General features: G+C 44.1%; 1 long non-coding RNA gene across 1 annotated transcript; it reads left to right on the plus strand.

Moving 5' to 3' along the window:
- Positions 1 to 15,517: 15,517 nt before the first annotated feature.
- LOC137443511 (uncharacterized) lies at positions 15,518 to 58,275 on the plus strand. Its single transcript, XR_010987905.1, has 4 exons — positions 15,518 to 15,690; positions 18,018 to 18,086; positions 57,923 to 58,002; positions 58,196 to 58,275. It is a non-coding gene; the product is annotated as an uncharacterized lncRNA (long non-coding RNA).
- The last annotated feature ends 13,814 nt before the right edge of the window (positions 58,276 to 72,089 follow it).

The raw sequence follows: 72,089 nt of genomic DNA on the forward strand, positions 1-72,089 counted from the left end.
CATATTGGGCCCTCTGTTCCCTTCAGTAGGGAGTCTCCTATGACGATGACCCTGCGAGGTTTCTTTTCTGGGTAAGTTTTGATGGCTGGCCTGAGGCAACCTGTCATTATATAAATATATATAAATATATATATATATTTATATAAATTATATAAATAAATTACCTTTGGATCCCAGCCATCACTTAAAATTACCCTTTCACCTGCTGGGATTTTAAAATCCCTTATCTCAATCGGGAGAGTGCTAGAGGTCACATTCCTGTATCTGGTAGGCCAGAAGAATCCCAGGCAGTGATCATGTAGAAGCTGGATTTTATACATAAACCACAAATATAACTTCTGCATTAAATATTTACCTAGATGATCGATAAGGAGGCCCAGACAATACTTGTAGATTAGAACCGAGCATATTGAGAATAGCAATTGCTTAAAAATCCAAAGCACCTTCATGTTTGCTTCTCTGAGTCAAGCAAGCAATAAATCAAACTAATTATCTGCCGCACGTTGGGAAGCCAAAAAAGAAATGTGGAGGTTTTGAGAGAGAAGGGCCCAGCCTTCTCTCCCCCACAAAGAGGAAGAAAAAAAGCATAGCTAGCCAGCCGGAAGAGCAAAGGGAAAATGCTATATTACAAGCAATTTTTGGAAAATGCAGGATATGTACACAATTTACAGTATTTACAACATATATACAGAAATATACAGCAAAGTAAAAAAAACAATAATACAGGAACGAAATTCCCTCCGGAGGAGGAGGGTTCCCCCCCTGTACCCCCTTCTCTCCCCTTTTTCCCCAAAGAGGGTTAGAAAGAGAGAAAAAGAACAGTTATTAATTAAAGCAAAGTGTTAGTGGACCTTATCTGTCCAAGATCAATCTGGCAGGGAGCCCAGAAGCAGACGAGCTGGAAAGGGAGAAGGAAAGGAGCGAACTGAGGAAAGTTCCAGCTGCACCTAAACTCAAAACTGCATTCTACCAATCCACCAATGAAATTAGTTTAGAATATCTGATTATTTTCGTTAATATTCCAAAACATTCAGCCATAGTGTCCCAGCACTGTCTCTTTTCTTAAAGGCACAGCCTCAAACCGTCACATGTGTCTTAAGTCAAAATAGAGGTTTGTCATTTCATATAGGAATGTGTGCTTTGTTTTTTTTTTTCAAGTAAAGGTCTTCTGAACAATGAAGTAATATTATGATTGCATAATTAAAATTCAGAGTCTGGCCTCTGACTCACTTCATCTTATTTAACTTTTCTGTTTCACTTTTGAATGACAACGTTATGTAGTCCATTTTGTAATGCAACTTCACTTAACTGTCTGTTTGCAAGTAAAATTAATACAGCATCTTTGCTATTTATGCTTTGTTGAATACTGATCATACAGTCTTAATTATTTATTACACAGCAGGAAACTTTCAAAGTAGCTGCTGTGTTTTGCCTTAAGTCAAATTGGTTGTGGACTATGACTGCTCAAATCCCTGGGCAGATAATAAGCTTTACATCCAGCAGGTCCCCCAGACTACTATACTAAAGATAATGAACTGACTTCTGCATTTCATTGTATGAATGCATTATAACTAGTGTTGAATTGACTTATTGTATCCTACTAAAAGAGAAAATATGTGATGGTTTGCCTCCCTGGTGATGTCCTTCCCTTAAATCAGCATTAAGAATTTTGCTAAGGTTGCCTGTGTCTATTTTTGTCCTTCTTAATCATGCTGGTGTTTAAGAAGTCATACCTTTACTTTCTTCCCGACTTTGAAATTCTCCTGATGACAAGAGGAGTTGCTTATAAACATATTTTTTTGTTGGGGATTGTTTTGAGCAAGAGGGGACATGGGTCCCAGGAACACCTGTGCAATTCAGGCCTTGAAGAATTCTCTGTTATTAATATAGCAGTGGAGTAGGAGCTGTGGGAAAGTGCTGATTGCTTGGTATGCTGAAGTCCAGCTGCCCCTGAGAAGGGAGGCAAGCAAGATAAGGAGGAGGCGAGACCTGGGAAAAAGAGCAATTAGACTGAGTAGAAAAATTCCACAGAGTTGTGAAAACAATGATGTAACCTTTTAGAGAGAAACCAATAGTATGTGTTAAATTAGAATAGAATTAACTATGCATAAGATAAGACTATAAATAATGAAGTGTGGAACAATAAAGTTGGATGATTACTCTCACTCATATTGAGTGCTGTCGTCCCTGTCTCCGTTCTCGTAATTTTTTCACCTCATGTTTAGGTCAGAGTATTGTGAGGAGTATTCTGATATTTAATTATTATTAAGTCCTGTCCCTCTTCATTCCTCCTGTCTTTCCTGTGGAAGACTGTGATATTAACTTTGCACTGTTTATCTCCACTTTTAAAGGAATATGGCTTTTCAAAGGTCTAAAACTGTAAATTTTAACCTCTTTCAGTCAGAGTAGTTTATCTTTCGCTCCTCTGGCACTTTGCTTCCCACTCAACAGTCTCAGGACTGAGAAATGCTTCTTACCTCAACGAAATTGCCATGTGGCCTGAACCACACAGTTATTGCTTGCAAAACAAGAAGTGGTTTCTGGCATCTGTTCCTAGTCTTCTTTTTTTTTTTTTTTAATATCCATTTCATACCTGCTCATACTAACAATATGGGTTGGACTGATACTGTTTTTATATCCCATTTGAGATCGGTTTAGTTTGATTTTAGTTTAGACTGAAAAAAGCTTGGTTATCTGGGTTAAATTTTATAAAAAGGTTAAAAAGCAAACTTCTACAATGTAATGTGTGTTTTGTTAAAATGTAATCCAAGCTAGCTACTACCAAAGTTATGTTTACAATAGCTATTCTGTATAAGTTGCAAAGTTTTTGGAATGTCATGATTCAGTTGAACAGGAAATGCTTCTTGATAGTCGTAGGGTTTTGTTGCCAAAATGTACTTTTTTCTATATAAAAATGTGGCTCAGCTGTTGAAGTAACTGTACTACAGTCTACTTGCTAGCCATCATTTGTAAGATGCTTGTGAGTGTATTTTGCATCTGCTACATGAGAGCTTATTGTTGCCAGCACTGTTAATTTTCTCCAGATAAACCAAGTTATGTAACAGAACAAACTAGACTAACATAAAATGACTAATGTAATTGAAGAAAGTTCTTATTTACCTTTCTTTTGCTCGATGTTAGAGCTCAATATTCTTAAATAGCTCTCTAGATTATGTGCTCTGATGAGCATACAGTTTCTTAATATAGTCCAGGTGTCTTGTTTTGGAATAAAAAAATTGTAAAGCTTCTGCCAACTATATTTTATCTTCTTTTCTTGTGTCTAATTCACAACTTCTATACTTTTTTTTTATCTTGTAGCAATCTTCTAATTTTTATTCCATAGAGTTCTAGACTGAAATTTTTTTTTCTGCCCCACGTGCAATAAATTTAAATTAGCTTTCTGGTAATTTTTTACCATAAATAAACTTGCAAGTCTTGTTTTATAATTAATTTTCTAAAAATATTTCTGTTCAAATACTTCTGTAGAACTCGATATGTCCTGTGCATTTGAAAGGAATGAAGTAATTCACTCTCATATTATGTTCTTTGTAGTCATATTTTATTTATTATGTAATACTTACCTAAAGAAGCAGAAATTCAGTACCTTTTTTTTTTCCCCCTTACTGAGCTCTTTTTATTTCTGTCTCCTTTCACATGATAATGGGTAATTAATTCAGTTAAACTGTGTTTTCTGTTGCTTGAGTGACTGAAACTGATCTTTTCACCTTGATGAACTTCTGGAATGGATCAAATAAATGGATCAGGTCATAGCTCAGATAAATATGGTTCTGCAGGTGTCTGCTTTGGTATGAGACATTTAATTGGTGAATTGATGCATTTAAGGTATTTGGCTAAGAAATACTTTACTCCCCTTTCTTAAGCTGACCCGGGGTCTTTTTTTCATGAGACATTCCACCAAAGCTAGCTGATGTTATGTCAGCAGTCTGTGCTAGACTTGCCCTTTCAAAGCTAAATTCCATCTTTTTATTTCTGATGAACATCTAAATGTCATGGGCCTCTTTATAGTGTTCCCATTTCTGTTCTTTCCAGCCTGCTCTTTCCACCTGTAGTCCTTTCCCATAATTTTCATGCATTCAGTTCTACCACCTTCACTTTTTCCTATTCCTGGTAGTAAATTTGCTTTGGTTTCTGTTTAATATGAATCTTGCTGTGTTGTTGCTTAACAGGAGCCCAAGTTAATGATGTTACCAGTAGGCTGCCTAGACTGATGCAGCCCTCTGACTACTACCCTTTACTAGTTATGCAGTTAGGGAATGATGGTGTTGCAACCAGAACTCCCAGGGCTATCAAAGATGACTTCAGGGCCCTGGGAGACCTGGTTGAGGGGTCAGGTGCACAAATAATTTTTTCATCAATACCCTTAGATGCAGGAGGGAATACCATAAGGAACAGGTCAGCAGGAAGATGTTGATGAAGCATTCTATAGGCAGCTTAAGGCTGTCTCAAGATCTCGGGACCTTGTTCTCATGGGCGACTTCAACCTGCCTGACATCTGCTGGGATCTCAACACAGCAGAGAGGAGACAGTCTAGGAGGTTCTTAGAGTGCATGGAGGACAGCTTCTTATCCCAGGTGCTGCGAGAGCCTACCAGGGGCAAGGCTATGCTTGACCTCCTCTTCACCAACAGGGAAGGACTGGTGGGCGATGTGGTGGTTGGAGGGTGTTTGGGATCCAGTGACCACGAGATAATTGAATTCTCGGTTTTTGGTCAAGCCAAGAGGGGCGGCAAGAAGACCTCCACTCTGGACTTCCGGAGGGCGGACTTCGGGTTACTCAAGGAACTAACTCAGAGGGTTCCTTGGGATAAAGCCCTTAAAAACAAAGGGGTCCAGGAGAGCTGGACCTACTTCAATGAAGAATTGTTGAAGGCTCAGGGACAGGCTGTGCCAATGTGCCGGAAGATGAGCCGCCGGGGCAGACGGCCAGCCTGGATGGTTCATGAACTTTTAATGGAACTGAGGGAAAAAAAGAGGGTGTATCACCTTTGGAAGAGAGGGGAGGCAACCCACAGAATGTTTAAGGATGTTGCTAGGTCTTGTTGGAAGAGAATTAGGGAGGCAAAAGCACACTTGGAGCTTAAACTGGCCTCTACTGTGAAGGACAACAAAAAGTCCTTCTATAAATACATTAATAGTAAGAGGAAGGGGAAGGACAACCTCCACTCCTTGGTGGATACGGAGGGGAACATTGTAACAAAGGATGAGGAAAAGGCAGAGATACTTAACACCTTCTTTGCCTCAGTTTTTACTAGAAGGGCAGAACGTCTTCCTGACAGCTGGCCTGCAGAGCTGGCAGAAGGAGCCAGGGAGCTGCACAGTTTCCCTATGTTCCATGAGGAGGTGGTTGGAACTCTCCTTAGCAGCTTGGATCCCCACAAGTCCATGGGACCAGATGGGATTCATCCTAGTGTGCTGAGAGAGCTGGCAGATGAGCTGGCCAAGCCACTCTCCATAATTTTCCAGCAGTCCTGGCTCACTGGCGAGGTCCCAGAGGACTGGAAGCTGGCCAATGTGGTGCCCATCCATAAGAAGGGCCTGTTGGATGAGCCAGGGAATTACAGGCCTGTCAGCCTGACCTCAGTGCCAGGCAAGATCATGGAACAGGTCATCCTGAGTGCAATAACACAACACTTACAGGATGGCCAAGGGATCAGGCCTAGCCAGCAAGGATTTAGGAAGGGCAGGTCCTGCCTGACCAACCTGATCTCCTTCTATGATCAGGTGACGCGCCTGGTGGATGTGGGGAGGCCTGTTGATGTAGTCTACCTGGACCTCAGCAAGGCCTTTGACACTGTCCCCCATAGCAAACTGCTGGCCAAGCTGTCAGCCCATGGCTTGGACGGGAGCACACTGCGATGGGTTAGGAACTGGCTGGATGGCCGAGCCCAGAGAGTGGTGGTGAATGGTGCCACATCCAGCTGGCAGCCAGTCACTAGTGGTGTGCCCCAAGGATCAGTGCTGGGCCCTGTGCTCTTTAACATCTTTATTGATGATCTGGATGAGGGCATTGAGTCCATCATCAGTAAATTTGCTGATGACACCAAGCTGGGGGCAAGATTTGATCTGCTGGAGGGTAGAGAGGCTCTGCAGAGAGACCTCGACAGGCTGGACAGATGGGCAGAATCCTACGGCATGAGATTTAACACATCCAAGTGCCGGGTTCTGCACATTGGCCACAACAACCCCATGCAGTACTACAGGCTGTGGTCAGAGTGGCTGGAGAGCAGCCAGGCAGAGAGGGACCTGGGGGTGCTGGTTGATGGTAGGCTGAACATGAGCCTGCAGTGTGCCCAGGCAGCCAAGAGGGCCAATGGCATCCTGGCCTGCATCAAGAACAGTGTGGCCAGCAGGAGCAGGGAGGTCATTCTGCCCCTGTACACTGCACTGGTTAGGCCACACCTCGAGTACTGTGTCCAGTTCTGGGCCCCTCAGTTTAGGAAGGATGTTGACTTGCTGGAACGAGCCCAGAGAAGAGCAACAAAGTTGTTGAGGGGTTTGGAACACAAGCCCTATGAGGAGAGGCTGAGGGAGCTGGGGCTGCTTAGCCTGGAGAAGAGGAGACTCAGGGGTGACCTTATCACTCTCTACAACTACCTGAAGGGAGGTTGTAGACAGGTGGATGATGGTCTCTTCTCCCGGGCAGCCAGTACCAGAACAAGAGGACACAGTCTCAGGCTGCACCAGGGGAGGTTCAGGTTGGATGTTAGGAAGAAGTTCTATACAGAAAGAGTGATTGCGCTATGGAATGGGTTGCCCGGGGAGGTGGTGGAGTCGCCGTCATTGAAGGTGTTCAGAAGGAGACTTGATGGGGTGCTTGGTGCCATGGGTTAGCTGTTTGGGTGGGTTGGATTGGTTGATGGGTTGGACACGATGATCTTGAAGGTCTCTTCCAACCTGGTTTGGTTTATTCTAATAAAGGTTTATTCTAATAATAAAGGCTGTGCCAATGTGCTGGAAGATGAGCTGCCGGGGCAGACGGCCAGCCTGGATGGTTAATGAACTTTTAATAGAACTAAGAGAAAAAAAGAGGGTGTATCATCTTTGGAAGAAAGGTGAGGCAACCCACGGAATGTTTAAGGATGTTGCTAAATCATGTAGGAAGAAAATTAGGGAGGCAAAAGCACATTTGGAAATTAAACTGGCCTCTGCTGTGAAGGACAACAAAATGTCCTTCTATAAATATATTAATAGCAAGAGGAAGGGAAAGGACAACCTCCATGTGGTGGGTGGAAGGGTAAGGCCGAGAAGCCTCCTCCCTTCCCCCTTTGTAAAGTAAAAGGGAAAAAAAATTGAAGGGAAAGGAAAAAAAAACTCGTAAGCTGAATTAGCAAAGCAGTGGAGCTATATTTACAAAGCGATGTAGGGTTTGCAGGGGATTATTTACAAATTTACAATATCTACAATATATACAAAGATATACAACAGAGTAACACAGAAATGAGAGTGCCCCCCTCGGCAGAGAGGGGTCCCCCACCTCCGCTCTCCCCTCTCTTCCCCCCCTTTCCCCAGAATGGGATAGAAAGAGAAAGAGAAGAGAGGAAAAAAAAGTTAGAAGCAGTTCGTGTTAATTGGAAGGGAGTTAGTATACAGGCCTGTTATCTGGTTTTCAAGGCCGAGGCCTTGGCAGAAAGCCCAGCACATGCAAAGCTGCTGCACGAAGCAAAGACGGAAGCAAGACTGACTGAGAAGTGCTGGAAATGTCCAGTATAGTCCCAGCTCATAAAGTGCTTCCTCCCACTCGTCCAATGAAATTAGTTTAGACTATTCCTTCCGTTTACCAACTTCCGTCCACCATGTTCCCTTTCTTAAGGGGGCAACGTCAACCGGCCACAGTCCACCCCTTCTAAACAATTTCATTGGCTGTTCATACTGTCCATCCAATCCAAAACGATATTTACAGTTCGTGAGTAAAGTTCATAGTCCATTCCGGCTATGCTCAGATGTAGATGATTCAAAAGTCCAAGAAAATCAGAAAATGAGAAAAATGGAAAACAGTTCATTTCTTCGCTGACGAAGCGAAGAAAAGGGAAACAGGGAAATCTCAGGGTCTCTTAGTTGACTCAGGGCTCTCAGGGATCTCAGGGTTCGTGCACCGTAGATTCCTTGTTGATTCTTCCTCTGGACGCGATGTAGCTGTACAGCAGTTCAAAGTTAACCTCTTTCAGCTAAAGTTAAATTTCTTTGTGGAATACACTGAATTTCACCATTCTCTTGCATTACCCAATAAGTGTGACCCGGACCTTCAGCTGAAACCACCCCTCGGACAGGTTTAGCCTCTCCTGAGGGTGAAAATACCCAAACAGTTTTACCTAACAGGTTCTTTTCTCTAACAACAGGAACTCTATCACCCTCTACTTTCCGTAGCAAATCTGAATGTGCAGGTCCAGCTCGGTTCACTGAACCTCTACTATTTACCAGCCAGGTTGCTTGTGCTAAATGTTTTTCCCAGTTTTTCAAAGATCCACCTCCCATGGCTTTGAGAGTGGTCTTCAACAAACCGTTGTAGCGTTCAATCTTCCCTGAAGCTGGTGCATAGTAGGGAATGTGGAATATCCACTCAATACCGTGCTCTTTTGCCCAGTTCTTTACAAGGTTGTTCTTGAAATGAGTTCCGTTGTCTGACTCGATCCTCTCTGGAGTTCCGTGTCTCCACAGGATCTGTCTCTCCAGACCGAGAATGGTGTTGCGTGCAGTTGCATGTGGAACTGGATAAGTTTCCAACCATCCAGTGTTTGCCTCTACCATAGTAAGCACGTATTGCTTACCAGAACGAGAACATGGTAGAGTGATGTAGTCAATCTGCCAAGCTTCACCATACTTGTACTTGGACCATCTGTCACCATACCACAAGGGCTTAAGTCGTTTCGCCTGCTTAATAGCAGCACAAATGTCACAGTCATGGATGACTTGCGTGATAGCATCCATGGAAATGTCTATGGATCTGTCACGAGCCCATTGGTATGTTGCATCTCTGCCTTGATGTCCTGACGAATCGTGAGCCCACCGAGCTAAGAATATCTCACCTCGGTGTTTCCAGTCGAGATCAAGATTAGAGTCCATGTCTACTTGAGAAACTCTTGCAGCTAGATCTGCCTGATGGTTGTGTTGCTGTTCCTCAGTAGCTTTGCTCTTAGGAATGTGAGCATCGATGTGTCTCACTTTCACTGGAATTCTCTCGATTCGGTCAGCAATGTCCTGCCACAGGTTGGCTGCCCAAATGGGTTTTCCTTTCCTCTGCCAACCACTCTTCTTCCAGTTCTTTAGCCAACCCCATAGAGCATTGGCTACCATCCATGAGTCGGTGTAGAGATAAAGCTTTGGCCATCTCTCACGTTCAGCTACGTCGAGAGCTAGCTGGACAGCTTTTACCTCTGCGAACTGACTGGATTCTCCTTCTCCATCTTTCGCCTCTGCAACTCGGCGTGTTGGACTCCACACTGCAGACTTCCACCTTCGCTTGTTTCCAACAAGACGACAGGAACCGTCTGTGAACAGAGCATATTTCTTTTCATCATCAGAAAGGTCATTGTAAGGCGGAGCTTCCTCAGCACGAGTTACTTTCTCCTCTGGAGGTTTGGCACAGTTGATACCCTCAGGCCAACTTGAGATCACCTCCACTAGACCAGGTCTTTCAAGATTTCCCATTCGAGCTCTCTGTGTTATCAGAGCCATCCACTTGGACCAGGTTGAGTCTGTGGCATGATGTGGTGTGGATCCTTTGCCTTTGAACATCCAATTCAAAACTGGTAATCTGGGAGCTAGAAGAAGTTGTGATTCAGTTCCAATCACTTCAGAAGATGCTTTTACTCCTTCATAGGCAGCTAAGATTTCTTTCTCTGTTGGAGTATAGTTAGCCTCTGAACCTCTGTAACCTCGACTCCAGAAACCAAGAGGTCGTCCACGTGTCTCACCTGGAGCTCTTTGCCACAAGCACCAGGTTGGACCATTGTCACTTGCAGCCGTGTACAAAATGTTCTTAATGTCTGGACCATCTCGGACAGGTCCCAGACCCATTGCTTGAATTACCTCTTGCTTTATCTGGTCAAAGGCTGCTTGTTGTTCAGGTCCCCAGTGGAAATGGTTTCTCTTTCGAGTCACATCATACAGAGGTTTCACAATCTGACTGTATCCAGGAATGTGCAGTCTCCAAAATCCCACTATCCCCAAGAAACGTAGGGTCTCTTGCTTGTTTGTGGGACTTGCCATGGTAGAGACTCTATTTACCACATCCACTGGAATGTGTCGGCGTCCATCTTGCCACCTCACTCCCAGAAACTGAATTTCTGTGGTAGGTCCTTTCACCTTGTCTCGCTTGATGGCAAAACCTGCATCCAGAAGAATGTCAATGATTTTGTTACCTTTCTCAAAGACTTCCTCAGCAGTTTTACCCCAGACGATGATGTCATCGATGAACTGGATGTGTTCTGGAGCGCCTCCTTTCTCCAGAGCATCGTGGATCACTGCATGACAGATGCTTGAGCTGTGGATCCAGCCCATTGGCAGCCTGTTGAAAGTGTACTGGATTCCTCTCCAGGTGAAAGCAAACTGAGGCCTGCATTCCTCTGCTATGGGAATAGAGAAAAATGCATTAGCAATGTCTATGGTAGCATACCATTTGGCCTCTTTGGATTCCAGCTCATACTGTAGCTCCATCATATCTGGTACTGCTGCACTCATAGGTGGTGTCACTTCATTCAGGGCTCGGTAGTCTACTGTCAGACGCCAGTCTCCATTCTGCTTCCGCACAGGCCACACTGGACTGTTGAAAGGTGAATGAGTTTTGCTGACGACTTTCTGACTCTCCAACTGACGAATCAGATTCTGAATGGGCAACAAAGAGTCACGGTTGGTTCTGTATTGTCTGTGATGCACAGTCTGAGAAGCAACCGGCAATTTAATGTCCTGTATCTTATGTTGTCCCACAACTGCAGATTCATCAGAAAGTTCAGGTCTGGCAGATAGCTTCAATTTTTGTCCATCAATTTCTATTGAAGCTACTCCAAAAGCCCATTTGTAACCTCTAGGGTCTTTGAAACGCCCTTCTCTCAGAAAATCAATTCCCAAAATACAAGGTGCATCAGGTCCGGTCACAACTGTATGCTTCCTCCATTGTTTACCAGTTAAACTTATATTAACCTCTACCTTACTTAACTCTTGAGATCCACCAGTGACTCCCAAAATAGTTATAGACTCTGATCCCTGATAATTTGATGGTATTATGGTGCACTGAGCTCCTGTGTCAACCAAGGCCCTGTACTTCCGAAATTGTGAAGTGCCAGGCCACTGGATGTACACATCCCAATAGATTCTATTATCTCTGTTATCCCTCTCCTCCCCCTGGCGGGAGGCAGGGCACCCCTAGTTATGGGGAACATGCGCACACGTGCATTGCACATATTGTGCAGGGTTATAACTTTGCATGTTATAACTGGAGCCACTGTTGGAGCCATAAGAGTCGTTCTGGGGAACTGTGGAAGTAACAGCTACCCTTCTGGTATTGCTACCTCGGGTTCTGCCACTTTGCAATTCCCTCAGTCTCCTGAAAAGATTAGAAGTTGGTTGGCCATCCCAGCGGTTCATGTTCTCACCAAACTGATCACGCAGAGTTATCCAAATAGTTCTACGTGATTGCCTTGGTGGTCTGTTTTGGAATGACCTATTTTGGAATGTCCTGTTTTGGAATGACCTCCTTGGAGGACGTGTATTCCTCACAGATGAAACTTGTACCCACCTGGAGGGAGAATTGAAATTATCCCTTTGTGCCAATTGGGATATGGAATTTCTAAATTCATCTTTTAACTCTCTCATGCAATTCTCAATTTTTCCAGACAGAGTTTCAATGGCTGAAACCAAAGAACCACGTGTCATGCTATCCTCCAATTGTCTCATTTGATCACTGAATTGGCCAACCGTGGGAGAAGCTCCACCATAACTTCTTGACACAATTCTGCTTGCCAGAATGTTTGCATAATTGGAAGGAGCAAGTTTGATGATCTTTTTAGCAAGACCAATACCCACAGGAACGTCATCAGGATTCATAGTTTCATGTTCACCATAGAGTAGCTCTCTAACAGCAAATTCTCTCAAGCGCTTAATTCCCTCATCTATGGTAGTCCAGGGTTTAGGATTCCAGGGAAGATCATCTCGGGAAGGGTATCTCAGGGCAACCGCTATTAAAAGGCGTATCCACAGATTAACCTTACCGAGAGCTTCGCCTAGATGTCTATCTATTCCATTGTCCCTTGAGAGAGTTCCTAACTGAGCTGCTGACTTGTCTCCAACTGTTAGAGCTGAAGCACCTGTATCATAACATCTACTAAGCCAAGCTAGAACTGGCTCCTTATCTGCCCTGGTGAAATCTTTACGGACATTTCTCAATTCCTCCCGTGGTGACGAACAGTCCGTAATATCATCTTCCTCCTCGTCTCCCTGAATTCTTTGCCCATAAAATCCTGCTGTCATTCTCCTAAGGATCTCTTTAAGCTGAGAACCACCTTTGCCAGCTGCCTTCCTAGCTTCATCTCTATCCTGCTTTGATCTCACGAGGTTAGCTAGATCTTTAAAACAAACCTTCTCTTCCTCCTGAGCAGGATCTTTTAGAGTAGAGGGCCCCTCACCAGGATCAGTCTCCTCCTCTTCTTCTCCATCTTTGCCCTTTCCAGCTCTAGTCTTTAAAGGAGCCACCTTAACTGGAGCTGTGTTTGAATTTACAGCCACCTTAATAGAAGCTGACAAGTCCTGAGATAAATCAGCTGCTGGGGCAGTGACTTCCGGTCCCACCGAGGGAGTGGGTGGAAGTGATGTTGCTCCATTAATGGCCGACGGAGAAGAAGACGAAGAAGAAGGAGTAGGAGAAGGAGTAGGTGCCATGTTGATACCAGCCGATGCCCTTGGCTGCTTGCCAGAATCAGCAAAGTCATTTAGAGCTGCCTTACCAATTAACTTTTTAGCCTTCTTTTTAACTGACACAGGTTCTCCACAGTCCTCGTCACTAGATGACTCTGGGACTGATCGAGAGCCACGGCGTTTTCTTTTTGACCTAGTTTTAATAACAAAACACGCCCTGGACACCTTTCTCTCTCGCCGTAAAGAAATCAGGAGATACACGATAATTATCACCAGCAGCAGAATTATAGACATGAGATAAATCACCTTTGGATCCCAGGCATCACCTAAAGTTACTGTCTCCTCAGGCGGAATCTTAAAACTCTTTATCTCAATTGGGAGAGTGGTGGAGGTAACATTCCTGTATCTCACTGGCCATAATAAATTAATACATTTTCCATACCATAGTTTAACTTTATACATAACCCACATATAAATTGTCCGCACCAAATATTTACCCAGGTAATCCAAAATCAAACCCAAACAATACCTGTAAACCAGAGCCCCAAAAATTGAAAAGAATAATCGCTCCACAAACCACAATACCTTCATGTTTGCTAATTCAGCTGGAAAACACTAAATCAATGAAATAATAAATTAAACTAATTATCTGCCCCACGTTGGGCGCCAATAAAAAAAATGTGGTGGGTGGAAGGGTAAGGCCGAGAAGCCTCCTCCCTTCCCCCTTTGTAAAGTAAAAGGGAAAAAAAATTGAAGGGAAAGGAAAAAAAAACTCGTAAGCTGAATTAGCAAAGCAGTGGAGCTATATTTACAAAGCGATGTAGGGTTTGCAGGGGATTATTTACAAATTTACAATATCTACAATATATACAAAGATATACAACAGAGTAACACAGAAATGAGAGTGCCCCCCTCGGCAGAGAGGGGTCCCCCACCTCCGCTCTCCCCTCTCTTCCCCCCCTTTCCCCAGAATGGGATAGAAAGAGAAAGAGAAGAGAGGAAAAAAAAGTTAGAAGCAGTTCGTGTTAATTGGAAGGGAGTTAGTATACAGGCCTGTTATCTGGTTTTCAAGGCCGAGGCCTTGGCAGAAAGCCCAGCACATGCAAAGCTGCTGCACGAAGCAAAGACGGAAGCAAGACTGACTGAGAAGTGCTGGAAATGTCCAGTATAGTCCCAGCTCATAAAGTGCTTCCTCCCACTCGTCCAATGAAATTAGTTTAGACTATTCCTTCCGTTTACCAACTTCCGTCCACCATGTTCCCTTTCTTAAGGGGGCAACGTCAACCGGCCACACTCCACTTCTTGGTTGACATGGAGGGAAATGTTGTATCAAAGGATGAGGAAAAGGCAGAGATTGCACTATGGAATGGGCTGCCCAAGGATGTGGTGGAGTCGCCGTCATTGGAGGTGTTCAGGAGGAGACTTGATGGGGTGCTTGGTGCCATGGGTTAGTTGTTTAGGTGGGTTGGATTGGTTGATGGGTTGGACACAATGATCTTGAAGGTCTCTTCCAACCTGGTTTGGTTTATTCTAATAAAGGTTTATTCTAATAATAAAGGCTGTGCCAATGTGCCGGAAGATGAGCCGCCGGGGCAGACGGCCAGCCTGGATGGTTAATGAACTTTTAATAGAACTAAGAGAAAAAAAGAGGGTGTATCATCTTTGGAAGAAAGGTGAGGCAACTCACGGAATGTTTAAGGATGTTGCTAAATCATGTAGGAAGAAAATTAGGGAGGCAAAAGCACATTTGGAACTTAAACTGGCCTCTACTGTGAAGGGCAACAAAATGTCCTTCTATAAATATATTAATAGCAAGAGGAAGGGGAAGGACAACCTCCACTTCTTGGTTGACATGGAGGGAAATGTTGTATCAAAGGATGAGGAAAAGGCAGAGATTGCGCTATGGAATGGGCTGCCCAAGGAGGTGGTGGAGTCGCCGTCATTGGAGGTGTTCAGGAGGAGACTTGATGGGGTGCTTGGTGCCATGGGTTAGTTGTTTAGGTGGGTTGGATTGGTTGATGGGTTGGACGCGATGATCTTGAAGGTCTCTTCCAACCTGGTTTGGTTTATTCTATTCTAAATAAATGAACCACTCTTTGTATTTAACTTCAATTACATGAAGCTTGGAAAATACCTGAATGCTTATTAGCTAGGGAGTTAACATGGTCTGAGATAAGTGGAATACCCTCATTGAAACTTTCTCATTGATGCTCATTTAATCAGACTCGTCAGTTTTGTTGTTCTTGGGTCAAGAGGAAAGGGGTCATGTTTTTGTTTATCTTTATCCAGTTAAGTGCTGTAGAGAACTGTAGTATCTAGAGCTGATTTTTGTAACTCAGTGGGGCTGGAGGGTCAAAAGTTGTCTCTTCCTACATGGTCATTCTGTTGGAAATAGTGGTTTTCCAGACTTCATGATGTGCTTCTAGTTCTTTCCTAGTCCTGAAGTGTTCTGCTTTGCTTGTTTTCTGCTTCCTTCCCTGCTTCTTTCCCATCTAGGCTGCATCAGTCTCCAGAGTTAACCAAGCGTCCTAAATGTGATCATGGTAGCCCACTATCCTCATGCACTGTTCTATGAGATTAATTGACCTGTTGCTCTGGGTGTAATGCACAACAGAAGATAGCTTGGCAGCAGCATGCATTACTGTAAAAAAAAACAAAAAGGGAGGGAGTTACTATATTTTGAAGGCATTTAAGAAAGTTTTCTGATTTTTACATAGTAACTAAAGCAGTGTTGTTAATAACATGTTTTTAAAACAAATTTTAAAATCCACAGATTGAAGCTTCAGTCTAATTATTGGGAAGGCTTTGGATCATCCTTAACAAGGTAAGAGTCAACTCGGGTACTTCTTGTCTTGCACAGAGCAACTTTCTAGCAGATTTGGACGTCATAAATGATAAATGAATACTCAGCCTCCCTTGAATGGCTTCCTGTTATGTAGTTTTACTGTTGCACCTAGCTGACGCTTTCAAATGCTATCTGGGCATAATATTCTCACCTCGAGGTTTTTATTTGTTTGCTTTTCTTATAGAACATTAACTGAGAATTGTTCTTCCCATGTACTATTTTCATTTACTCCACTGTTTGTTTTGAATCATTTCACATTTATTGTTCTAGTCTGTGGAAACCCTTGGGACACAACTCTCTTAGTCAGAGAATGGGATTTGTTCTCATCCCTTACAAAGATGTAATTTTGTGATTTTTTTTTTGTGTGATTTTTTTTTCTCCTGAGGTTTTCTACCATGATTTTAAATTTCTCTATAAATCTTGACCAGATTCTAAACCCCTTCTGTCACTACAGAACTGGGGGGAGTTTGCAGCCAGCAGCAAAATAAAGCAATGATGAAAATAGACTTCTTTTCCTCTAGAGAAAGGGACTTCCCTGACCAGCTACTAATTGGTACAAAGGTTTGTTTGCACAGAGGAGCTATTCCTAATTAGTTCCCTATGTGGGTGCTCTACTTGGGAAATTAGTGTTACATTCTGATTTAATTTAATCTGCTTTTATAATGAATTGTTATAATTTTCAGTAAGGAGTGTATTTTTAGAGGGGAAAAAAATACTTGCACACACTTGCACCTAATCCTAATCCTAACCCTAACCCTGTCCCTAACCCTACCCCTAATCCTAACCTTAACCCTAATCCTAACCCCAAAACCTAAACCTAACCCTAACCCTAACCCTAGCCCTAACCCTAACCTTAACCCTAATCCTAAATCTAACCCTAATCCTAAACTTAACCCTAACCCTAACCCCAACTCTAACCTTAATCCTAACCCTGACCCTAACCATAACCCTATCCCTAACCCTAATCCTAACCCTAACCCTAACCCTATCCCTAAACCCTAACCCTAACCCTAACCCTAATCCTAACCCTAACCCTAACCTTAACCTTAACCCTAATTCTAACCTTAACACAAACCCTAACCTTAACCCTGACCCTAATCCTAACCCTAATCCTAACCTTAAACCTAACGCTAATCCTGATCCTAACCCTAACCCGAACCTTAACCCTAATTCTAACCTTAATACAAACCCTAACCTTAACCCTGACCCTAATCCTAACCCTAATCCTAACCCTAATCCTTACCCTAACCCTAATCCTACCCTTAACCCTAACCCTAACCTTAACCCTAACCTTAACCCTAACCCTAACCCTAACCTTAACCCTAACCCTAACCCTAAACCCTAATCCTAACCCTAACCCTGACCCTAACCCTTAATCCTAACCTTAACCCTAACCCTAACCTTAATCCTAACACTGACCCTAACCCTAACCCTAACCCTGACCATAATCCTAAACCTAACCCTAATCCTAACCTTAATCCTAACCCTAACTGATTTATAGATCTGACAACTTGACCTCGGTGTTTCCATATCCATAAGGATAGTAAACTAGAACATTTGGGAAGAGTGTAGAGTTACATTAGCTTTGTTGAGGTTATGGATGAAATCGAAGTTCATGTCCAAGGTTTTCTGTAGCACGTTTAGTTTTCTTAAGTTGGCTTTATTCTGGGAACAAACTTTTTTTTCTATGAAAGTCACATAAGAATAGCTGTGCCTGTAGATCCTTACGAAAGACCCAGTCCCCGCTGTCAGATGGCCCCCACCAACATCTGCAGAATGAAATTATCGCTGTTAAGCATTGAAATTGCATTCTTTATTTCAATAGTTTGAAAAGATTGGAAAATTCATTTCTGACATTAGAACCACTTTTAACAAGCCTTTCATTGTAAATATTGCTTGAAATAAATAAGCTAATAAAATAAATTGCTAAATGCTTTAGAACTGTACTTGCATTTTCATTGTTTCATTATTATTTCTTAATCTAATGCATACCGGTACTGTTGAATGTTACTTTTCTCTCATTGTACCAGCCTTGGCAACAGCTCATTATAAAATTCAAATTAAAATGAATCTCTTCTGCAGAATTATATAGGATAAAATTCAGTTTAAGTACTTGATCATTTCAACCCAGTAGCATTTTTGAGGGCTGTTACTTAAATTTTTAGATATTACAAATCCACTTGAAAAGAATAATCACCATTGTCCATGGATATTTCCTTTTAAAGCTAGGAATTTTCATCTGACAATTGAGAGAGGGAAAAGCACAGCGATCCTCAAGTGTAATCTTGAATGTTTTTTCCTGACAGACAGACATTGGATGTTTAGCATCACATCTTTGGGTTTTTGAATGTGAATTGGAACTACTTTATTTCTAGGTAAGACATATCCAAGCTTTTGTGTTAAGTACCTTGTTTCTTTTATACATGAATTGTGAGTCTTTGTTGAACAAGTCCAGTATTATTTGAGATTTTATATAATAACAGTTGTCCTAATATTTTACATTGCCTGAGAGAATGTACAGCAGCAACTCTGCATGACCTATCTACAGAGGAGAATTAACTTTATAGTCAGGTGCATACCACCTTTTTAAATATTAGAGGTTGGGCCTCTGGTATTTGGCTACTCATAATCTCCACGGTAAATACAGGGAACAGACAGGAGATCTCAGTGTTGCACTTCACATGTGACCAAGTCGTGGTCAGTATTGTGACAAGGCTCTGGGACTACAAGTTACAAAAATGCTTCAGGTGGTTCTGACCCAAAGATGCTGCTGTTTGCCAGCCCTTTCTGGACTGCTGGGAAATACAAAGCAGACGTGACATTTGAGCTAGGCCATTGTAGCATGTAATACTTAACAATCTGAAAGGGAAGAGTATCTTAGTTTATTGTGGGAAGTAAGGCCATCTGAGATGCTGGTGTTCATTGGCTGATTTCTTGGAGAGATGGAAACCATAGAGGATTGAGAATACTCTTTAAGCTAGCCCTACTTTAGTAACAATGAATGCTGTCCTTGATTCAGCTGCCCTGAGAAACATCCAACAAATATTTGTGTAAATGACTACAAAAACTTCAGTTTGTGGCAGGTGAAAACAAGCCCAACCTGGCAGCAGGATGACTGGTTTTCTATCAAAGCAGGTCTGCAGTTCTCTAGTAAACCCAAGGATTTCAGTGGCAGTCTAACAGAGGTGTTTGCTAATTATGTGCATGTTTGTTCAAAAGAAATACAGCTGGCAGCTGTGGAGTTTCGAAGGTACGGAGATTCATTAAAGGCGGCAAAGGATTTTAGTTGAAAGACAGCAGTATTCCTGTTTAATTTCACTGGATGGGTGAACTGGGTATGAAGAGTGGAAGGAAACTTACTAAGATTAAAGGCAATAATCATAGCTTTGACAGTTTCTGCAGTGCAGGAAATTATTCTTCCCTACCTTGCAAACTAATGATGTAATACTTGCAAGTCTGTATACATAAACAGTGAAGCTGCTTTGGGTATTTTAATTTTATACTTTATTTTCTCCCGTAAAAGGCTTTCAACCCTTCTGTTCTGTTACAGTCATATGGAATTTAAAATAGGGAATGTGTATATGATAAACATTAGATTTTTCAAAGATAGCATTTAAACTAAAATTTAAGGCCCATATTACTCTCAGTGAAGGATGATCTATCGGAGTTGGAGAGTCTCAAAAATGAGTGCTCTGCATAGGCGTATCCACCCTAGTTGCAGGGCAGGAATACACGTCCTCCAAGGAGGTCATTCCAAAACAGATCAAATCAAAACAGACCACCAAGGCAGTCACGTAGGACTATTTGGATAACTCTGCGTGATCAGTTTGGTGAGAACATGAACCGGTGGGATGGCCAATCAACTTCTAATCTTTTCAGGAGACTGAGGGAATTGCAAAGTGGCAGAACCCGAGGTGGCAATACCAGAAGGGTAGCTGTTACTTCCACAGTTCCCCAGAACAACTCTAGTAGCTCCAACAGTGGCTCCAGTTATAACATACAAAGCTATAACACTGCACACTGTGTGCAATGCACATGTGGGCATGTTCCCCATAACTAGGGGTGCCCTGCCTCCCGCCCGGGGGAGGAGAGGGATAACAGAGATAACAGAATCTATTGGGATGTGTACATCCAGAGGCCTGGCACTTCACACTTTCGGAAGTACAGGGCCTTGGTTGACACAGGAGCTCAGTGCACCATAATGCCATCAAATTATCAGGGATCAGAGTCTATAACTATTCTGGGAGTCACTGGTGGATCTCAAGAGTTAAGTAAGGTGGAGGTTAATATAAGTTTAACTGGTAAACAATGGAGGAAGCATACAGTTGTGACCGGACCTGATGCACCTTGTATTTTGGGAATTGATTTTCTGAGAGAAGGGCGTTTCAAAGACCCTAGAGGTTACAAATGGGCTGTTGGAGTAGCTTCTGTAGAAATAGATGGACAAAAACTGAAGCTGTCTGTCAGACCGGAGCTTTCTGATGAATCTGCAGTTGTGGGACAACACAAGATACAGGACATTAAATTGCCGGTTGCTTCTCAGACTGCGCATCACAGACAATACAGAACCAACCGTGACTCTTTGTTGCCCATTCAGAATCTGATTCGTCAGTTGGAGAGTCAGAAAGTCGTCAGCAAAACTCATTCACCTTTCAACAGTCCAGTGTGGCCTGTGCAAAAGCAGAATGGAGACTGGCACCTGACGGTAGACTACCGAGCCCTGAATGGAGTGACACCACCTATGAGTGCAGCAGTGCCAGACATGATGGAACTTCAGTATGAGCTGGAATCCAAAGAGGCCAAATGGTATGCTACCATAGACATTGCTAATGCATTTTTCTCTCTTCCCATAGCAGAGGAATGCAGGCCTCAGTTTGCTTTCACCTGGAGAGGAATCCAGTACACTTTCAACAGACTGCCAATGGGCTGGATCCACACCTCAAGCATCTGTCATGCAGTGATCCAGGATGCTCTGGAGAAAGTTCATCCAGTTCATCGATGATATCATCGTCTGGGGTGAAACTGCTGAGGAAGTCTTCAAGAAAGGTAACAAAATCATTGACATTCTTCTGAATGCAGGTTTTCCTATCAAGCGAGACAAGGTGAAAGGACCTACCACAGAGATTCAGTTTCTGGGAGTGCGGTGGCAGGATGGACGCCGCCACATTCCAGTGGATGTGGTAAATAGAGTCTCTACCATGGCAAATCCCACAAACAAGCAAGAGACCCTACATTTCTTGGGGATAGTGGGATTTTGGAGACTGCACATTCCTGGATACAGTCAGATTGTGAAACCTCTGTATGATGTGACTCAAAAGAGAAACCATTTCCACTGGGGACCTGAAAAACAAGCAGCCTTTGACCAGATAAAGCAAGAGGTGATTCAAGCAATGGGTCTGGGATCTGTCCGAGATGGTCCAGGCATTAAGAACATTTTGTACACGGCTGCAAGTGACAATGGTCCAACCTGGTGCTTGTGGCAAAAAGCTCCAGGTGAGACACGTGGACGACCTCTTGGTTTCTGGAGTCGAGGTTACAGAGGTTCAGAGGCAAATTATACTCCAACAGAGAAAGAGATTTTAGCTGCCTATGAAGGAGTAAAAGCATCTTCTGAAGTGATTGGAACTGAATCACAACTTCTTCTAGCTCCCAGATTACCAGTTTTGAATTGGATGTTCAAAGGCAAAGGCTCCACACCACATCATGCCACAGACTCAACCTGGTCTAAGTGGATGGCTCTGAAAACACAGAGAGCTCGAATGGGAAATCTTGAAAGGCCTGGTCTTGTGGAGGTGATCTCAAGTTGGCGTGAAGGAACCAACTGTGCTAAACCTCCAGAGGAGAAAGTAACTCGTGCTGAGGAAGCTCCTCCTTACAATGACCTTTCTGATGATGAAAAGAAATATGCTTTGTTCACAGACGGTTCCTGTCGTCTTGTTGGAAACAAGCGAAGGTGGAAGTCTGCAGTGTGGAGTCCAACACGCCGAGTTGCAGAGGCGAGGGATGGAGAAGGAGAATCCAGTCAGTTCGCAGAGGTAAAAGCTGACCAGCTAGCTCTTGACGTAGCTGAACGTGAGAGATGGCCAAAGCTTTATCTCTACACTGACTCATGGATGGTCGCCAATGCTCTATGGGGTTGGCTAAAGAAGTGGAAGAAGAATGGTTGGCAGAGGAAAGGAAAACCCATTTGGGCAGCCGACCTGTGGCAGGACATTGCTGATCGAATCGAGAGAATTCCAGTGAAAGTGAGACACATCGATGCTCACATTCCTAAGGGCAAAGCTACTGAGGAACAGCAACACAACCATCAGGCAGATCTAGCTGCAAGAGTTTCTCAAGTAGACATGGACTCTAATCTTGATCTCGACTGGAAACACCGAGGTGAGATATTCTTAGCTCGGTGGGCTCACGATTCGTCAGGACATCAAGGCAGAGATGCAACATACCAATGGGCTTGTGACAGATCCATAGACGTTTCCATGGATGCTATCACACAAGTCATCCATGACTATGACATTTGTGCTGCTATTAAGCAGGCAAAACGACTTAAGCCCTTGTGGTATGGTGACAGATTGTCCAAATACAAGTATGGTGAAGCTTGGCAGATTGACTACATCACTCTACCACGTTCTCGTTCTGGTAAGCAATACGTGCTTACTATGGTAGAGGCAAACACTGGATGGTTGGAAACTTATCCAGTTCCACATGCAACTGCACGCAACACCATTCTCGGTCTGCAGAGACAAATCCTGTGGAGACACGGAACTCCAGAGAGGATTGAGTCAGACAACGGAACTCATTTCAAGAACAACCTTGTAAAGAACTGGGCAAAAGAGCACAGTATTGAGTGGATATTCCATATTCCCTACTATGCACCAGCTTCAGGGAAGATTGAACGCTACAACGGTTTGTTGAAGACCACTCTCAAAGCCATGGGGGGTGGATCTTTGAAAAACTAGGAGAAACCTTTAGCACAAGCAACCTGGCTGGTAAATAGTAGAGGTTCAGTGAACCGAGCTGGACCTGCACATTCAGATTTGCTACGGAAAGTAGAAGGTGATAGAGTTCCTGTTGTTAGAGAAAAGAATCTGTTAGGTAAAACTGTTTGGGTATTTTCACCCTCAGGAGAGGCTAAACCTGTCCGAGGGGTGGTTTCAGCTGAAGGTCCGGGTCACACTTATTGGGTAATGCAAGAGAATGGTGAAATTCAGTGCATACCACAATGAAATTTAACTTTAGCTGAAAGAGTTTAATTTCAAACTGTTGTACAGCTACATCGTGTCCAATGGAAGAATCAACGAGGAATCTACTGTGCACGAACCCTGAGAACCCTGAGAGCCCTGAGTCAACTAAGAGACCCTGAGAATCCCTGTTTCCCTTTTCTTTACTTCGTCGGCGAAGAAACAACCTGTTTTCCATTTTTCTCATTTTCTGATTTTCTTGGACTTTTGAATCATCTCCATCTGAGCATAGCCGGAATGGACTATGAACTTTACTTACGAACTGTAAATATCATCTTGGATTGGATGGACAGTATGAACGGCCAATGAAAATCTTTAGAAGGGGTGGACTGTGACCGTTTGAGGCTGTCCCCTTAAGAAAGGGGATATTGTAGTCGGATGTTTGTAAAAGAAAGACGGATCTAAACTAATTTCATTGGTAGATTGGGGGGAAGCACCTTTTGAACTGGGAGTGCAGCAGAGTATCCTGGGCATTTCTGCACTTTTCTGGTCAGTCTTACTTTTTCTCCTTTGCAGCTCACAGCATTCTGGGCTTTTGGGCAAGGCTTGACCCTGAAACTGATAAGCTGCAAGGCCTGTATTAACCGTTTTCCAATTAACACATAACTGCTTCTAATCTTTTTCTCTTTTCTCTCTTTCTAACCCTCTCTGGGGAAAGGGGGAGAGAAGGGGGAGCAGAGGTGGGGAACCCCTTCAGCAGAGGGGGGAACTCTCATTTCTGTGCTGCTTTATTGTATATTTTTGTATATATTGTAAATTTTGTAAATTCTGTATATTCCCCGGCATATCCTATGTTGCTTTGTAAATATACAGCTCCCACTGTTTTGCTAATTTAGCTGTGAGGTTTTTTTTCCTTTCCCTTCAAATTTTCTTTCCCTCTACTCACTGGGGGGGGGAAGGGCCTGGCCTTTCCAACCCCTACGACAAGGTTTTAATGGTGATTTGCTAATTTACCACAGTAAAACTTCATTAATTTCTTGAAATTAAGGGTAGAATTTTTGAACAGTAGTGAAAGACATATGCTCTATTGGCTTCTCCTGAATGAAAGGCTTTAATTTTTCACATACAGCAAAAGGTAATGCCTTGTATTATTATTTTTTATACAAAAGTCCTTAAAAAATATTTGTTTCCTGGAAAAAAAAATATTTTTTTTTCCCTCAATGTTCACCTTTATTAACACAGTTTGCTGACTGCTTCCTCAGCTGCAGTGCTTTGTACACTCAAGAGGTCAGGAAAGAGCAAGATCAACAAGCCACACATCTGACTGTCTCTCTTTCCAACTGGAATAAAGAAACAATATATTTTTAATGGCTTTCTGAGTTAATTGTAAACAATTTGGTTTTGGATCCATTGGCTTGCAGTGAATATTTGTCGTAGGCGGATGCAGGGGAAAAGAACTGTGTCCTAATGCAATTCCTCTCTGGCCAGCAGGGAAAGAGAATCACTTAAAAATCCCAAACAAACAAACAAAAAAGCCCTCCAGAAATATCTTGATCCTTGTAACATTGAAGTATGCTCAGAATTTTGAGCACATGTACAGGACATTTCATAAGCTTAAAATACATGCTTTGGTGAGGCAGAAAGACAGAAGTAGTTGCTCATTTAATTTTTCTGTGCTCTTGTGTTCATTTAGAGTGATGTTTTTATTATTTTTTAGCACCCCCCCCCCCCCTTAATTTTCAATAGCTGTTTATGTATGAACAAACTGACAGTGATAAAAGACCAGAGACAAAAGTAGGAATGGGGGGTGGTAGTGTTATTTTTAGATGAGAGTTCTATTTTAATACATTTTCCTGTATTTATACTGTTTTTAAATGCCTTTTCCAGTAAATATTTATCAATAAACTGTATTTACAGTCATTAATTCTTAAGGAACATTTTGAAAACTAATACTTAAATAATTAGTGAAATGTTGTATTTTTCCAATCTGAATGTTTTTTAATACACTGTAATATCAGGCAGCATAAGTCTATCTAATCTATTATATTTACTTTTTTGGAAGTGTTTTATCTAAAGTAAAGTAAGCATCTGGTGTGACGTTTGGTACTTTTAACACTTCACAACAGGTCTGCAGCACTTCTGAAACCCCAGCTCTTTTAAAATGCCTCATTGTACCTTTATCTGCCTAATTTGAGTTGATATTACTCTCATATTTTGGTTGTTTGTTTAATATATATGCCATGATATTTTTATTTTTTAATCTGACCATCCTGCTAATTATTTGCAAATGTCTTGAGGTGAAAAGTAAATTGGTGATACTAGTTTACTGCTACATTCAACTGCTTGGAATTACACCTAAACTTATGACAGACTTGATTAAAGTTAATAATCCAAAGAAAATGTTTTTCATCAGTTCATTTGTAGGAGGTAAAGTGAACTGTGCTGTGGTTCTTTATGTCAGATTTTGATGTTTGAGTTGGTAATGCCACTTAGTGGATAACAGCCTTAACTGCAGCCTCTTTTCAAAACCAAGTCAAGTGGCAGACAGCTATTTCAATTTATATAGTTTTTCTTCCTGCCTGGAATATGCTGATCATAGCATGTTTTCAAAGACCCTTTCATTATCAACCCCATTTTAGGAAGATGTTAGCTAATTCCCGTTAGAATAATTTATTACAGAATTTCAAACTTCTTATAGAAAAAATAAGGATCTTCTATTTGAATATTTAATTTGATTGGAATGATTAAACAGCAGTCTTGGTATTCTTGCACTGGTTATTTAGGTTAATGAAATGTATGCTGATAATTTTGGTGATTTGGGCAATACTTTGTTTTGGTCTTGTGGCTGGAAGATTGGTGGCTGGGCAAACACTGAACTAGAACAAGCCAATTCTTTTAAGAACTCAATGAGGAGAGCCTGGTTGAAAGTAGTTAGTGACTAGTTTTGAATGACAGTGTGGAAGGAGTACACAAAAGTAGAGTGTAAGACTGGGTTGAGTTCTGCTTTAGTTGAACTTTTGTATACTTCAAATAATTCTATTTTGGAAGATCAGAAAGGTGAGATGGATTCTACCAGTACAATTATTACTTCTTGAGTATATTGTTTTTGTAAAGATTCTTTGCTAAGTAGTTTGGATGGTAGTATTCATAACTTGGTGTCATTTGATGTAAAATTTAAATATCTAGAAGTTCAAACATTTTATCTTTGACCAATGTGTATGTATATGCACGTGTATAGTTTAGATTGTGTATATATGTATATTCTAGTATCAGTGTATCAAAAAAGAATCCCCATTCTATAATAAAACAATACTACCCTTGGGAATTTAATGTCTTTTTTTTTAATGGAAAAGGGTTTTCTGCTCTTGAAACATACACTTATGTAGGTCTTGCCCTTCCTTTTCAGCCTTTAAAATGTGTTCTTTGAACTTCCCCCCCCCCCAAGGAATTTCCATGACTTCCTATAAATGCTGATAATCTTCAATTACTGAGCATTGTTTTCCATAATCTCTCAGGCTTTTCTAAGTTATCACACTACTTTATTAGTAAGTCAGTTCAATAAATTGCAACTAAAGCAATGATTGGCTCAGAGAAGAAGGAAGAAAACAATTCAATTTCCAGGCATGTTTCAGTGCTGGAAGACTGAAAGACAGTACAAATACTTTTGTATTCAGAAAATCTTTAAATTACATTTGTTTATAATGAAATTGGAAATAATTGAAAAGTTGCTGTGCCTCATCCCATCCTCCAAAGAACTGACATCATCTAAGCCATGAGTTAGGAGGAACCCAAATTTTATTTCTCCATTAGTGCTGAAATCACCCTGCTGTGCATCTTCCCTGTACCTCTGTATCCTGTGCTGTTGTACAGGTACTAGATATCTAGAGTCTTTGAGTCAATGAACAGAAAGCTCTAGTTAAGGAAATTACTTTACTCTTGGTTTTGTTGCAATTCTAATATTTTTCCTTTACCAAGCAACTGAATCAGTTCCTGGTTAAAGCTGCTTGTTTCCAAGTCTATGTTCACATGTGTACACATACAGTATATTCGTGTGCATGCATCTGCAGTTTTTACACAATTGAAGTTTTCTGGCAGGATTCTAAAATAGTTGTAAATTAACTGTTGTTTGAAATTTTCTTAGAACCTAGTGAATATTGTAGTGAAGGATGCTTATGGTCAGGATTGTGCCCATAACATTTGTGTAGGATATATTTTCTCTGTGTGTTAACCCTCTTTTGTTCCCCCTCCTTTCTGGAGGCAGCAGGGGGGATCCTGGCACCACTGAGTCCAGGTAAACAGCCTACCTGGGCGTGGTCTCACCCCTATAGTACAAGAGGCAGACTATATGTTTGTTTCCCTGGGTATAGCATATACTCAGGCCATATTTGGTAGGTGTCAGTTCATTGGTTAATGCTTGCGTTAGCAACAGATGCTTATTGGGCCAGTATTCACTGGGGCAAATGGTAAATAGGGGTTGTTTGGTAAATGAGCCCCCCCTACCTCGGTGTTGGCGCCTGTGTGTGTGTGCGCGTGCCAGTGCTTCAAGACTATCTCTACAGAATGGGATACGTAATAAAACAATCCGATATGCAATGGGCTATAGAAAATCTGACAAATCCGGACCAAATCACTACGAAATTATCTGAATACGTGGTCGAGCTATGTGCTGATCCACCCGCAATAACCGAGGAGAGAGTTACTGCGATTGGGGCTTGCATAATGCGAGTACAAGACGAATTTACAGCATTAGAGGAAAAGATTAAAAAACTTGAGGAAAAAAATAACTTCCTGGAAAGAGAGTGAGGAAAGTCCAGAGAAGGGCCACAAGGATGATCAGAGGGCTGGAGCACCTCTCCTATGAGGACAGACTGAAGGAGTTGGGGCTATTCAGTCTGCAGAAGAGAAGGCTCCGAGGTGACCTAATTGTCGCCTTCCAGTATCTGAAGGGGGCCTACAGGAAGGCTGGGGAAGGACTTCTCAGGATCTCAGGTAGTGATAGGACTAGGGGGAATGGAATGAAGCTGGAGGTGGGGAGATTCAGGTTGGATGTGAGGAGAAGGTTCTTCACCATGAGAGTGGTGAGACCCTGGAATGCGTTGTCCGGGGAGGTGGTCGAGGCCCCGTCCCTGGGGGTGTTTAAGAGCAGGCTGGATGAGGCTCTGTCCAGCCTGATCTAGTGTGGGGTGTCCCTGCCCATGGCAGGGGGGTTGGAACTAGATGATCCTTGTGGTCCCTTCCAACCCTGAATGAAACTATGAAACTATGAAACTATGAAACTATGAAAATGATAAACTTCATGACTTGTTAACGTTGCAAATTAAAGAAAGCAACGCTACTATGAAGGTATTAGCGGGATCAGACAGAGACTCTGTTTCAAGCCTTCCTGGGATCTCCCAACCGCCTAGCCCCGAGCAGCCCCGCGACCACGATGTCGCGCCTGGAGCCAGGTCTCCCATACAGTCCTTTTACGAATTACCCCCACCGCAGTCTCGCGGAAAGGACAGAAAGGTAGCGAATCCCACCGTAGTGCAAGACTTCAGACCCACAGTCCCCTTGGACCTGCCGAGAATCCAAACACTGCAAACAGCGAGTCCCGATTCACCTGTTCAGTCCAGCATGTCAGCAGCAGCACGTGAATTAAATTCGCCTGACAATAGTGCTCCGAGAAGCGAAGCCCGGAAAAAATCCCATCGCTACTGAACGGAGAGAAACCCATCTGACTGGGACGGTACGGATTACAGTTCGGAAGATGAACCCATACGGAGGAAAGCCGTGCATTTACGTCCCGTTCTTAAAGAGCAATACACGGGCAGCTGCCGTGGCCGAGGGACAACAACTACCTCTGTTCACCCATACAGCGGAGCAAAGCTTCGGGACCTGCAGGAGACGTTTGCATGAGAACCGGACGAGTCGGTAACAGACTTTTTATATCGCGTTATGGAATTGGGTGGGGATACAATTATTTTGGACCGTAATGAAGCAAAAGGCTGTTCATGGGGTCATGAAGTATTTTTGGGCATGGGTCCAGAGGGATACCACTCGTTAACTTCCCGTATTGCTCACTGGGCTGGAAGTTTAGATCCTATAGAGTCGAACCAACAGAAGGGAGGGTTACAAGTTCGGCCGAACTCACTGCCGCGATTAAAAAGTTGGCGTGCGTTCAAGCAATGTACGATCGCGGGGCATATCCTTCCCCACTAGATGCCCCAGTTAACCCAGTGCGACTCAAAATTCTAATCCGTGGTCTGCCGCCGGGTCTAAAAAATGTATGTGATGCCAAAAAAGAGGAAATTGAACGAGTAGTTGAAAGGAATATGGCCTCTACTAATTCCCGGGAACACCAATTAACTTGGGAAGAGCTTCTGATGGCATTATCCCACAAGGGCCGAGACTTGGGCTACTCTGATCATACGCTCATGGCCAAGACTCCCGGCGACAAACGCCATACTGGTTTCAAAGGCAACCACGCGGCGACACCGCGGGGGAAAAAGCAGGAAGTGCGCCACACTAAGACATCCCCTACTGCGACTTCTGAGGGTTCAAGCAGCAGCCCAGAGTCAGATTGCCATCACTCAGGAAGTCCCAGAGGGAGAAATTCCGACCGCTGGAGAGATAAACGGCGTACTTCTAATAGATCATTTTCACCCAGAGAGAAATGGTATCGACTAGCACTGTCTTTGAATGTACCTGAATCCTTAATAGCGTCATTACCAACGAGACTGTTAAAAGAAGTAGTGCTGAGCATACAAAATAAATCCGGCAGCTGGGAAGAGGACGACTACCGAAGTGACCGCCGCGGCAAGGGGAAGAATGAAGCTGGAAGCAGCAGTCCTAAAACTGTTTCACCCAGCAAGGACGCTAACCCCTTCATACCTCGCCGCCAGAGCCCAGATAAAAAGCCAAAAAACTAGACACAGTGGTGACTGTTCCAGGCCTCACTCATCGCTTTGTTAATACCTGTCAATGGTCTGAGGATCCAGAGCTTTTCATTTTGATTCCCACTGGACCTACTCGAACTGCTGTAAAATTCCTCATTGACACTGGGGCGCAAATCAGTGTTTTGAATGTGCAACAAGCCAAACGCTTGAAGATCCTGCCATCCCGGAAAAGGATAAAGATACAGGGTGTTACAGGAATGCCTCATACATGCCATTTAGCCAAAACAAGGTTGTGGCTTCCTGGCGACAAGCGGAGTACCCTGGTAGAAGTTGCCCTGAGTCCGTACCCAGAGAACATCCTTGGATTTGATGTTTTAGCAGGCAAACGGTGGCATCTCCCTAACGGTACCCTGTGGTGCTTTGGCTCCTATGGAGTAGGAGCAAAAGGGACCGAAACCGCTCGGGTAGGCACTCTCCAAATTGCTCCACCCTTACCCAAATCGAGTATCACATGTGTTGCACAGTATTCCCTACCAGCAGCAGCCAGACAAGGCATCACTGAGGTGATTGCAGACCTGGAAAAGAGACAAATCATTACCAGGACACACTCACCCTATAACTCACCAGTGTGGCCAGTGTGTAAAACCTGATGGACGATGGAGACTCACCATTGACTACAGGAGGCTCAATAGCAACACGCCCCCTCTCACCGCTGCAGTCCCAAGCCTGACATCCATCGTGGCAGCAATCCAAGCTGCGTCACATACTTGGATGGCTTCACTTGACGTTAAGGACATGTACTTTATGATCCCTCTACGTGAGGAAGATAAACCACAGTTCGCTTTCACATGGCAAGGTTCCCAATACACCTTCAATCGTCTTCCCCAGGGGTACAAGCACTCAGGAACCATTGCACACAATTCCTTAGCAGCACTGTTAGACACCATTGAAGTCCCAAAAGATGTAAGTGTCTACCAGTACATAGATGACATCTTTGTCGGGGGAAATGACGAAGGTAAGGTGGGTTCAGTAGCTGTAGCGATCTGGGACCTTTTGACCAAAAATGGGTTACAGGTTCCACAAGCCAAATGTCAAGGCCTGAGCCAAAAAGTTAAATTTCTTGGATCCTGGTGGGTAGCAGGAGCAATATCAGTGCCAGAGGATGCTCTTGAGACTATTGAAAAGGGCCAACTTCCCAATAACAAAAGGGAGCTTCAGCGGCTCTTGGGTACCTTGGGTTACTGGAGAAAACATATTCCAGGTTTCTCAGTAATTGCTCGTCCCCTCTATGACCTGCTTAAAAGGAACAGAGTCTGGGACTGGACCCCAAGGCACACTGAAAGCCTAAAAGTTTTGAAGGACGAATTAAAGGCTTACCAGAAATTGGGCCCTTTGCACCCACATGACCCCTTAAGGGCAGAATGGGGCTTCTCTGAACATGCTTCCTACTGTGGGATTTTTCAAAGGGGACCCAAAGGCCCGAACAGAGCCCTTTTATTCTCTTCAACAGCATTCAAAGATGCTGAAAGGAGATACTCTGAATGGGAGAAGGGACTCCTGTCTCTGACCCGAGATGTCAAAGAGGCAGAGAAGCTGCGCACTACGCAGGATATCGTAGTGCAAGGTCCATTCTCTCTGCTCAAAGCAATCCTCAATGGAACCCCACCACCAGAAGGAATTGCTCAGAAGGCTACTGTGAGAAAATGGTACGCCTATCTGGAAGGGATGGCTCAGCTTATGCCTCTAAGAGAAGGGCCCACAAAAGTTTCCAAATTGCAGCAGCCCATCAACTTACATACTGTCCCACTGTGCCAGCCCTACAAGCCATCTCCTATTCAGGTAGCACCTGAATTGACTGCCGATGCCAATACTGAGGGAGTGTGGTTCACAGATGCATCCGCCCAAAGGGTAGAATCACAGTGGCATTACAAGGCCGCAGCGCTGGAGATAGGCACAGACAGGACTGTCATTGAAGAGGGCGAAGGCAGTGCCCAAGTGGGAGAACTGCGTGCCCTTATGCTAGCTGTGGAAAATGCTGCAGAGACCATATACACCGATTCATATGCTACTTTCAAAGGTGCCACAGAATGGATTTGCCAGTGGGAAGCAAATCAGTGGATAGTTGGCAACACCCCAGTTTGGAGGGCAACCGACTGGCAAAGACTCGCAGCTCGCTCGTCGGGCAGCTCGCTCGGGACAGCACCAAGACCAGCAACCGCCGGGGACCAGCCGCTGCTCTCCTTTTCGGGCTGCGGGAATCGCCATCGCTGCTGAGTTTTGCCGTGAGGAAGGAGCAGCCGCCCTTTCACGTGGTCAGACTCGTGATCCCAGCAGCGGGAGCGGATGAATTTAAAAGGCTCTGCTGCAGCTCGAGCGGGCTCTCTTCGTCGGGCAGCCCGTATTCTCTTGTACTCTCACGCGCCGTCCCTTTTTTTTTTTTTTTTTAAATTGGCAGTAGGTGCTGTGGACAGGGACAGCCATGGTTGTAACTCGCAGCAAAATCTCCCTAAAAAAATCAGTGTCGACCCAGACCGAGGTAGAACAGAAGCAGGTAGCTGTCCAGGTATCTGGCTGTAGAGAATGCTGGAGCCTGGCACTTGAGATGCAGGGTAGTGGGGGCAACTCTTGTATAAGGTGTGAGCAGGTTGACTATCCGCTTAATATGGTGGCCAGACTGAAGGATAAGTTTGCTAGCCTTAGAAATGTAAGGAAATGTAGGAAAGAGATGAACCAGAGGAGGAAGGAGATGGACCAGAGGAGGAAGGAGATGGACCAAAGGAGGAAAGAGGTGAATCAGAAGAAGAAAGAGTTGAATCGGAGTAAGCAGGCTCTGCAGGCTCCCCCAGCAGAGGCTGGTTATTCAAAAAGCAGAGGGGAATGGACGCAGGTTCCTCTCAAAAGATGCAAAGTTAAACGTCCTTGCCTCCCCTCACCTTCCCCACTGCTCTTGGAAAACAGGTATGGAGCACTGGAGATTGAGGGTGAGGTGGTCCTGATGCCGGAGGACACACCATCTGGGGTTCTCCCTAAGGCTAAGCAGCCTAAGGTTAAACAGCCTAAGGCAAAGCAGCCTAAGGTTAAACAGCCTTCCACTGGCATCAGGACCTGTTCCCTCAAAGAAAAGAGGAGGGTAATTGTTATTGGTGATTCCCTTCTGAGGGGAATGGAGGGCCCTATATGTTGGCCTGACCCATCTCATAGGGAACTCTGTTGTCTGCCAGGAGCCCAAGTTAATGATGTTACCAGTAGGCTGCCTAGACTGGTGCAGCCCTCTGACTACTACCCTTTACTAGTTATGCAGTTAGGGAGTGATGATGTTGCAACCAGAACTCCCAGGGCTATCAAAGATGACTTCAGGGCCCTGGGAGACCTGGTTGAGGGGTCAGGGGCACAAATAATTTTTTCATCAATACCCTTAGATGCAGGAGGGAATACCATAAGGAACAGGTCAGCAGCTATAGTTAACAAGTGGCTTAGAGGCTGGTGCAGTCAAAAGAATTTTGTTTTTTTTGATATTGGGAAACTTTCTACTGCACCAGGCCAGCTGGCAACAGATAGAGTACATCTGTCCCAGAGAAGGGGAAAGATCACTGTATATGAGAACGGACTGTCCCCCAAAGGTAAAAAGATCCTGGGTAGGGAATTGGCGGGTCTCATCGACAGGGCTTTAAACTAGTTTCGAAGGGGGAAGGGGCTGAAAATAGTCCTCTCAGACAAGAGTCTGGGGGCGACAAGCTAGAGTCGGAGGTGAAACCAGCATCCCAGCTGAAGTGAATGTACACTAATGCACGAAGCATGGGTAACAAACAGGAGGAGCTGGAAGCCTTGATGCAGCAGGAAAATTATGATGTAGTTGTGTATTGGGTTGAACTGAGGTGGAGTTAATTCTCCTCACAGCATCATTTTAGTGCTGTGGTTTTTTTGCAGCAGCAGTTGATAACACAGCAGTGTTTTGGCTACGGCTGAATTCAGTATCCGAGCTGTGTCCTTTCAACATTTCCCTGCCCCAGGAGTACATTGAGGGGTGGGCAGGATCTTGGGAGGGGACACAACTGAGCCAGCTGACTCAGACTGGCCAAAGAGGTATTCCATACCATCTGACGTCAGCTCAGGTATAAGAAGGACGTGAAAGAAGGAAGTGCTGGGGATTCGTCCATGGCGTTTATCCTCCCAAGGAACCACCAAGCTTAGAGAGCCCTGCTTCCCGAGACTGACCACCGTCCTGCTGATGGGAAGTAGAGATTAACATCTCTCTCTCTTCTTTCTTTGCTTCCGCGCGGTCTATTTGCTGTTTGCTTATTGGTGTTATTAAATTGCTCCTATCTTATCCCCGGCTTCTGTTATATTTTCTTTCCCTTCTTCCCCTGTTCACTTAAGAGGGGGAGTGATAGAGCGGCTTGGTGGGTATCTGGCCTCCAGGCCAGAGCCAAACCACCACAGTCCTTTTTTGGTGCATTGGCCGGGAAAACGAAAATATAACATAGCTGTAGTTTCTGCAGTTTTGTTTTTTTTTTTTATATAAGCTTGCTTATGATACAGGCTTCTGTGCTGGTCACGTGGCTTGCTGATAATTTCTGCTTTGTTTTGGAAATACTTCATTTGTTTAGGAACATGCCGAAGCAAATAACGTCTATGTGTCTCTTTCTCCTGTTTGTAGGGCTGCTGTTCTGTGGGAGCTATGCTAGAGAGATCATCATTTCTGTCTCCCCACCTGAAATGAGTGTAGAGAATTTTATTATGCAGGCCCCCAAAATTTTGATCCATCCATATGTGAGCTCCCTAGTGCTGCTAATTAACATTACTGGCATGTTGCGGGTTTTGTGGAGTTTGATTCCATCATGGCATGAGAAGAGACAGTCTTCGGGTGGGGATATATTGGAGTGTGACTTGAAGCGCTCAGTCCCTGGGTGGCAGGGTGTGTGGAAGGATTTGGGCAGATTCCTAGGACGGTTATCACCTCCCATAGCCTGGGACTTTACCCCAGAAGAGGCGAGCGATCCTACTAAACTAACTCGCCATCTGATAGAAGGGTGCCTCGCTTATCCCAATGAGAACAAACAACTTCTTGCACTTTACTGGGGCCTGGCCTGTGCTTACCGAGCCACAGTTCAATACTCTATGAGGACTATGGCTGAGGCAGGCACCCAAACACTACCTGAGGACACCGTGGTGGAGATGGGGACCCAGACAGCAACCAGAGAGATTGCCCCAGTTGTAAAAAAGAAGCAGTGGACAAGGAGGTCAACAGGTCCCTCTCATCGATTGATAAGGGATGAGGAGGATTATGATCAAGAGGCTGGTCCATCAAGTGGGAGATCAGAGGATGTGAGTGAGATTAGACAAGAGGCAGAGACTACTCGGTCCTTGACCTCAGCAGAACTGAGAGACATACGCAAGGATTATAGTCGCCAGCCAGGAGAGCGAATTGCTGCTTGGCTGCTCCGGTGCTGGGATAATGGGGCTGACAGCCAACTGCTGGAAGGCAAAGAGGCCCAACAATTGGGACCCATTGCTAGAAACAGAGGTATTGAGAAAGGCATTGCAAAGGAGACAGGCATATGCAGCCTCTGGAGACGACTCCTGCTAAGTGTGAGGGCCAGGTACCCATGCAAGGAGGACCTTATGAGTTCTCCAGGGAAGTGGAATACAGCAGATGAAGGAATCCAATACTTAAGAGAATTAGCGGTGTTGGAAGTTATCTATAGTGATTTAGATGATCAAAGTGTCTCCACAGATCCAGAAGATGTCCCATGCACACGGGCCATGTGGAGGAAAGTGATCCAAGGCGCTCCAGCATCGTATTCTAACAGCCTAGCAATGATGTACTATTTGGATGAGGACGCACGGTCTGTGGAGATTGTGTCAGCCTGGCTCCAGAATTTTGAAGATAACCTCTGCACTAACTCATCTCCACGTGCCAGTGCCTCATTGACCAGGTCTACTCCAAGAAATCTGTCCCCTCCTGCCTCAATCGGAGAGAGAGGGAGCCCTAGACGCACACCACGTGGAATACTCTGGTTTTTCCTTCGTGACCAGGGGGAGGACATGAGGAAGTGGGATGGTGAACCCACTTATAAACTGGAAGCTCGGGTACGTGAACTGAAAGGAAAAACAACAACTAAAAAGGGATCATTTAAGAAAACAGCAAAGGTATCTGCTGTAAAGAGCCAGGAAAGTAATCAACGATCTCTCAGGAGAAGAATTGAGGTTACACCCCTTGATCCCGATGAGGGGACCTCTGGCCAGGTACTACCCAGATCAGACAGTGAATGCTCTGATGAGGACCAGGAGTAGAGGGTCCCTGCCTTCGGCCAGGAGGAGGAGAGGGATGACAGAGTATATTGGACTGTGTGGATTCGATGGCCTGGCACATCAAAGCCACAGAAATACAAGGCGCTGGTAGACACAGGGGCGCAGTGTACATTGATGCCATCAGGGCATAGAGGTGCTGAATCTCTTTGGATTTCTGGAGTGACAGGAGGCTGCCAAGAGCTGTCTGTATTAGAAGCTGATGTGAGCCTAACAGGGGACAAGTGGGAAAGACATCCCATTGTGACTGGACCAGAAGCCCCTTGCATTCTTGGTATTGATTATCTCAAGAGGGGGTACTTCAAGGATTCAAAGGGTTATAGATGGGTTTTTGGTGTGGCCACGGTGAATACAGAGAAGATCAGACAGCTGTCTACCCTGCCTGGCCTTTCAGAAAGTCCTTTCGTTGTGGGATTGCTACAGGTTGAAGAACAACAGGTGCCAATTGCTACTAGAACAGTGCATCGACGGCAGTATCGTACAAACCGAGACTCCCTGGGTCCCATTCATGAACTGATTCACCAGCTGGAGATCCAGGGAGTGATCAGCAAAACACACTCACCTTTTAACAGCCCCATATGGCCAGTGCCAAAATCTGATGGAGGATGGAGATTAACTGTGGACTATCGTGGCCTGAATGAAGTGACACCACCACTGAGTGCTACTGTACCAGACATGCTAGAGCTCCAGTATGAGCTGGAGTCAAAGGCAGCTAAATGGTACGCTACTATTGACATCGCCAATGCGTTCTTCTCAATCCCATTGGCAGCAGAGTGCAGGCCACAATTTGCTTTCACCTGGAGGGGTGTTCAATACACGTGGAATCGATTGCCCCAGGGGTGGAAGCATAGCTCCACCATTTGTCATGGACAAATTCAGAGTGAACTGGAAAAGGGTGAGGCCCCTGAACATCTCCAGTACATTGATGACATCATTGTGTGGGGCGATAAAGCAAAGGAAGTGTTCGAGAAGGGAGAAAAAATCATTCAAATACTCTTAAAGGCTGGGTTTGCTATAAAGAAAAGCAAAGTCAAAGGACCTGCGCAAGAAATTCAGTTCTTGGGAATAAAGTGGCAGGATGGACGCCGTCATGTACCTATGGATGTGGTCAACAAGATAACAGCCATGTCTCCACCGTCCAACAAGAAAGAGACACAATCCTTTCTAGGCCTTGTAGGGTTCTGGAAGATGCATGTTCCAGGCTACAGTCAGCTTGTCAGCCCTCTCTATCGAGTAACTCGAAAGAAGAATCAATTTGAATGGGGTAGTGAGCAGCAACAAGCTTTCGAACAGATCAAACAAGAGATAGCTCGTGCAGTGGCACTTGGGCCCATTCGCACAGGACCATTGGTGCAGAATATCCTTTACACCGCAGCTGGGGAGCATGGTCTTACTTGGAGCCTCTGGCAGAAGACACCAGGTGAAACCCGAGGTCGGCCGTTAGGATTTTGGAGTAGAGGATATCGAGGATCAGAAGCCCACTACACACCAACTGAGAAGGAGATCTTAGCAGCCTATGAGGGAGTTCGAGCTGCATCAGAAGTAGTGGGTACAGAAGCAACTCTCCTCTTAGCACCAAGGCTGCCTGTGCTGCATTGGATGTTCAGAAGAAACATCCCTTCTACTCATCATGCCACCAGTGCTACATGGAGTAAGTGGGTAGCACTGATTACACAGCGAGCTCGACTGGGAAAACCAAACCACCCAGGAATTCTGGAAGAGATTATGGACTGGCCAGAAGGTAGGGATTTTGGAGCATCGCCTGAGGAAGTGGTTCGTGCCCAAGAGGCACCACCATACAACGAGTTACCTGAAGATGGAAGGCCTTATGCTCTGTTTACTGATGGATCATGTCGTGTAGTAGGAAGCCATCGGAAGTGGAAAGCTGCTGTATGGAGTCCTACACGACAAGTTGTTGAGACTACTGAAGGAGAAGGTGAATCAAGTCAATATGCAGAGGTGAAAGCCATCCAACTTGCTCTAGAAATTGCTGAAAGAGAAAAGTGGCCAGTACTTTATCTTTACACAGATTCTTGGATGGTGGCTAATGCCTTGTGGGGATGGCTACAGCAGTGGAAGAAGACCAATTGGCAACGCAGGGGCAAGCCTATTTGGGCTGCCTCGCTGTGGCAGGACATTGCTGCTCGGGTGGAGAACGTGCCTCTGAGGGTACGTCATGTTGATGCTCATGTACCTAAGAGTTATGCTAATGAAGAACATCAAAACAATGAGCATGCAGACAAGGCTGCCAGGATTGATATAGCTCAAGTGGATCTAGACTGGGAGCAAAAAGGTGAACTGTTTGTAGCTCGATGGGCCCATGAAACATCAGGACATCTAGGGAGAGATGCTACGTACAGGTGGGCTCGTGACCAAGGGGTGGACTTGACTATGGAGGCCATTACACAGGTCACACATGACTGTGAAACCTGTGCTGCCATCAAGAGGGCCACCAGAGCCAAGTCTCCCTGGAACAGAGGGCGGTGGCTGGGTTTTCGCTATGGCGAGGCCTGGCAGATTGACTATATTGGACCACTGCCACGAACACGCCAAGGCAAGCGCTACATCCTCACCATGGTGGAAGCAACCACAGGCTGGTTAGAAACATACCCTGTAAATCATGCTACTGCCCGGAACACCATCTTAGGCCTTGAAAGGCAAATCCTGTGGCGGCACGGTACCCCTGAACGGATCGAGTCTGACAACGGGACTCACTTCAGGAACAATGCCATCAGCTCCTGGGCCAAGAAACATGGCATCGAATGGGTGTATCACATTCCCTATCACCCACAAGCCTCTGGGAAGGTTGAAAGATATAATGGACTGTTAAAGACTATGCTGAAAGCATTGGGTAATGGAGCATGGAGGCACTGGGATGTAAATTTAGCAGAAGCCACTTGGCTGGTTAATTCTCGAGGATCTGCTAACCGTCCTGGTCCTGCCCAAACAGAACCCTTGCACACTGTGGGAGGAGATAAAGTCCCTGTAGTACACATGGGAAAGTGGCTAGGAAAGGCAGTGTGGGTTGCTCCTCCCATGGGGAAAGGCAAACCCATTCGTGGGATTGTCTTTGCTCAGGGGCCTGGATGTACATGGTGGGTAATGAAAAGAAATGGGGAGACTCAGTGTGTGCCACAAAGGGACCTAACATTGGGGGAAAGGTAACTTAGAATGTGAATAATGTGAGTTGCATGTTGCAGAAAGTAATGAAGCAAGAAGAACACGGACTGATGAAGTTTTCCAAGGATCAAGAATGACACAGTGGTTGAGACCATCTGGAGTTGGTGCCCAAGAACAGAGTATCCTGCTTCTGTCTTGAATATTCCCAAATGACATCCACAGGAGCAGAAAGAAAACTTTAAGAGAGGACTGAGACATTGATATAAGTCTCTATATGTTGAAATATTGAGATAGTTTAAGTATGTAGATCAGGTTGTGAATGTAAGCAAGAAGTCATTTTTGTGTTTTTTTGTTATTTTGGTGTAAGAATCAAATGAGATGGTTAAATGTATTGAAATGTGTAAAACCTGAGCTTGATGCAAATGGTATGGAATAAGGGGTGGAGATTGTATTGGGTTGAACTGAGGTGGAGTTAATTCTCCTCACAGCATCATTTTAGTGCTGTGGTTTTTTTGCAGCAGCAGTTGATAACACAGCAGTGTTTTGGCTACGGCTGAATTCAGTATCCGAGCTGTGTCCTTTCAACATTTCCCTGCCCCAGGAGTACATTGAGGGGTGGGCAGGATCTTGGGAGGGGACACAACTGAGCCAGCTGACTCAGACTGGCCAAAGAGGTATTCCATACCATCTGACGTCAGCTCAGGTATAAGAAGGACGTGAAAGAAGGAAGTGCTGGGGATTCGTCCATGGCGTTTATCCTCCCAAGGAACCACCAAGCTTAGAGAGCCCTGCTTCCCGAGACTGACCACCGTCCTGCTGATGGGAAGTAGAGATTAACATCTCTCTCTCTTCTTTCTTTGCTTCCGCGCGGTCTATTTGCTGTTTGCTTATTGGTGTTATTAAATTGCTCCTATCTTATCCCCGGCTTCTGTTATATTTTCTTTCCCTTCTTCCCCTGTTCACTTAAGAGGGGGAGTGATAGAGCGGCTTGGTGGGTATCTGGCCTCCAGGCCAGAGCCAAACCACCACAAGTTGCCATCACAGAGACGTGGTGGGACAACGCACATGACTGGAGCGCTGCAATTGATGGTTACAAGCTCTTCAGGAGAGACAGGCGAGGAAGAAGGGGTGGAGGGGTGGCCCTGTACATCAGAAAGGCATTAGATGCCATTGAGATGGAGATTAGGGACGATCGGGTTGAATGCTTGTGGATAAGAATCAGAGGGAAGACCAGCAGGGCAGACATCCTGGTTGGAGTCTGTTATAGACTACCCAAACAGGAGGAAGATGTTGATGAAGCATTCTATAGGCAGCTTAGGGCTGTCTCAAGATCTCCGGACCTTGTTCTTATGGGCGACTTCAACCTGCCTGACATCTGCTGGGATCTCAACACGGCAGAGAGGAGACAGTCTAGAATGTTCTTAGAATGCATGGAAAACAGCTTCTTATCCCAGGTGCTGCAAGAGCCTACCAGGGGCAAGGCTATGCTTGACCTCCTCTTCACCAACAGGGAAGGACGGGTGGGCGATGTGGTGGCTGGAGGGTGTTTGGGGTCCAGTGACCACGAGATAAATGAATTCTCGGTTTTTGGTCAAGCCAAGAGGGGCAGCAAGAAGACCTCCACTCTGGACTTCCGGAGGGCAGACTTCGGGTTACTCAAGGAACTAATTCAGAGGGTTCCTTGGGATAAAGCCCTTAAAACCAAAGGGGTCCAGGAGAGCTGGACCTACTTCAATAAAGAATTGTTGAAGGTTCAGGGACAGGCTGTGCCAATGTGCCGGAAGATGAGCCACCGGGGCAGACGGCCAGCCTGGATGGTTCATGAACTTTTAATGGAACTGAGGGAAAAAAAGAGGGTGTATCACCTTTGGAAGAGAGGGGAGGCAACCCACAGAATGTTTAAGGATGTTGCTAGGTCTTGTAGGAAGAGAATTAGGGAGGCAAAAGCACACTTGGAGCTTAAACTGGCCTCTACTGTGAAGGACAACAAAAAGTCCTTCTATAAATACATTAATAGTAAGAGGAAGGGGAAGGACAACCTCCACTCCTTGGTGGACACGGAGGGGAACATTGTAACCAAGGATAAGGAAAAGGCAGAGATACTTAACACCTTCTTTGCCTCAATTTTTAGTAGCAGGACAGAATGTCTTCCTGACAGCTGGCCTGCAGAGCTGGCAGAAGGAGCCAGGGAGCTGCACAGTTTCCCTATGTTCCATGAGGAGGTGGTTGGAACTCTCCTTAGCAGCTTGGATCCCCACAAGTCCATGGGACCAGATGGGATTCATCCTAGGGTGCTCAGAGAGCTGGCAGATGAGCTGGCCAGGCCACTCTCCATAATTTTCCAGCAGTCCTGGCTCACGGGAGATGTCCCAGAGGACTGGAAGCTGGCCAATGTGGTGCCCATCCATAAGAAGGGCCTGTTGGATGAGCCAGGGAATTACAGGCTTGTCAGCCTGACCTCAGTGCCAGGCAAGATCATGGAACAGGTCATCCTGAGTGCAATCACACAACACTTACAGGATGGCCAAGGGATCAGGCCTAGCCAGCATGGATTTAGGAAGGGCAGGTCCTGCCTGACCAACCTGATCTCCTTCTATGAGCAGGTGACCCGCCTGGTGGATGTGGGGAGGCCTGTTGATGTAGTCTACCTGGACCTCAGCAAGGCCTTTGACACCGTCCCCCATAGCAAACTGCTGGCCAAGCTGTCAGCCCATGGCTTGGACGGGAGCACACTGCGATGGGTTAGGAACTGGCTGGAGGGCCGAGCCCAGAGAGTGGTTGTGAATGGTGCCACATCCAGCTGGCGGCCAGTCACTAGTGGTGTGCCCCAAGGATCAGTGCTGGGCCCTGTGCTCTTTAACATCTTTATTGATGATCTGGATGAGGGCATTGAGTCCATCATCAGTAAATTTGCTGACGACACCAAGCTGGGGGCAAGAGTTGATCTGCTGGAGGGTAGAGAGGCTCTGCAGAGGGACCTCGACAGGCTGGACAGATGGGCAGAATCCTACGGCATGAGATTTAACACATCCAAGTGCCGGGTTCTACACATTGGCCACAACAACCCCGTGCAGTGCTACAGGGTGTGGTCAGAGTGGCTGGAGAGCCCAGGCAGCCAAGAGGGCCAATGGCATCCTGGCCTGCATCAGGAACAGTGTGGCCAGCAGGAGCATGGAGGTCATTCTGCCAGGAACTGCACTGGTTAGGCCACACCTCGAGTACTGTGTCCAGTTGGGGGCCCTGCAGTTTAGGAAGGATGTTGACTTGCTGGAACGAGTCCAGAGAAGAGCAACAAAGTTGTTGAGGGGTTTGGAACACAAGCCGTATGAGGAAAGACTGAGGGAGCTGGGGTTGCTCAGCCTGGAGAAGAGGAGACTCAGGTGTGACCTTATCACTCTCTACAACTACCTGAAGGGAGGTTGTAGACAGGCGGATGATGGTCTCTTCTCCCAGGCAGCCAGTACCAGAACAAGAGGACACAGTCTCAGGCTGCGCCAGGGGAGGTTCAGGTTGGATGTTAGGAAGAAGTTCTATACAGAAAGAGTGATTGCGCTATGGAATGGGTTGCCCGGGGAGGTGGTGGTGTCGCCGTCATTGAAGGTGTTCAGGAGGAGACTTGATGGGGTACTTGATGCCATGGGTTAGCTGTTTGGGTGGTTTGGATTGGTTGATGGGTTGGACACGATGATCTTGAAGGTCTCTTCCAACCTGGTTTGGTTTATTCTAATAAAGATTTATTCTAAAGATAAGTCGAGCCAGGACTATCAAAGTAGGATGGGTAAAGGGACACTCCAGGAAGCAAACCCCTGCTGCTACTTGGAATCAGCAAGTAGATCACTTAGCAAAAATCTGTGTAGTTGATCATGAGGGAAAGGAGTGGGAGCGACTGGCTGAGTGGCTACATATTAAAAGAGGTCACTCCGGTAAGTCAGACCTTTACTACGAATGCAGATCCAGAGGGTGGCCAGTTTCTTTGACCACATGCGAAACCATTGTTTCAGCCTGCCCTCAGTGCCAGATCAGATTAAAAGCTAACCATCCCGGTCTGGCTCCAGCCCAGCATATCAAGAAAGACAAAGTGCTATGGAGCACATGGCAAATTGATTATGTTGGTCCCCTCCGACCCTCACATGGGAAAAAATACATACTGGTAGGGGTAGAAGTGGTTTCAGGCTTAGTCATGGCCACTGCTACTAGCACTGCTTCAGGAGCTCAAACCATTGAAACTCTAAAGGATTGGTTCAGCATTCTGCCTATGCCTGAACATATTCAGAGTGATAATGGTTCACATTTCACCTCAGCCTCAGTGCAAGACTGGGCCTGAGGGGAAGGAGTCCAATGGACGTTTCATACTCCATATTATCCCCAGGCAAATGGCATAGTGGAAAGGGCAAATGGCCTCATTAAGAAACATGCAAATGTTTCAAGGAGTAACTGGGACAAACGCCTGCCTTCTACAGTTTTCATTGTAAACAACCGATGGGGGAATTATGGCAGCCCCAAAGTCAAGGCATTCTGCCCTGCTGACCCAGTTAGGGATGTCAGCCACATGCCAGGGGAGGCAAAGGACGAACACCCACATTCAGTAACACAGATGCAGGTGGGCCAACCAGTGTTAGTGAAACTGCCTTCTATCGGGATTGTACCCATGACACTGGCTAAGCCAAGGGGTCTATACGCTTGGGAGGCTACTGACATCAATGGGAAAACTCAACGCATAAGTGCTTGGTGGGTCGTTCCAAATTACTAACTGTGAAGCCCGGCTTTAAACACCGTGGCCAGTTTTGTTTCTCCACAGAGTGACAACGGTTCCAGTGGACAGATTATCCTGGAGAGGAAGACCCGTCTCGGGAGTAACAGGGGTCTACCACCGGTCAGGGGGTGGAGACTAGAAAACACTAAGGTCACCGATACTGACCTTAGGATTAACGAGTTCTATCCTGTGTTGTAACATGCTTTGTTTAGAGTACAGTTGTGCACTTCTGAGATATATATACATAGATGTATGATGTTCTTGTGATGTTTCTATATAATATTTAATTCATCTTTGGTAGAATTTAATCATAGAACAATATTTGCCCACATATACTTGCCCATAAGCAGGGGGTGGAATGTAGTGAAGGATGCTTATGGTCAGGACTGTGCCCATAACATTTGTGTAGGATATATTTTCTCTGTGTGTTAACCCTCCTTTGTTCCCCCTCCTTTCTGGAGGCAGCAGGGGGGATCCTGGCGCCACTGAATCCAGGTAAACAGCCTACCTGGGCGTGGTCTCACCCCTGTAGTACAAGAGGCAGGCTATATATTTGTTTCCCTGGGTATAGCATATACTCAGGCCATATTTGGTAGGTGTCAGTTCATTGGTTAATGTTTGTGTTAGCAACAGATGCTTATTGGACCTGTATTCACTGGGGCAAATGTTAAATAGGGGTCGTTTGGTAAATGAGCCCCCCCCACCTCGGTGTTGGAGCCTGTGTATGTGTGCACGTGCCAGTGCTTCAAGAGGCCTCATGGTCCTTTTGCCACCGTCACCCAGCTGCGTGCGGTGCCGTGGACAGCACTCTGTGGGAACAACCGCTGCGTGATCCATCGTAGGAGAAAACCTGGTAGACCGTGTGAACCAGCGTTGCTGACCTGCCACTGCCCCCCTCCGAGCGAGGAACCTTTTGTATCCTGGGAGAGAACAGCAGAGCCACGTGGTGCGGCCACGCGGCCAGCGCCATTTCCTGTCTCCTTATTACGGCACATCCGTGCCACGTTGTGGCCGGTTGACGTTGCCCCCTTAAGAAAGGGAATATGGTGGACGGAAGTTGGTAAACGGAAGGAATAGTCTAAACTAATTTCATTGGTGAAGTGGGAGGAAGCACCTTCGGAACTGGGAGTGAACTGGACATTTCCATGACTTTTCTGTCAGTCTTGCTTCTGCCTTTCCACGGTGCAGCAGCTCTGCAGATCTGTCTCTGTGCTGGGCTTTCTGCCGAGGCCTCGGCCTTGAAAACAAGATACCAGGCCTGTATATTAACTCCTTTCCAATTAACACAAACTGCTTCTAACATTTTTTTTTCCTCTCTTTTCTTTCTCTTTCTATCCCATTCTGGGGAAAGGGGGGGAAGAGAGGGGAGAGCGGAGGTGGGGAACCCCTCTCTGCCGAGGGGGTCACTCTCATTTCTGTGTTACTCTGTTGTATGTCTTTGTATATATTGTAGATATTGTAAATTTGTAAATATTCCCCTGCAAACCCTACATTGCTTTGTAAATATAGCTCCACTGCTTTGCTAATTCAGCTTGCGAGTTTTTTTTCCTTTCCCTTGAATTTTTTTTTCCCTTTTACTTTACAAGGGGGAAGGGAGGAGGCTTCTTGGCCTTACCCCTTCCAAACCCACCACACACGTTGTCTGGATTATAAACATTATTGAGGAAAGACTCCACGAAGTTCTCAGCTTGTGAGTAAGCCAAGCCCTTCTTTACAGAGCTTCAGTTAGGATAGCGTTTATATTGCTCCGGGTGGAGGGTTGCCGGTCACTGACCAACCCCTCCCCTGCCACTCTCTGACTCAGTTTAGATTATAAGAATCATTTTGATTTAAATGCCCATACATAACATTCTGTAAAGATAGTTCCACTAACCGAATATTTATACCTGTGTAGGGTGATTGTAAATACCCCGTTACAGAGTTTGTACATATATAAATAAACTTATATTTTCATTGATGGATCTGCCGTGCATTTCTGAGGGCATATCCACTACAAATATTGTCTCTACAATTGTGTATTCTACATGTGAATGGAGAGTCCGTTACAATTTATAATGAAACAAGGTTCTTAGGTCCTTTTTATGCAAAATGAAACTTCCTGAATTTTCCTCTAAACCCTAGACATAGCCTTTCTATACTTTCTATTTCTAAAAGGTGCGATTTGCCCTTGGAACAGGAGCATTCCACACAGGCAGTAAGAATCTCTTGGATGTGACTTTCTCCATGTCAACTTTTCAGATGAGTTAGCCAGTTATTACGTAGAGCGTGGGCTGGTGCCCCTGTGCCCCCTGTCTCAACCTCTGCCGTGTCCGGTGCCTCAGCGTCGGGCCGGGGCTCCACGGGACTTCCATAGGCGGCGGGAGCGGCCCCGTGGCAGCGCGGCCTTGCGGGGAGTGTGCTGAGTGCTGAACTCCGGGCTGCTCCACAAGCTTCGCGGTGCTGCTTCGCAGGAAATCTACCCCGCAGCACAATGATCTGTACTGTATGAACTGAGTCTAACTTTCTGATTAGCCTACAAGGGGAAAAAACACATAAAGCAAAATGGATTGTATACAGCATTAAAACTTGCATCTTCCAATAATTTAATGCTTTTATCACACTGGTAGAACACATTTTATCAGCATCAGATAAAAGGCATTAGACAATGTGCATACACTTATTTTCATACCTTGACAAAAATAATGTTTAGTAATACTATCGCAATCAAAATTACTGACTTTGAAAGTTGAAAGTGAAGAATCCAAACTGAGACATATCTTACCTCATTGCCTTCAATCTTCACAGAGTATCCAACCATTTCTTCTACTGCCAAAGTTAGCACTGCATCCAGAACTGGTTTAGTTGATAGCATGATTTGCACAGCAAGGAAGCCTTTATGCCAAGAACCTGAGGATATGCTCCTTCATTTGCATTGAGTAGCTTGAGGTCATGTGGCCAAGCTCCAGTTTCTGATTGTTCTTACAGGAGAGCAGTATACAACAGCTCTGGAGATTTCCATGAGTGAAACAAGAACCCTATCATAAACCTTATACCCATTTTCACAGGCAGCCTGCATTTTCCAATGATCTTGAAAGCAACGGTGTGACTATGGTGAAGAGTTTATTAAATTTATGAATATGAAATATTAATTATGAAAATATTTTTATTGATTATCAAACTATTAATAACTGATGACTCACCAACTTATATACATGTTCTAGTGCACGTTCGTGAAATACATTCCACAAGTGGCTTAGTGTTATGATTAGAGCTTAATTGAACTAGGTACAGATTATTTCTATATTTATATAATGAAGGGTGCAGTTCCGCAGCTTGGCCACTAGATGGCCACTCGGCGGGACGCGGTCGGCTTCTGGCTCTATACAGCGATATTATAATCTTTCCATGCATCAGCGCTTACTCTGCTAGACACGGATGCTTTGAACTGAGTGCTAGTGGATGGAAAGCATGTGGGGGATACTCTGTAGCTGTTGTTTGTAGCAAGGTGGGGGTCGTTGCAGACGGTTGCTGCTGGACTGGTTCCTAGTTGAGTTGGAACGGTAGCGTTGGGTTACCGTCTCCTCTCTTCACAGCAGGGAAGAGGGAATAATGGAACCTGGGCTTAGTGCGGAAGCAGGTTCCCTTCAGGACTCGGTCGATTCCCTCCAGACAACAGGGATCGGTCCTGGTCGGGGTCGGCCTGTGGGGTCGGCCCTCAGAGTCGGCTCGCACGACGGGTGTCGTGGATATGCCCTCAGAAATGCACGGCAGATCCATCAACGAAAAATAATAAGTTTATTTATATATATACAAACTCTGTAACGGGGTATTTACAATCGCCCTTCACAGGTATCAATATTCGGTTAGTGGAACTATCTTTACAGAATGTTATGTATGGGCATTTAAACCAAAATGATTCACAGAACTTAGAACCTAAACTGAGTCAGAGAGTGGCGGGGGAGGGGTTGGTCAGTGACCGGCAACCCTCCACCTGGAGCAATATAAACGCTGTCCTAAACGAAGCTCTACAAAGGGCTTGGCTTACTCACAAGCTGAGAACTTCATGGAGTCTTTCCTCAGTAATGTTTATAATCCAGACAACGTGGCACGGATATGCCGTAATAAGGAGGCAGGAAATGGCGCTGGCCGCGTGGCCGCACCACGTGGCTCTGCTGTTCTCTCCCAGGATACAAAATTCCTCGCTCAGAGGGGGGGTAGTGGCAGGTCAGCAACGCTGGTTCACACGGTCTACCAGGTTTTCTCCTACAATGGATCACGCAGCGGTTGATCCCACGGAGTGCTGTCCACGGCACCGCACACAGGTGGGACGGTGGCAAAAGGACCACGAGGCCTCCCGAAGCACTGGCTGGCACGCACGCACACACAGGCTCCAACACCGAGGTGGGGGGGCTCATTTGCCAAACGACCCCTATTTACCATTTGCCCCAGTGAATACTGGCCCAATAAGCATCTGTTGCCAACGCAAACATTAACCAATGAACTACCAGCTACCAAATGTGGCCTGAGTATATGCTATACTCGGGGAAACAAACATATAGCCTGCCTCTAGTACTGCAGGGGTGAGACCACGCCCAGGTAGGCTGTTTACCTGGACTCAGTGGCGCCAGGATCCCCCCTGCTGCCTCCAGAAAGGAGGGGGGGGACAAAGGAGGGTTAACACATACAGAAATATATTCTGATCATAAGCATCCTTCACTACAACGGGCGGGGAGATGGTTGCCGGTAGGTGGGCTCGGAGGACGCGGCAGCAGGCAAAGCTACGGGGTCGGCCCAACCACCGCGATTTTCGGGGCTGATGCAAACAGCCTCAGGGAGAGAATGCGGCTGCGTTAGGCGGTGGATTCTCGTTTACTGAGCTTAAAGGAACAGCGGGACTCTCGGAGTGGTCCCGGGTTTGGTGCAGTATAGGCACGAACGATGCTTTAGTCTTCCCTGAGGTTCACAGGGCTCAGAGCGGCACACGTGGCGGCTCCTCTCCCGTTACGGCAGGGCTAGGCATACGTGGACTCGGTATCGATCAAGTCCCTTCTCCCCGGCAACTGGGCAGATCTTACCCTTGGGGGTCGGTCCAGTCCTCCGGTGGCACGGTGGGCTCTCCCGGTCGGTACGACTGGCTGTGGTGACGCTGGGAGGAGCCCAGTGTCACTAAGGTCCTCCCTCTGTGCTTCTCACGATGCAGAGGCTTTCAGTATGCATGCACGTATAACAGAAGCTAACAATAATAAGCTCAATGGCAAAGGCTGCAGCTCGAGAGTTGCTCAATCGAGCAAGCACAGAGACAAAGTGAATGAGGGGGCAACTTGTTTACCAACTGGGGTGATACTTATAGATTCCTCGAGGCTGGGCTTGACCAATGGGCACTCTCATAAACAACTGGCTTCAGCCTATAGAAAGCGTGAAGCTAGAATTATGCCCATACTTGGTGTCAGCACAAGCACTGCATGCGCTGGGTGCATGCAAGCCTGGCTAATGCCTTGGCTTTTGTCTTCCTCCTGGAGGAGGGGAAACTTGTACACATGCTGGGACAAGATTCAGTATCTGGGCATAATGTGCCTTCACCACCGTGACACAATCTAGTTCCAATGAAAATCAGCTGGAAAATAGCAGTGTTCAACAATATCTAGATACGGTTCAGAAGATAGCTGCTGAAAATGCTTTACTTCTTTATGATTTGAAGTAATTTATCTTTTCATAACCAAACTAAAAGCAAGATCTAGTTCCAAGAAAATGTCACCTTAAACTATAGTTCATCATTTATCACTACGCTTTTAACTCTCTATTAAAAGGCCACATCTTCTCTTAATGGAAGTGCTAATAAACATAATTTCTTGCCCCAGAGTGAATAATTTTTTTTCTATATAGCTTGCTGCTTTACAGTATTTGGATCTTCCAATCTGTCTTTCCCTTAAAACTCTAATAATGTATTCCAAGCCTCAGGAAGTGCAAGTGACTTCCAGGATTATTTTTATTGAGATTTCCAAGAAACCAATGATATAAATTCTGAGTTGGTCAGTACATATACTCTGGTTGCAACAGAAATACAAATAACAGCTGATGCACAGAATCAAATCAGAGAGTTTTAATTAAGAGCCTAAAATTCCATTTCATTAAACTGCAAGGCATTTATTTACTGTAAAATCAGTTTAAGAGTTGAGATGAGATTCAAAATATTGCTGTTGCAGCACTCCTAACATGATAGCAGCTTCTCTTTAGTGTTCAAATCCCTTAAAATTCCAACTTTTAGCAGTATGCTTTAAAAATTATATGTTAACATGACAGTTATGGTTGCATTTAAGTGTTTTCTAAATCATTACAGCTCATCACAAGATATTACCTAAGTATATAGAAGATGCTTTTGAAGCTATTGCTAACAGTTTAAACCTCATTACTTGATTTTTGATGGTCAACATTTAATGAGTGGCACACAGACATAAATAAACTGTAAAAACAGTAATGAACAAGAAGGTACACTTGGCATTTTGCATTGTATACACCATTAGCCATGAGTATATTTAAAACTGTTGAGCTTTGAACAAAATCATACCTAAACACACCACTTTGTCTCTAAAATTTGACATTCTACAGGTATTACCCAAGATAGAAAAATAAATTCCTTCTCTCTCATTAAACAAATCAGTTTATTTTTTAATTGGGTAAAATACTACCTCTCCCAAAATAAATTAAAATACACCCCATCAAATCTGCCATGGATTTTACATACATATCCTGAAAATTTAATTTATTACATACTGAAATGGAAGTTTGAAAATCTATGAAATGTTCACAAGCTGAGTATTATCAACTAAATATTGCATGACCAATGCTAAGTCTTACATCCTTTAACTCTTCCTTAAAATCTTTGTTTAAACACTGTTTTAAGGAATTACATAATTTTAACATGTGGAGTTTTGTATTATTTTTAAATGATAGCTATATTGCTATTTAAATTGCTAAAGGAGTACATGTTTATTCCTTCATCCTTTACATGAGAAATTTAGTTACTATCAACTCAAACCCATCAGCACCACTAAATATTTAAACCTCTGTGAAATGCTATATTAAATCCTCTGTTAAATGCTATGTTAGTGAAAAAGCACAAGTTCACCAACTCAACCCTTTGCTGTTCATCAGTGTTCCTTTGCCAGATACTGTTTCCTAAATTGAACAGTTTACATAAACATAGTCTAAAAGGCTTTTGTCAAAATGAGCTGGATCAGCAAATACCTACTGCTTAAACTCATTTAGATCATTCTAACAAAGCAGGGCTGGGACCTTCTCATAAGCAGCTCCATCTGGAGGTTCAAGAGAAGCAGAGGCTCCAAGTTCAGAAGTTGCAATAAATGATCAGGAATGATAAAATTTAATGGCGCATCTATATGAGACAGGAATCCAGTTTGCAGTCTATACTATACTAAGCATATTAGTGTCATTAATGCAGTGTAAATTACCTTACTGCGTGAGCAATTAACTATGGTTTCAGAAAAACCCACCAGCATCTGAACTCAAGATCCTGCCATGTTGAAAGCATAATTCCAAATTGTTGTGATATTCACCTAAAGTGTTTGCTGGAGTGCATGAAAGGAAATAGCAGAAGTGCGATACTCGGAAAACAGAAGTTTCTTAAGAACTATAATCCACTTGGTCTTCTGAAGGAAACCCTGTATCACACACTGGGTTGGTTGGTTGTGTTTTGTTGTTGGAAGAAGGAGGAAGATATAAAAAATATTCTAAAATTGCATTTGCTAACTCTACTAACCCACCCATTCTGTTAAAATATTTGTGTAAGACTAGTTACAAGAAAGCTGGAATGCTGCAGTGCTCGAAGCTTTACACAGAGTGAAGTTACAGGCAGAGATAGCATCACTTTGATAAGGGAGTCCCATGAATACAGTCCCTACTTCTCCCTTCCACCATCTGCACCTCAAAGGAGTTCTGCAAGGCTCAGGCAACAGAGCAAGCTTATTATAGGCAAGAAAATGGGAATATCATTGCTGTGAAAAGTGCAGTGCTGATGTCAGGAACAGCCAAGGACATTGCAATTTATGTTCACAGGAATGTCGTAAAATCATTGGAGTTAGGGGTGGGGTTACCTAGATACCAAACCATGAATGGCAGCAGCTCTGTCACTCTGCACAGTCTAATCTATTCCTAAAGAGTCTCAAAAAGCTCTTTGAGCTTAATCATGATATCTCATGTTCCATTATACCTGACCAGTCTGACTGCCCTTCTTGGAAATCTCTCCAAGTCGTCCAAATTTCAGTGGGTTATGCAACTCTACATACAGTGCTCTGTATGCATCCAAGTATGGTGTCAAATATAATGATGAATTTCATCTTGCAGAAAACTGTTTTACACATCCTTCAAATATTATTTGCATAGTTTTACATCACCCATCGCTTTCCTGTCTGCATTTTGGCAATTCCATAATCCTGCTTCTACATACAGCACATGCTATTTGTCCCCAACAAACTCCACAGTAGGCATTTTTTAAAATAATCTCTCCATTTTTATTATAGTTAAAACTATTTTCATGGATATGGTAGTATGATTAGGTTTAGTTGTTTTCTGGGTGTGTGCATTGATGAAATATTAACAACTGATGTTTAAGTAGACTCAGTTATGCACATACGTGTTAGTTTGGAAAAGTGGATTTCTTTGGATTTCTTTTTCTTTCTTTAGACATAAGCATAAGACTGTGCTGTTATATTAAGGAAAAAAAAATCAAACTAGTCATACATTTGTGTTTGAGATACTAATTGAAAAAAAATCCCAAACATTTCACAGTGAAGTACCTAGAGTATTCTCTAGCAAGGCACAGATGAGGGAAAAACATACTTCTTGAGTTCTTTTCAGAGGGCAAGCTATATTCATTTTCCAGAAACAAAAAATAAAATCTAATTATTCCCAATGCTAGTCTCTATACGCTGCATTTATAAGATTTCTATAACATAAATAACATAGTCACAAGAATCAGCTTACACACACAACTGGTAAAAAAAGCAGTGTCACACATTCCTTAAGCAGGTGAAGCATAAGCAGACAAAACAAATAAACAAAACCAAAGCCCAACAAAAACCAAACCCCAAAAAACAGATATAAAGAAAAGAGGAGTAAAAAGAATAAAGTTGCTCAAGGTTAAACTAACCCAAGATAAAATTATTATTCCTGCTTTAAGCAATTCTTTTATTATAGTTGCTAGATAAGCAACAATTCAGTCCAGGAGCTTTTGCTGTTAACTGATACATAGATTGCAGGACACAAAACCCATAAAAAAGGTGAGGCAAGTAAAAGGCAGTTAAATGGTTTGCAATGACAAATACATTTTTCACTAATCATGAAATGTTAAAAGAGCTGGCCAACAAGGATTAAAGAGCTTGGTTCATGGTTTCACTTAAATCAAAAGGTAAAAAAAAAATAAATAAAAAATTACCTTAGATGAAGTTTTAACTTAAGGGGGGGATTTCTCTGTATGCCAGCCCTCACACCTGAAGCTACTTTGAACAGAACTGCTATATATTTTCCAAGTGTATAATGTCATAAGAGCCATCATGAAAGGATGATAACCAGGCAACCAAAATATATGGATTCCAATTCATAGGTCCTAATAAAAAACCCAAAATAAATCCAAACCCTAACCAAAAATGCAGAATGGAAGCCAGTTAAGTAATTAGAATAAAATTATATCTGAAATTAAGAAAACACTGGTGCACTTTGATCCTTTTACCTGAGTGTGTAGAAAGTATAGTAACCTAGTTTGAATATGGCATCACAGGCTTAAATGCTTGCACACAAAACAGGGACACAATAAATGAAGCCTCCATCAACTGACAGTGTTAGGTAAGCAAAGAAGAATACTAACGTTTACCAAACTGATACACAGGAGAGAGCTGCCTTTAACAAAAGCAGAACAGGTTTGATGACTTCAAGTGTTTCTTCCTTCAAAATAAAAAACACTTTTCCCCCCTCCCCTGCCCCCCAAGATGGAGTTTCACTTAGTTCTCCCAAGCCCTTGTAAGAGAAGCACAGCCACACCATCCTCTTCTGCTTAAAATTTCCTTGACCTTGTCTTGTCTCACCAAACTCACAATGAAAAATTAAATAAACCACCTTAGAACACTCTCAGTTTTGGAAATCTAAGGATTTGGGCATCTGAAAAGGTATCTGGTTTCAATGGTTTTGGATGCAAGTGCAATATCTGTCACTGGTTATATACATTCTTAGACACAGAATCAGGAACAGGACTCTGAGGTGAAAAAACAGAAGCAGGAGAAACATGCTGCTGCTCCTTAATGCCTGTTAAGGACTGCCAATTGTTCAGTCCTCTGACTATGTCATAGAGCATTTTGTACTATGCTCACAGAAAATCAACTGCAAGCGTCTGAAAAAACAAGATGAAGATCTTATATTCTAGTCCTTCATGCAACTCTGGTAAAACTTTCCTCAGAGAGATTTTATTTTCAAGGTATTGCTTGTGCCAGCTGATAATGAGAATGTCTTTGCTTGTTAACTTTTATTTGTCTATTTTACTACTCATTTTAATACATAAATGCCCAAACAGCACTTCTAACCTCAGTCAAACTAGACACAAATCTGCCAGTGACTGGATTTCATATTGCATATTTGCTAGTGATCTACTCTGAATGTGCCAGGATGCAAGACATAATTCATTTTGCCAGCTAAATTTGTATTTCTGGTTTGGGTGGTAATAATTTAGAAGATAAAAATCTGAAGAAGTCATTACAAGTAGTCTTTTCCAGAAAAGGGAAGTCAAACAGTATCTTAAAATACTAAGCAGATAATTAATTCTGATCAAAGTAAATTAAGGACATTAAGATAGTTATATATAGCAATAGCTCAAGATTACAGGAACTAAAAGATGAAATGTGGAACTTTGTAAGGATTAGTTGCTATTAGTTTAAAATACTTCAATTTGTGTAATAGTGGGCTTATTTAATATCTTATTATGCAAAAGAAGACTACTTGCTGACCAGTCTGTTTGATGCTGCTGTTGACAGAAAGAGAGTTCCACTAAGGGGGACAAAAAAAAAGTATTAAAAAAAATACTGTAAATAGACTGGCCTACCTTTTTTTTTTTAAATCTGAAATTTGTGAACATAAAAACTTCCTTAGTGTCTCTACATGAGGGTAAAGGAGAAAAAAGCAGGTATCACTCCAAGACAGAAATTACAGAGATCACCTAGTCCCAAGAAGGTGATAAAGGTTTTGCTGAGCTATATAGGCATCCAAGCAACAGAATTGGGTAAGAAGCTTCAGCTTCTTAATTGATGACAGAGAAAAAGATAATACTCTTTTAAAATATGCAATAAACTAGAAGGGAATTAGCATATTCTGGAAAATAGGACCAGAATTCAAAAGCACTTTGATCAACTGGAGGTACTACCCAAAAGAAATTCAGTAAATATAAAACACTACACTCAAGTCAAAAAACCCCCACAAATCAATGCCACAAATGCAGATGGACTGGTATGCAGAAAGACTGAGGGGAAAAAAATTAGTCATCGTACTGGACTATAAATCAAACATGAAGCAGGTAAAGGAATTGCTGAACTTCAGAATTTTTCAAAGATTGCTCTCATAGTCAAGGGTACTGACTACTGAGCAAGAACAGATCTTCAAAACACTAGCCTAACCTGTAAACATGCAGGATTTAAAGAAAACTACTGATTTCAGTAAGGCTAATTTTTTTCTTGTGTCATCTTTTAATGCCTTTTGATAGTATTTTATTATTTCCTTTAATGTTATACTCAATTCATTAAAACATACAGGGGTGGATTGGGTCCATGGCACTTTTCTGCAAAACAGCATATCTTGAAAATTGCATTTAGTTAATAGGCAAGCACATTACCCCTCTGAATGATGTGACTATATTCCTTATTTTGCATTTTGACTAATACTTTAAGAAGCACATCCTTAGTAAATTTATCTTCAAATAATGTGTTTTGCTTACACAGAGTGGTTAAAAGAAAAAAAACCAACAGAAAAGAGCTTTTGTGCCCTAACAGTAAGCTGGTAAAAATTCTCAACATTTGTTTGGATATATTAACATGTCTGGTATTTGCCTAAGATGACAAATAAGGAAGGAGCACTGTGAATGGTGATGAATTTGAACCATCATTTCATCATTTTAATTAAAAGCTAGGGTTTTTTTTTGTAAATGAAAATAACATACTGACCCTGACAGGCTCCAGTGATTAACTCCAATCACTACTGGGAGCTATTCCTAATTCAGCAGTGAAATTTGCACAGTAACTTTTTTATGAAGAAAATAAATTTGATGACAGTAGTGACTTCACATCCCACTACTACTTTGCTGTAAAATCTATTTTTAGCCAATTGACAAATTTGGATTAAGTTTAATCACAAGCCCAGTTACGACCCAGTTTGCTCCCTTCCTCATTACAAGATGCACAAGCCTACAGAGGCCCATTATACAAAGAAAACAATAGCATTGTTCGACCATGTGAGCGAAGTTAAACACAGGCACAAAAGCGGACATTATACGGTTGGCTGAAAGTAAAGCCATAAAGTTTTTTTTTCCTGCATATGAATGGATGTTACTTGATGAATAATGGAGGATGTTTCCTCGTGTTTCAATATTGTATATGCAAGGTGTTGCTAACTGTAAAGGGCTTGTCAGTCGGCTCATTGGATTGGTTCTGGAGAGAAAATTTTGAGGAAATATTTAACAAAAACCAAAACCATTTGCTAACAAAAACCTGATCTGTACAAAACTGCATGCTCGGAATGGATTGCTGATAAAATGCATATAATTTTATGGATTGACTATGACTATTTTGAAATCTCCAAGCCTTATGTTACCTACCTGATTTTTCTTGGTATAGAAATAAATCCTTTATACCCATATGGAAGTTAGGATTGATATTTTTTCTTCAATAATGCTTGAGAGAAATTTTGAAAAACAAACTGTCTCTCCTCATATGGAGTATCAGCCATGTACATGCTTAGAATAATTTTTTGTGGTCTGCTTTCTTGAGTGGGAAAAGAGTTAAAGTGAAAAAATCTCTCCGAAGAGAGAAAAAACTAAACCATGAAAAACACATACAAGGATAAATACGTCTGCCTGGAAGGATGTAGAAAAATGTCATTTTAGATTTAAAACTCTGATTGAAAACTGATTTTTTACTTAAAGATAAATATTCTCAGTACTGTAAAGCATGGCTGTCGGGGCTTGCATCTGATGTTCATCTGAGGAAAAGTTTTAGGTTTGCCCAAGAAAGCTATACTTTTGCATAGTTTTAGAATAATGTAACTTGCTAAGAACAGTACTGGCAAAAACCCTTCCTTCAAATCTCCTTTCTTCTTGTCTTCCATAGAGAATTGGTTTTTTGAAAATTGGTCACTTTGGGGAGTCTTTCATAACGTAAAGGCTCTTCCAAGATCAGAAGTAACATAAAAAGTTTGAAACTTTTTTCCCAAAGTATACACATACATTTTTTTAAAGTTAAAAAGAGCAGGCTTTTTAGATTTGCTTTCTGATAGATGTTTATAGTAATATTTTATAAAATCTTACCAATTAGAAACAATTAGATTATTTTTTTCCTTAAGTTATTTTCATTAAATCACATAGATTTGCACTAAAGAATCCAAAACAAGGATTAAGGCCTCATTTTTTCTCTGGAATGGTATTCAGTAATCTTACAGAGTTCTATCTTTATTTCTCTGGCTAAGTAAACAAACTCATCTCTTTGTACTCCGTGATGTTATACTGATGTTTAAATTCATACTTATTGAATAGAACTGTTTCCGTATTTATGGGAAGTCTTACACTGTTCCCATGCATACATTTTGCAGAATTGACCATCAAAATGTTTCTCATTGTCCAGAACTTGCCAAAATGTTTGATAAATGATGCAGACTGTGTCAAGCCCTTAGTTGTAGTATTTTAAGTTTATATATATAACTGTTTACAATTTTGTTGCATTTACTAGGTTTGCTGGGATGGGTAATCTTCTTAAGGTCCTTACCAGGGAAATTGAAAACTATCCACATTTTTTCCTGGATTTTGAAAGTAAGTTCAAACAATTACAGAACAATGAGAGAATCTTTTCCCTGACTTAACAGTGAACTGAGGAAAAAAACTTCTAAAATCTGATTGCTTGCAGTGTGTATTTTCCAGCACAAACAATCTGTCCAAGTCCTTGTCTCTAAAAGAATTTTTTCACTCAGGACTCTTTGTCTTCTCTTCCTTTTCTATTTTTCAGGAACCAAATGGGAAATCTTTTAAAAGTTCTCACTTGCACAGAGCTTGATCAAGGGCCAAATTTTTTCCTTGACATTGAAAGTGAGCAAAGCTTCTTGCCTGGCTTGCCTTCTTAACTTATTATTTCCTAATAATCTGCATGTGCTTACGCTCCTAAAACAATTAAAAAGGGATTTGCAAACAAATCAAATTACACTTCAGTTGAATATAGCTTTTTGATATTTATAAAATCATACAAAATTACTTTCATTCTGAGTAGAGAAGGGGGCAGAAAGATAGATACACAATTAAAACTTTGCCTTGAACTAGTTTCAAAATATTTACGAGCCATTGTTAAATTTACTTTTGAATGGACTTGACCTCAGCTTTCTTTAACAAATCAAGGTTAAAAAACATATCTTGCTTCCTTGAATGGAAATTATTTAATATGTATATATATACACACGCACACATATATGAAAAAATATAAGTGCAAGTGGCACTAGTTTTGCCTGGTTCAGTGATGATTTCACTGGGATGATTATAGTTTCTAAAAAGTAGTGAAGTGGTCAAAGTGTATGTGCTTGATTGCATCTCTCTTAATTGCGTGATTATCAGTTTGCAAAACAGTGTTCCGCATTCTAATTTCCTTATCACTTCTATATCTGATTCAAAGTTACTTCACTTTGCTGGTTATGGTTTCCTGCATGTATTTCTAGGCATCATTGTCTTGAAAACTGGTCATCAGGTCCTTAAATATGGGTTTCATCTTGCCTCTCTACTTATGTGAGATTTTTTGTTTATTTAAAATGCTAACAGCATGTGATGTTTTGTCTCTTAATACCTTTATTCTAACAACAACAACAAAAAAACCTAAAAGCCAACAAAAAAGTTCTGAGAGAAGTCAATCTTTTAAAATAGCTCTGTTTTGAAGCATGGTTTAAGAGAGAGTTTCAAGGTGATCAGATGCATATTTTATCACCTTGAAGCAGCTCTCTTGAACTGTGTATTTCTGAATTGTTTTTTGGGGAAAAAAAAGTTAATGACACGATATGAGACTGTAAATGTGTACACACTGTAAAGCACTGGTCCAGTGAGTCATTTGAGCACATACTTCCATTTCCTTAAATTGTTCAAACATGCTTTCTTGGATGGCAGCTAGAATATATGACTATCTTTGAACATACCTTAATCTCTTTATCTAGATTTTTTTTTTATCTCCTTATGAAGAATCAGTTTTAAATGATGAAAAAAGTGGTGGTAGGTTAGTTTGAGTTTAGAGAAGGTACTGCGAATTATGTATTCTTTTTTTCTCTTGTGTCTATATCATCTCAGAATTTTAATGCTGAATGTCAAACCTTTATCCAAGCCACTATGTAATTTTTTTTCTATCAAATTTTGACAGCTTGGTAGTGCTTTGTGGCTATTATGAAGGTTTTCAGCTGCTCTGAGCTTCCAGGTTTAATCAGCCCCATCAAGTCAAGGATGGTAAGAAAGTACTCCTGACCCAAGCTTCAGACATGGCAGGAAACAGTTGGTCTGGCAGTGGGAAGACTTGGTGGAGCAGGATGATGGTGAAAGAGGAAAGTTCCTGGTTTATTGCCTTCACCATGAAGCTTGGTTTTTGTTTTTTGTTTGTTTGTTTGTTTCCAAAACTGTATTGCCAAGAACTGAAGCACCTTCTCCCACAACAGGTCACCAGTGGTTAGTGCAAGCATATGAGCACACTAGACAGGCACATCTACTGATAGAGGAATAAAACTGTCATCTCTAAATTTCAGTGAGTTTGATGCTGCTGAGAAAAAGGTTAAAATCACCATAGAATGGGTTGGGTTGAAAGGGACCTTAAAGATCATCTAGTTCCAACCTCCCTGTCATGGGTAAGGGCACCTCCTACTAGATTAGGTTGCTCAAGGCCCCATCCAATCCTGGCCTTGAACACTTCCAGGGTTGGAGCCTCTACTTCTCTGAGCAACTTGTTCCACTGCCTCACCATCTTCATAGTGAAGAATTTCTCCTAATGTCAAATCTAAGTCTAGCTTCTTCCTGGCTGAGGCTGTTGCCTCTCATTCAATCACTACATGCCTTCATAAACGTCCCTCCCTAGCTATCCTGGTGCCCCCCTTCAAATACCAGAAGGCTGCTCTATGATCTCTCCAGAGCCTTCTTGTCTCCAGGCAAAACAACACCAACTCTCTAAGCCTGTCTTCATAGGAGAGGTACTCCAGCCCTCTGATCATCTTTGTGGCTCTCCTGCACCTGCTCTAACAGTTGCATGCCTGTCTTGTCTTGGAGGCTTCAGAGCTGGACACAATTCTTCAGGTAGTGTCTCCTGAGAGAGTAGAGGGGGAGAATCACCTTTCTTGACCTGCTGGCCACACTTCTTTTGATGTAGCCCAGTATATGGTTTGCTTTCTGGGCTGCAAGCCCATGTGACCTTCTCCAGCACCCCTGAGTCTTTGTCCTCAGGACTGCACTCTATCCATTCTCTAGACCCAGCCTGTATTTGTGCTTGAGATTGTTTCATAGTTTCATAGTTTCATTCAGGGTTGGAAGGGACCACAAGGATCATCTAGTTCCAACCCCCCTGCCATGGGCAGGGACACCCCACACTAGATCAGGCTGGACAGAGCCTCATCCAGCCTGCTCTTAAACACCCCCAGGGACGGGGCCTCGACCACCTCCCTGGACAACGCATTCCAGGGTTTCACCACTCTCATGGTGAAGAACCTCCTCCTCACATCTAGCCTGAATCTCCCCACCTCCAGCTTCATTCCATTCTCCCTAGTCCTATCACTACCTGAGATCCTGAGAAGTCCTTCCCCAGCCTTCCTGTAGGCCCCTTTCAGATACTGGAAGGCGACAATTAGGTCACCTCGGAGCCTTCTCTTCTGCAGACTGAACAGCCCCAACTCCTTCAGTCTGTCCTCATAGGAGAGGTGCTCCAGCCCTCTGATCATCCTTGTGGCCCTTCTCTGGACACGTTCCAGCACCTCCACATCCCTCTTGTAATAGGGGCTCCAGAACTGGACACAGTACTCCAGGTGGGGTCTCACCAGGGCTGAGTAGAGGGGGAGGATCACCTCCCTTGACCTGCTAGCCACACTTCTCCTGATGCAGCCCAGGATCTGATTGGCTTTGTGGGCTGCAAGTGCACACTGAGAGCTCATGTTGAGCTTTTTGTCCACCAGCACCCCCAAGTCTCTCTCTTCAGGGCTACTTTCCAGCCAGTCACTGCCCAGCCTGTATTTGTGCCTGGGATTGCCTCGACCCAGATGCAGGACCCTGCACTTGCTCTTATTGAACTTCATGAGGTTGGCTTGTGCCCACCTCTCCAGCCTGTCAAGGTCCCTCTGGATGGATTGTCCCAACACAGGAGCAGGACCTTCTATTTGGCTTTGTTGAACTTCATGAGGTTGGCACTGGCACACTTCTTAACCCAAGCAAAGTCCCTCTGGATGGCATCCCTTCCTTCCAGCATGTTGACCACACCACACAGCTTGCTGTCATTGGCACACTTGCTGAGGGTGCACTCAATTCCACTCACTGTTCACATCACCAACACAGATGTTAAATAGCACCAGTCCCAGTACCAATCCCTGAGGAGCACGACTTGTCACTTGTGTCCATTTAGACATCAAGCCATTGACCATCACGCTTTGAGTGTGATCATCAAGCCAATTTATTAGCTAGAGAGTGGTTTTCAATTTGAGTTCATGGATGAAAATGATCACTACAGTTCTAGGCTTATGTTGACTTGATGTGTTTGGTTTATCCTATTATTTGCATCAGCAAATTGCTTTCTAGTTTTTGTGGACTTTTCCATTAGCCATAAGCTGAAATCTCCAATCTGTCAGCTCTACTTTTGAAATGTTTGCAGAGTTTTGAATACTGCCATGGTGTGGTTTTTTGCCACTCTTCATTTGGTATGTATTGTACCTGAAAGGCAGGTGTGTGACATACTTCCTACTGCTATGGGTACAGTGTGCTACACAAATATTGCTTAAAAATCCAGAAGCAACCTTCTTCCTCTTATGCAGAAGAGCAGATACCATTTCCCTCTGTGCCTCAAAACTCAAGAGGCTTTATGGACTGATATCGGTCAAAAGTAATACAAGCATTTATATGAAGAAAGTGAGAAAAGAACGTTAAGGTGTTAGTTTGATTTGAGAGTCAGTCTAATCTGTTCTGCTCCAAAGGAGTCATCCCATGGGTGATGCTTTGCCACATAATCTCATAGTCCCATACCCTTATGCTAGAATGGAAGTGTACAAACACATGAGTGATAGCTATGTGGAAAATGAACTTGCAAAGAACTCCCCCACCTACTAAGTACTCTTTCAGTCTAGTCAGGGTGATAGGTATGCTGGTATGGTTGGAAGAGCCATAACAGTGGCACATGAATGGGAACAGAAATGCAGAAGAGGATAGTAAGCAGTTGTACAGATTTGGATATCTTGGGGTAGTCGTAAAGCTACACAGCAAGGTCAGTGTAGTAGGGTCTTATGTTACTATTTTCTTTTATTATCCTTAATTAATACAATGTGTGGTAAGGATGAATTGTTCTGTGCAACAAGATTTCATTTATTTTCTTGTGAATTATTGTTCTCCAGAGCAGAATTCTGGTTTGATTGGGGGGGGGGGGCATGGGTAAGAGGAGGACAGTCTTCTCTTGGATCTTCTGAGAAATTCCATTATGGATTTTTCCTTTTTTGTTGTTTTAGAATATACTTATTACAAATTAAGTTTCATCAAATACTTTTACATATTTTTTACCAGCCTGATTTTTTCATATTTAGACTGTCTCTCCAGTACCTCTCTCGTATGCAGTACTTGAGGTCTTGAAAAATGGAAAGGTAGGAGCAGGAACATAGAAACAGATTTTTCTTGCCTAGTTGTGGGTTTGCTTGTTTCAAATTCTGCCTTGTGCTATACTTGAAAATGGGAAAGAATCATGAAAGAAAAAGAAGAAAGTTTCAAAATGTCACCTTCTAGTTGTTGGTTTGAGGTTTTAATAGCTTTTAGGCTACAAAAATAAAAATTGTTTCGGATAAATTCTGTTTTTTTCTCAGTCCCCTGTAGCTATTTATATCATCAATTGCAATTCTTTTACTGACATTATTCTCACTACGGAATGGGAGCCAAGTGGTCATACTTGAAAAAGCTTGAATTCAGCATTAATTTCAATTAATATTGTATAGCAGAAGCAGTTCAGTATGCTCTCCAGCAGTCATTCTAGAGTTATACTGGATCTGTGCCAGAAGCAGCAATTTGTAGACCGATTAAACCCATCTTTGAGTCAGATGTGAACTGTGGTAACTTCAGCAAGTGATATAGAGAAGTGTTCTCCTATGCAGGTTAAAAAGCCTTTTCTCTGAGATGAAATTAAAACATTTAGCCAAATTACTCTTTTATTTTCTTTTTTTCCCCAATCTTGTATCTTGGTTTGGGTATTCTTAATCAATCTGCTATTCATTGGATTGGATTATATATCACTTAGAGTACCTTAATCCCTTTTTATTTCTGAACTAGAAAATAATGTTAGGAAGAGTGTGTGCATGGGCCAAGTCATGAGAAGTCTGAATACCAGAATTTCATGACTATAGGATGAATTTTGTCATACTATCATAGTATCATTCAGGGTTGGAAGGGACCACAAGGATCATCTAGTTCCAACCCCCCTGCCATGGGCAGGGACACCCCACACTAGATCAGGCTGGACAGAGCCTCATCCAGCCTGCTCTTAAACACCTCCAGGGATGGGGCCTCAACCACCTCCCTGGACAACGCATTCCAGGGTTTCACCACTCTCATGGTGAAGAACCTCCTCCTCACATCTAGCCTGAATCTCCCCACCTCCAGCTTCATTCCATTCCCCCTAGTCCTATCACTACCTGAGATCCTGAGAAGTCCTTCCCCAGCCTTCCTGTAGGCCCCCTTCAGATACTGGAAGGCCACAATTAGGTCACCTCAGGGCCTTCTCTTCTGCAGACTGAACAGCCCCAACTCCTTCAGTCTGTCCTCATAGGAGAGGTGCTCCAGCCCTCTGATCATCCTTGTGGCCCTTCTCTGGACATGTTCCAGCACCTCCACATCCCTCTTGTAATAGGGGCTCCAGAACTGGACACAGTACTCCAGGTGGGGTCTCACCAGGGCTGAGTAGAGGGGGAGGATCACCTCCCTCGACCTGCTGGCCACACTTCTCCTGATGCAGCCCAGGATCTGATTGGCTTTGCGGGCTGCAAGTGCACATTGAGAGCTCATGTTGAGCTTTTTGTCCACCAGCACCCCTAAGTCTCTCTCCTCAGGGTTGCTTTCCAGCCAGTCAGTTCAAAGAAACTATTTTGTTCTGTGGATGCTGACATTATTTAAAGTAGTTACAGGTAAATGAATTCTGGGTACTTGAGGTTGTTTCCATAGCAGTTTATGAGTACTCCTTTTTCCAGAAAATCTACTGTCCAATTACTGTTGCGCATCAAAGGCCTTGTTCAGGCAAAATAAATAAATCATTTCATGTGAATTCTTGGAAATAATTTGCAGGTTGAGGTAACAAAAAAATTGGTTTAAACCTAAACCGCTAAATCTTATATATTATTGAAGTGGTGTCCTTAAGTGACACCTTAAGGCCTATCCTCTCCTCACATATGAATACCTTTTGTCAGTCCTAACTCTCCAAGCTTAACCTGAGCAGGTTCCTTTTTTTAGCTAGGTGGGCTTGTTACCTGATCCTAATTTAAAATCCCAGTTCCCCTAAGAAAGAAGGACACTTATTTTCTAGGATTCCTCTGCTTCATCTCCATAATGTGATGAGATTGACAGGAAGGGCACGAGGGCAATTAAGAAGGAATTCAGGGCCCTTGGACAATTGATTGATGGGGCAGGAGCTCAAGTGGTGTTCTGCTCAGTTTCCTCAGTGGCAGGGGTGTACACTGAGAGGAATGGGAGAACCCACACCATCAACAGTTGGCTCAGGGGATGGTGCCAGAGGCAGAACTTTGGGTTCTTTGACCATGGGACAACTTTCACCGCACCTGACCTGCTGGGTCCCGATGGGGTGCATCTATCTAGAAGGGGTAAGAGAGTCCTGGCACTGGAGTTGACAGGGCGCATTAGAAGGGCTTTAAACTAGGTCTGAAGGGGGTGGGTGAGGCAATTGGTCCCTCTGCAGAGGAAAGAGTAGGGCACAAGGTAGGGTCAATTGAGAAGTCAGGAACCCAGCTGCGATGCATGTACACCAATGCACGCAGCCTGGTCAATAAGCAAGAGGAGTTGGAGGTCCTAATCCATCAGGGCGACTATGATATAGTCGCCATCTCAGAAACTTGGTGGGACAACACCCACGATTGGAGTGCTACACTGGGGGGTTACAGGCTCTTTAGGAGGGACAGGCGAGGGAGAAGAGGAGGAGGGGTGGCTCTGTATATTAGGGAGTCACTCTCTGCCACACAACTTGAGGTGGAAGATGAGGGAGTTGAGATCCTGTGGGTTAAAATCAGAGGACAGCCCAACAAATCTGATATCCTGATTGGAATCTGTTACAGACCACCCAACCAGGATGAGGAGGCTGATGAATTGTTCTACAAGCAACTGGAGGCCGTCTCAAGATCATCAGATCTTGTCCTTGTTGGTGACTTCAACCTCCCAGATATCTGCTGGGAACTTAATTCAGCAGGGAGGAGGCAGTCCAGAAGATTCCTGGAGCGAATGGAGGACTGCTTCCTGACACAGCTGTTAAGCGAGCCTACCAGGGGCCAGGCTCTGCTTGACCTGCTGTTCTGCAATAGGGAAGGGCTGGTGGGAGACGTGATCATGGGAGTCTGCCTAGGGTGCAGTGACCACGAGATAGAGAAGTTTTCAATATGCAAGGAGATAGGGAGGAGCACCAACAGAACCTTCACCTTGGACTTCCGAAGGGCAAACTTCAGCCTATTTAAGAAACTTTTTTGTAAAGTCCCCTGGGTACCAGCCCTCATGAACCAAGGGGTTCAGGAGGGTTGGACCTACTTCAAACAGGAGCTCTTGAAGACACAGGAACTGGCGGTTCCCACGTGCCAAAAGGCGAGCCGGCGGGGAAGGCGACCGGCCTGGATGAGCAAGCAGCTCCTGGAGGATTTAAGGGGGAAGAAGAGGCTGTATCACCTTTGGAAGGAGGGGAAGGCTTCTCGAGGTATGTTCAAGGAAGCTGTTAGATTATGTAGGAATAAAATTAGGGAGGCTAAGGCCCAGCTGGAACTGAAGCTGGCCACCTCAGTCAAAGACAATAAAAAGCATTTTTATAAATATATAAACAATAAGAAGAAGGGCAGGAAGAACCTGCACTCCCTATTGGACCTGGAGGGGAACATGGTGACCGAAGATGAAGAAAAGGCTGAGGTCCTGAACACCTTCTTTGCCTCAATGTTTAGCAGCAATGCAGGAGTTCAGGACGAGTGGCCTCCTGAGCTGGGCGATTGGGTCGGGGAGCAGTGTAATGTCCCGGTAATCCATGAGGAATTGGTTCGGGACCTGCTGAGCCACTTGGATACTCACAAGTCCATGGGACCGGATGGGATCCATCCTAGGGTGCTGAGAGAGCTGGCGGATGTGCTAGCTAGGCCACTCTCCATCATTTTCCTCCAGTCCTGGCTCACCGGTGAGGTCCCAGATGACTGGAAACTGGCCATTGTGGTCCCCATCCACAAGAAGGGTCGGATGGAGGAACCTGGAAACTACAGGCCAGTCAGCCTGACCTCAGTGCCAGGGAAAGTGATGGAGCAGATTATCCTGGCGGCAATAACTGCGCACCTGAAGGATGGCCAAGGGCTCAGGTCCAGCCAACATGGATTCAGGAAGGGCAGATCCTGCTTCTCCAACCTGATCTCCTTCTATGATCAGGTGACCCGTCTGGTGGACGTGGGGAGGCCTGTGGATGTAGTCTACCTGGACTTCAGCAAGGCCTTTGACACCGTCCCCCACAGCAAACTGCTGTCTAAGCTGTCAGCTCATGGCTTGGACCACTACACTCTGTGCTGGGTTAGGAATTGGCTGGAGGGCCGGGCCCAGAGAGTGGTAGTGAACGGTGCCACATCCAGCTGGCGGCCAGTCGCCAGTGGTGTCCCCCAGGGATCAGTGCTGGGACCCGTCCTCTTCAACATCTTCATCGATGATCTGCATGAGGGAGTCGAGTCAGTCATCAGCAAGTTTGCAGATGACACCAAGTTAGGAGTAGATGTTAGTCAGTTAGAGGGTAGAAAGGCTCTGCAGAGGGACCTCGACTGACTGGACAGGTGGGCAGAGTCCAATGGGATGGCATTCAACAAATCCAAGTGCCGAGTGCTGCACTTTGGCTACGGCAATCCCATGCAGAGCTACAGGCTGGGGTCGGAGTGGCTGGAGAGCTCCCAAACAGAGAGGGACCTGGGTGTGCTGTTCGACAGCCACCTGAATATGAGCCAGCAGTGTGCCCAGGTGGCCAAGAGGGCCAATGGCGTCCTGGCCTGCATTAGGAATAGTGTGGCCAGGCGGAGCAGGGAGGTCATTGTGCCCCTGTACTCTGCTTTGGTTAGGCCGCACCTTGAGTACTGTGTCCAGTTCTGGGCCCCTCAGTTTAAGAAGGACATCGAAACACTTGAACGTGTCCAGAGAAGGGCAACAAGGCTGGTGAGAGGCCTTGAACACAAGCCCTATGAGGAGAGGCTGAGGGAGCTGGGATTGTTTAGCCTGGAGAAGAGGAGGCTCAGGGGTGACCTCATTGCCCTCTACAACTACCTGAAAGCTGGTTGTAGCCAGGGAGGGGTTGGCCTCTTCTCCCAGGCAACCAGCACCAGAACAAGGGGACACAGTCTCAAGCTGCGCCAGGGGAGGTTTTGACTCGAGGTGAGGAGGAAATTCTTCACCGAGCGAGTAATTCGTCATTGGAACGGGTTGCCCAGGGAGGTGGTTGAGTCATTGTCCCTGGAGGTGTTCAAGAGGAATATTGGACGTGGCACTTGGTGCCATGGTCTGGTCATGGGGTCTGTGTTGATAGGTTGGATTCGATGATCCTCGAGGTCCTTTCCAACCTAAGTTATACTGTGATACTGTGATAATGATTCATGAATTTTTCAATTATCTTTGTTCTTGTATGATTAAAAGTGCCTATTATTAGAACATGTCTGGCAGCCAACCAAATGCCCACTTTTTTGTATAATGGGATATTAATTAATCCATCGCTTCATGGGTGGCAAGGCTGGAGATATAATCTGTATCCAGCCCGAAGGAGCTTCAGCTCTTGTCTCCAACAATGCAGAGTGCCCCAAGTGAGAAATTACAGCTCAGTAAGAGAGAGGCTGTCCACTCCCATGTGCACCATGGAGATGAACCCCAGCATTGATATCCCTGGCACAGCACCATGCCTGTAGCAAGAATTAACAATTTAGGGAGCTTCACTTTGTTCTAGCCCTTTTAGAGAGGATGAAATTAAAAAATCCCTTGTAGGGTACTGTTTCTACCTAATACTATACCTTTTTTTTTTATGGAGTAAATCAGGTTGTGATACCTTCTAAAATTCACTGTAATCATAATGCCTTTTGTCCTTTCTAAGGACATAAACTAGTTTTAATCTAATTTTGTCTCAGATTGGAGGGGGAAAAATCATCATGGTGACAAACCTGAAATAGGACTTAATTATTTTTACAGTAAAATATATGTATTGTTCTCTAACTCGCTGTCAGTGGCTGATGTTGCCCGTCTGTGTAGGGATGAGGTCAGGAAGGCCAAGACACAGCTGGAACTGAACTCATCAAGGGATGTGAAGAAAACCAAGAAAGGCTTCTACAGGTACATTAACCAGAAAAGGAAGGTTAAAGAAAGCATTCCCCCTTGATGAGCAACAGTGGGAAACTTGTATCAACAGACAATCAGAAGCCTGCAGTTCTTTTCTGCCTCAGTCTTCACTGGCAACCCCTCTCCTCATTTCTCTGCTGTTGATGGACCACAAGTTGAAGACCAGGGTGACATGGTCCCTCCCACTGTAAGTGAAGACAAGGTGCATGATCAGCTGAGGAACCTGAAGGTATGTAAGTCCATAGGACCTGTTGAAATGCATATCAGAGTCCTGAGGGAATTAGCTGATGTGGTTGCCAGACCACTCTCTGTGATATTTGAGAAGTCCTGACAGTCAGGTGAGGTCCCTGGGGACTGGAAGAAAGGAAACGTCACGTCCATTTTTAAAAAGGGTAGAAAGTAGGACCCTAGGAACTACCAACCTGTCAGCCTCACCTCCGTGCCTGGGAAGATCATGGAACAGATCCTCTTAGATGTCGTGCTAAGGCACACGGAGGACAGGCAGGTGATTCAAGACAGCCAACATGGCTTTCTACTGCAAAGTGACTCTCAGTAGATCAGGGATGACCTATGGATGTGATCTATCTGGACTCCTGCAAGGCCTTTGACATGGTCCCCCACACTGTCGTGCTTGCTGAGTTGGAGAGATACGGATTTGATGGGTGGACTGTTCAGTGGATAAGGAATTGGCTGGATGATCACATCCAGAGGGTGGTGCTCAGTGGCTTGAAGTCCAGATGGAGAGCAGCGACAAGTGGTGTCCCTCAGGGGTCTGTACTGGGACCTGTGCTGTTTAACATTTTTATTAATGACATAGACAGTGGGATTGAGTGCTCCATCAGCAAGTTTGCAGATGACACCTGTTGTGGTCTATAAAAAGGATATATTAATGTTCAATAAGTGGAGCGATTAATAAAAAAAATTAATAATTTTATTAATCACAAAAAAAAAACAACCAAAAAAACACTAATCAAAAACTATTTACAGATTTGAGGGGTTTGGTTGTGGAACAGATATCTCACCAGCAGGAACAAGTAACAATTTAAACAATATGTACAAAAATCCAGAAACAACAAACAGCACTTTAAACTGTAAAGAAAAGCAACCTTGGCAATGAAGCCGGAGATTGCCCAAAACGGGGGGGGGGGGGGGGGGAAATCTAGAATTCCCTAAGGCAACAGACCTTCAATAGATGCTTATAAAAATCAGATATTGTAATTACTCGCTGATCCTGATACCTCGTGGCACACGTTGAGATCTAGACAAACCAAAATGGCATCAACCATGTGGAAGCTGCAGGAGCACCGTTTCACTTTCTGTTGGTATCTGCAGCTTACTACTGAGGCAGGATTTGTTCCCAAAGGATTTGTAGCTGAAAGCTTTGTAGAGAGGAGATTTCTTGGTTGTAATCTTTTTGTAGCAGCGCTCGCTCCTTTCTCCAGTCAAACAAAACTGTCCCGGGGGCTCAGCTCCTCTGGGGTTTCGCCTCTCGGCCCTGCAAGATTTGTGTCTGTCCTCTGGGCTTTAAACGCTGAAAATAGCGAGCGGTCCTTGCTGTCTCGTCTGGGTAAACTGAAACACAGTTCAGCTTCCAAGCGAAGCTTGTGGTTCCTTCCAGAGCGTGGACAATTGCAAGACAAGGCTCTGGCTCTTTGGGCTGATACTTATAGATTTCCCGAGGCAATAATGACTCACATGACTGGAGCGCTGCAATTCACGGTTACAAGCTCTTCAGGAGAGACAGGCGAGGAAGAAGGGGTGGAGGGGTGGCCCTTTACATCAGGAAGGCACTAGATGCCATTGAGATGGAGATTAGGGACAATCGGGTTGAATGCTTGTGGATAAGAATTAGAGGGAAGACCAGCAGGGCAGACACCCTGGTTGGAGTCTGTTATAGACCACCCAAACAGGAGGAAGATGTTGATGAAGCATTCTATAGGCAGCTTAGGGCTGTCTCAAGATCTCCGGACCTTGTTCTCATGGGCGACTTCAATCTGCCTGACATCTGCTGGGAACTCAACACGGCAGAGAGGAGACAGTCTAGAATGTTCTTAGAATGCATGGAAAACAGCTTCTTATCCCAGGTGCTGCAAGAGCCTACCAGGGGCAAGGCTATGCTTGACCTCCTCTTCACCAACAGGGAAGGACTGGTGGGCGATGTGGTAGTTGGAGGGTGTTTGGGATCCAGTGACCACGAGATAATTGAATTCTCGGTTTTTGGTCAAGCCAAGAGGGGCAGCAAGAAGACCTCCACTCTGGACTTCCGGAGGGCAGACTTCGGGTTACTCAAGGAACTAATTCAGAGGGTTCCTTGGGATAAAGCCCTTAAAAACAAAGGGGTCCAGGAGAGCTGGACCTACTTCAATGAAGAATTGTTGAAGGCTCAGGGACAGGCTGTGCCAATGTGCCGGAAGATGAGCCGCCGGGGCAGACGGCTAGCCTGGATGGTTCATGAACTTTTAATGGAACTGAGGGAAAAAAAGAGGGTGTATCACCTTTGGAAGAGAGGGGAGGCAACCCACAGAATGTTTAAGGATGTTGCTAGGACTTGTAGGAAGAGAATTAGGGAGGCAAAAGCACACTTGGAGCTTAAACTGGCCTCTACTGTGAAGGACAACAAAAAGTCCTTCTATAAATACATTAATAGTAAGTGGAAGGGAAAGGACAACCTCCACTTCCTTGGCGGACACGGAGGGGAACATTGTAACAAAGGATGAGTGTGGCCGGTTGACGTTGCCCCCTTAAGAAAGGGAATATGGTGGACGGAAGTTGGTAAACGGAAGGAATAATCTAAACTATTTCATTGGTAAAGTGGGAGGAAGCACCTTCTGAGCTGGGACTATACTGGGTTTTTCCAGCTCTTTATCTTCAGTCTTGCTTCCGCCTTTTCTTCGTGCAGCAGCTCTGCCTGTGCTGGGCTTTCTGCCAAGGCCTTGGCCTTGAAGACCAGATAACAGCCGGTATTAACTCCTTTCCAATTAACACGAACTGCTTCTAACTTTTTTTCCTTTCTTTTCTTTCTCTTTCTATCCCATTCTGGGGAAAGGGGGGGAAGAGAGGGGAGAGCGGAGGTGGGGGACCCCTCTGCCGAGGGGGGGCCACTCTCATTTCTG

The sequence above is a fragment of the Melanerpes formicivorus genome, unplaced genomic scaffold (genome assembly GCF_026170545.1).
Source record: "Melanerpes formicivorus ecotype bairdi unplaced genomic scaffold, bMelFor1.0.p_v2 SCAF_9, whole genome shotgun sequence".
Classification (NCBI taxonomy): Eukaryota; Metazoa; Chordata; class Aves; order Piciformes; family Picidae; genus Melanerpes; species Melanerpes formicivorus.